Below are 72089 nucleotides of genomic sequence, written 5' to 3'. Positions count from 1 at the left end.
GTATATCCTTAATATATATTAATGACTAGGGATGGCAAATGAATACAATTTTGTAGATTTCACATTCTATTTGTTTTAATTGGAACGAGAATGAATATTGTAACACCCATCTCTCGTATACCTTTCCGTACACAAGAATATAGATGTCACATCACTTTTAAAACAATTTTTCCTTTGGAAACCCTTAAAAATTTTGTCTTGGAATTTAAAACTAAAAACATTTTTATACAACAAGAAAACAGTCGTTGAAACCCATTTCCCAAAGTTATCACGTTAAATACCTTTTAAAGCAATTTTTCTTAATTTCGATTACATGCCAGTAATTTTTCAAAATAACATGATTGTCCTATTGTTACTGATGAGAGTCAACCTTAGATTGATGATAGTTGCTCCTGCTCCAGTACCCGACTAGTCTTTGTTATTACTTACGCGTGAAATCAACACACATTAAGTATATACTTAGTGAGGCATGATATTGTAAATAATCTGCAATTTATACATAAGTATCTCATGACTATTTAATGACGAACTAAATCGCATACTCTATAATGATCAAATAAAATCATTCTCAGTTAAACCATATTTTTCTTTCATACAATCATCGAAATCATTTTTAGTAGTCCCAACATACCTATCCTTCTGTATATTTTTCCCAATTATTCTTTATTTTCCCTATGTACGTTAAATGAGAAAGTATTGTACATGTATTGCACCAAAGTGTCAAATGGTACTTTGTCTTTTATAATTATCATGAGTGACACTTTATATACCATTAATATACCGCTACGTATTTTCATTTGTAGCATCCTTTCATGCCAATTATGCATTGTTATACATTTTCATTTATGACATCCTTTCATGCCAATTATGCACTGTTCTTCATCTAACTTGTATTAGTGGCACATTTCTGCCAAATTGCACCATTGGACATTAGTCTTTTATCCTAAAGGCATTTAACCTTTCTTCTAACTTGCATTATTGGCACCTTTCTGCCAAAATGCACAATTAGGCATTAGTCTTTTATTTTAGAACAGTTTCTACTCTAATAATTATTCATAATACCAATTAACTCTTTCAATTCATTATAAACTCTATAGTTTACACACGTAGAGCCAATATGGTAATTCACAAACTTATTATAATTTACGTGGGTTGCACATCCACTAACAATATAGAAATTCATAAATTTATAATGAATTTCTTAGTTTTGCACACAAAGTGTCCATACGGAAATTCATAAACTTATTATGAATTTCTTAGCTTTGCACAAAAAGTGCTCATACGGAAATTCATAAACTTATTATGAATTTCTTAGCTTTTCACACAAAGTGCACATACGGAAATTCATAACTTATTATGAATTTCTTAGTTTTGCACACAAAGTGCCTATAAAAAAATTCATAAACTTATTATGAATTTTTTAGTTTTGCACACAAATTGCCCATATGTAAATTCATAAACTTATTATGAATTTCTTAGTTTTGCACACAAAGTGCCCATACGAAAATTCATAAACTTATTATAATTTCTTAGTTTTGCACACAAAGTGCCTATACAGAAATTCATAAACTTATTATGAATTTCTTAGTTTTGCACACAAAGTGACCATACGGAAATTCATAAACTTATTATGAATTTCTTAGTTTTGTACGCATAGTGCCATTTGGTAATCACCATACATTTATTAAGCAACATGCATCTATAACTATCATAACATATAAGTACATAATAAATACACTCACCCGGGTTGCCTCGCTGTTATATCCAAAACGCAAATCTGACTACTCAATTACTTTATCTTTGCCTTTCGTTTTGCTGGACTCGAGAGTTTGATTACGATCTACATAAGTATCCATTAAAGACATACAATACTAAATGTTAGTATATTCCCTAACATTTATACTTTAATAATATTCACAAGTCCAATTATTTAAAATTTCTATAACAGTTTCAACTTATCTTTTAATTTCTATCTCAATAGTATCGGTACCCCTACCATGATATTGATACTTCTATACTGTGGTACTGATACTCCCTTACAGTATTGATACCATTTCTGCATTCTGTAATCAATGGTATCGATACCTTCTCCATAGTATCGATACCCCCTCTCAGTATCGATACTAATTGCATCAGTAACGATACTGTTCAGCTGATTCTTCTAATTTTAAGCCTATAGTATCTATATTGTTCTATCAGTACCGATACCCTTACCTAGTTTTTTCATTTTTCTTCCCGATTCTTACCCAAATTTGGTCAATTTTCCTTATGTTTACTCCCAACAATACTATTAAATTATTCTTTACTTATCCATACTAACTTTCCTTCATCTAGCTTATTACAACATCTAAAATCTTCCAAGAACATTTCCATCTAAGAATCATACCACTTTTTGTAACATGTTCTTAATCCCAACCAATGCTTCTAATATCTTATTTACTTCTTTGACAAGTCAAATATACTAGTAAACATCAATAAAAACTCATATTCTAACATATCATTCAAAAACCCATTTTCTTAAATCTCAATTATTTCATCCATCTCTTAGTTTTAATCTTATTTCATCATTCCTTAACCCTCTATGATGCTCAACATTTCAAAAACAAACCAAAAAAACGAAAGGAAAAACTTGTCATATGGAACTTTACCTTTGACTATAGAGGAGAGCTCTTCCACGGGAAAGAAGGAGAAAAAATAACTTAGGGTTTCCCCCTTTTCCCCCTTTTTTCATACTTTAATACCTTATTAAAATGAATATTAAATTCATTTCCCTTTAAAGGGCCAAAATACCCTCTTTACTCATCTATTATTACAACTTAGTCTCAAACACTATTTCAAATCATTTTCTCATCTTTTATCATTTATTCAAATAAATCCTAAAATTTTAAATCTTTTCAATAAAGTCATTGATATGATATTTGGGGGTATTACAAGTATAAATTTAGTGGATAATGAACGTATATGGATATAAAAAAATCATACTCGCCATGAGTAGTGGATAGATGATGAGTTTAGGACATTACGACTCCGTATCTATCCGCCCTACATCCAACCAACCACTAACTATTCACATATAAATTTTGGAACATTATGAATTTAAGTATAATTTCATAGACTATTCTATAAATCTTAAGATATTATATGACATGACTTGTAATTTTATCAAATGTTAGGGTATAAACATTTTGTAATATGTGAGGTTGCTACGAGGCGGGTATGAACGAGTACATGGGGGTAGATGATGGGTAGCGGGTATCCAGTTGAGTAGTGGATGTAAGGGTGGATTTGAGAATGTATCTGTGTGGGTGGATATGAATTTTAAAATTTTACTCGTCATGGGTGGTTGATATATGATGGATAAAAAAATTATAGATGAATATGGGGATGGGGGAAGAGGTATCTACACCCCATCCATCCGTTTGTCATTCCTATTAATGACATAAATAAGTCATTGAAAATTATATATAATATATAATATATATATATATATATTAAATTATAGGTAATAAAAAATAAATAAGTTTAATATATATTTTTGAATTAAATTATTATTTTAATGAATATATTTAAAGTAAATGAGAAATAATTTAAAATAATTTTTGAAGAAAAAAATTTAGAATTCGAATTATAAATTTATTTTATGATTTAAGTTATTTTTATAACTTTAGATTCTCTAAATAAATTTTTAATATTCATATATCATTATTAAAAAACAATTATGAAAAAAGTAAATAAATTAATTTAATTTAAAATATAAAAATTGTAAACTCATTTTCTTTTAAATCTTGTATTGATTAATATTTATTAGATTTGTTTTGATTTATTCATATTTTGACCTATATATGGAAAAGAATTTACGATCTAATAACAAATATGTGGTTTACCCCGTTTCTTAGTGTACATTTCTCTAATTTGTTTTTCTCTAAGACACATCTGATTGATGGAAAATTTATTTAATTAAAATATTAAAATTAATTAAAGAGTTATCTAATAAGTTGATGATATATATTATTAATAAAATATATCATAATAATCTATTCACACGTGATGATTTTCAGTTTATTTTTGTGTAGAACAAAAGTAGGGACCAAATTATTTATTTATTAGTTTTTGATTCTCGATCGATATAATAGTGAGTCACTGACACGTTAAATTTTGCCCCTAAACACTAAACATACCATCTTTTGATGGGATCTTAAATCCTAACGATTACATAGATTAAGAGGAAATATTTGACCTAATTTTTTTTTACAAGAAATATGTCATTGGAAATAAGGTACAAATCACCGCCACTATATTTATAGTTTACACCCTTATTTGGTGAAGTGTCTTTTGAGTTAAAATGTAGGGTAAATTACAAGTTTCGTACTTAAATTATTACTTTATTCTATTAGTATTATTTTTTTAAAGAATCACACATAACATTTAATTTAAGTTTCATTATGGTACCTCGTTGTTAAAGACTTAATGGTGATGTTGAATCACCATAGGATAATGTCATGTCATCATTGACAAAAAGTGTCATATCAGTATTTCTATTAATTTTTTAACGGTAATGTACTAAAATGAAACATAAAATAAACATTAGATATGATATAAAAAATGAAATTTAAATACCAACACAAAATAAATTATTTAGATACTAAACGTACAGTTTATCCTAAAATGTAAGAAACAAAGAAACCACCTGTGGCTACTTGGGAGAGTTTGAATTATGGTAAGCAAAGAAGAATTAGTGAGTATGATTAAACAGGTAAATATGGGGCAGCAAAACCTGCAACGGTTCACCTACTAAAGCTCCCACCACCTTAACTGGTGGAGACATTGAAATTCTGAAAGAGAAAACAGCAGAGTAGCAGACTACACACAGCCTGACCCAAGATGGGTCGAGAAGAAGGTTTAGTAATGGGACGCACAATTTACATGTTTTGAAGTAGATTTAGTAATGAATTTAATTATGACAGAGAAGCAGCTTTGAGTGTTGATGAAGGCATGTTTGAACGTGGATTTTGTCCATTCTGGTTTCGGTCAATACTTGCTTTAATAATACTGCAGAATGATAAGGTAAAGGTGCAAGCTTTTATCAGTTCACATTTTTTGCATGAAATTAAGGATACCAATCTGGGAATTCCTTCAGCTTTTATGGCACACGATTACCTTCTTCATTATGTAGCCCCATGGTTGAACCAAATCAAAGCAATGGCTCAAGGTTAAGATATGTTGGGGTATTTCTGATATGCGATAGTATAATTTAAAGTTAAAAAAATGGTAATTTTGGAATGCAATCGAAAATATAATAAAATTTATAACATTTTAGGTCATTGGGGATGTAGCCTTTGTACAGGGTGTGCACGTGGCTATCCCGAAATCCAATTTTTTTTATATTAGTAGTTCATTTTACTAAGTGTGCCCACTCTGAAATTTTATGTGTCTATCCTATATGAAAATATTATATTATTAATATACATATGCCCGTCTTGAAAAATATTTATGGATCAACCATTGTTTTAGGTGGAGCGCAACCTAAAATATTACATTTTTACTAACATTTCCAGTTGAACCTAAAATGTTACGAATAAGGTAACATTTTTTATTGCCAACAAAAAATGTTATGAAGAATGTAACTTATTCGGTTCAACCTGAATTGTTAGTAAAATTATAACATTTTAAGTTGCCCTCAACCTAAAATTTTATGCTTTTATCACATTTTCGATTGCACCTCAAAATTTTTCGTCTTTTAACCTTAAATTAAACTGTCATTCCTTAGACTTCTCTGAAATGTTAGTCTGAACTCATATGTTTCTTTCTTGTACCATTTGGGGTATGAGACTGGTAGTCATGTTTTTGAGAGGTTTGAAATACTCGAAATTTAGGGAATTCATATATGGATTGTAAAGTTATGACTTAATTTTTTCATAGACCGATACTGGCCATTAAGTTATAAGTAAGACGGTGAAAGTTTCTTTTCCTCTGTATGTGAGTTTTTCTTTTTGAGTTTCTCACGTAAGTTTTAATATTTTTTATTCGATCGTTATTTATTTATCGTTAATCATTGTGATAATCATAACATAATACGAGTGATTAAGTGAGGTGCAGCATGTGAAGAAGCTGAAATGTTGTATCTGGGAGGGAAGACATGATGTATTTTCATTCACTTGTGGGGGAAGGACAAAGATGGGGTGCACATGTAGAATCAGTGGTTTTGACCCTGTTTTGCTGTACACTGTCAGTGTGTTTGGAACCTTGTTTTCTGCTTGGCAGGGGATGGCTGATTGAATGTTTGATTTGATTCTTTACACATATAAGTTTTTTTTTTTTACAATTTCCCTCATTCAATTTACAGCTTTCTTCTTTCTTTCTTTGATTTACTTGTTCAGAACGTTGACGGTAAAAAGTTTAGTGTGAGGTAAAGAAATTAGGGAATTTAGTGATTTTTTTTTAAAGTTGGTTGGAAATTGTATAAATTATATATAAAATTGTGTAAACCATATCGTATATGAAATGTTTGGACCGGTTGTATATGTATGCTTAGCTTTGCCAAGTCATTAGTTCGATGTTCTCTTCTAACACGAACCAAGCGATCTTGGTAATAAATAAATTATTGTTATTCCTTGAAATCTCAAGTTTGAGCATTATAAATGTTAGAGATATGAGCTTTCAATTTTAAATAGTTAAGAGTTATCTTTGAAAAGATATTACCTTGTACTTATCCTATAATAATAATAAAAATAATAATAAAAAAATGTTCTCTACTAACACCCTTCTTTTTAACTTGTTTTTCTTTTTACTTTGAACATATCATTACTTTTGGACATCAACAATACGCATTGATATTTAATTAATTAATAATTTATGTTTGATCAGAGGTTGTGTTACCCTAAAATAAGATATTGAGGACTGAAATACTTTAAAAAAATTATTAATGTTGTTGTTCAGACAAATGCTAGGACACTTTTTTGCTATTATGCTATCAAAAACCACCTCTAGCAATTGAATAGTAATTTTGACCCTTGTTTTTTTTTTAATATTTTTGTCTTCAATGTTTATTTTATGTCAAAATAACCCTTAAATAGATAAAATCATTAGTAGATTAATGATCAACGTTTATATCAAAGTGCTGACCTAACAGTCTTATATGTTCAAAGTGCTATCATAACGAGTCATATATATCAAAGTACTGATATAACTAGTCTTATTATCATCGTATGGTATAAAAAGATAAGAAATTAGATATAAGTGATGGGACTTGAACTTTAATCTTTAGGATGAGTAACCCAAAGCTTAACCACTGAGCAAAGTTAATAACATTTAATATATTTTACAAATGGGGTGTATTCTTATATTAATATATTTATAATATAAATGTTAGAATATTTTACAATTTATTTGTCGAAACGATTTCTTTAAAAATTTAATTAGGAGTGATTTAAAAAAAGTCTCGCCTCAACTAATTTGAAAATTTCTTTTAAAAATAAAAAATATGGTTCGAGAAATCATCACCAATATTTGATTACGGTGTGATTAGGCACTCAAAATGTTTTGTTATTTTAATAAAATTTAATTAAAAAAAGTTATTAAAACAACATTTTAAGGTTTGCATACCAAAAATTTGAGTTCGGAAGTCGGTTACGCGTGGGGAAGGATTAACACCCCCACAACGCCTTAAATCGGTACTTAGTCGATTAATTAGTTGTCTTTGCAACGAAACTTACAAATTCGAATTTAATTTAATTTAAGATCCCTTTAGATGACACTACTTGAATTTTAGGACGAAACACAATAATATTTAATTATTTCCTATCGATAAGAAAATAATTCTCATGCCTTAAAGCATTCAATTTTTACTCTAATCGAAATAAAAAAAATATTACTATTCCATTCTAAAATTCATTAACAATTCAAATTTCAAATGAATGAGTGAAGATAAAAATAAAAATAAATTTAATTAAAATTGCCAATCCTTTTAGAAAGAAGAAGGATGTTCGATTATTTAAAGATATCGAAATCGGACCTTTTATAAGTTCTAACGATCTTTTCTCGATAAATTTAAAAAAACGAACATTTCTTTTTCTGTCGTCCCTGAATTTTAGTTGTGATCAATTTTTAGGGTTTCACTTAATAGAATACAATTTCATTTTAAGATTATTGGAAGTGATTTTCTTATACCTTAAGATATTCATTTCACAACGACCCTAGAATGAAAAAGTATTACCCTTAATCCTGTTAGAACGATCCTCGAGCCTTTTTTAGGACTATGGCAAGGAGCAATCCAACTTTTTTTTTAGAAAATATTGGGGGTTTTAAAATAAATAAATAAACTTGGAGTCACAATCGAACTTTGGATTAGGTAGGTTGAATACCTAAAAAATATCCTTTAAAATAATTTTAAAAGATAAAAAGTGACATGTGTTTAACCAGAAACTCATTTTGAAAAGGTTTAGGGAGTCAATTATACGTGGGAAGGATTAGCACCCCCATAGTGCCCAAAATCGATGCCTAAGCAATTATACGCCATTTGAATATTGAAATTTGCAAATTTGAATTTATATATATATATATATATATATATGATCCTATTAAAAAAATTCAAAAAGAGTATTATTTCATACGAACAATCCTAAAAAACACACTCCTAATCAGTTAAGGGGTGTTTCTGTAGATTCCCCTTACAAAATAATGTCGCCTTATTTTACGAAATGGAACAAGATAACAATCCAAGTACAAAACCAATTATGCATACATAAGCATTTAATATGAAGAAAAAACATATATTACATAGTATTAAAAAAACGTAAAAGAAAACAAAAATGCATTTATCCTATGGGTAAATTCTAAAGTCTAATAACTCTACAGACAGATCAAAGCATACATAGATACATTCATTTTTATTAAAACAATCTAAAAACTAATCTAATTAATTACCATGCAACAGAAACCATATTAATTCAAACTAGTATTTACAAAATTGAACAACTAAGGTACTAGATTGAATATTTAATAAATCAATTAGGGATTAAAATAAAATTAACCATGCGAATTTGTCCAAGGACCAAATTAAAACAAAGCAAAATTGACCACACAAATCAAGAATTAAAACAGGGATTAAAATAAAAATGCGCGTAATACGAAGGACTCGAAGGAATTAATCAAAAGGTAAAACTGGGACACAAACCTGAAAAATAATGAAATCAGGACAAAAGAAAAAGGCCAAATTCGAAAACGATCCCTACAGGTGACTGCTTTGCAAAAACGTGCTAAAGATGAAGGGACTAAAATCTGATTTTACCCTAAAGTTTAGATGGTTAAAAGTAAATTAAACCTAAAGCTATTGTATCTATACTAACTTAATAACCTAAGTGAACCCTAAACCTAGAACTAAACTGTACGCCTCTCTTTTCTTAGAGTATGCCCAAAGATCAATCATATGATGATTGTAATAATACATTTATTTACCGATTTTTTTGAATAAAGGCATTGACACTATTATTTTCAGTTATATGTCTGTGTTTAACATAAACTGAAAGATAATAAAGTGCATATAATAACATTATTATTATTAAAAGATCCATAGTCAAGTATTATTATGGGCATGGACAATAATAATACGCTTAAGACTAACATGTTATTGATTGATGACAATGAGTTGTCATTGACATATAGATGGCAGAATTGATACATGATTATATTGTTAGAGAACAATGTATTGGATTGACCCACCATGAGCATATGTCTTGGATTATTATGTGGCGATCATAACATTGCTCATGGTGATGACTATATGTATGATCCTCAGACTTGAGATCAATGCTATCCCAACATATATTGTTGTATGTTTTGATAAAGTTAAAAATGCTCCATAACTGGTTGCACTATAAAGACTGTTATTGACTATATATCGATATATGTAGTAGGGTGTGTATGATTAAGATAGGATTTGTCCTTCCTACATAATAGGAAATATATCACAAACCACTTGATTGAGTGAGACTAGAAATGCATGGCCATGCTCGAATAAGTTGATATGAGATATCATATATTATTCGTTAATTATAGTCTACTCTAGATATCAAGAAACAATAGATGGGTTATACATGTGTGACTATTCCAAAACTTGTGCCTATTCTAGATATAAAGGACAAAATGATGTAATACATAAAAGAGTTAATCACGAAGATGATATGTCAAATCATAATTTTTTGTAACTTAGTGACAATGATATTGCTAAATGTCACTCATTGTATGTAATATTAGAATTGTTCTAATAATTATACTAATGTTACAAGAACCTACAAAGTCACACCCTAGGATTGAAATGAGTAAAGATGTACAATTTGTTGTACGATACTAAAATATATCTAGAGTTAATATATGTATATTTGATATACATATGATTTTAATTATCCTATAGTAAGTAAACATTAAAAAAATGTAATTCTTGTTAGAACTCTTTTAATAGATATTTATTTCGAATAATTAAATAAGAGTTTAAATAAACGTTAAAAATTATAATTCGGATTATAAGTCTTGAAAGGACATTTAATTTGAATTAATTAAATAAGATTTTAATTAATTCGAAATAACTTAAAATCCCTAATATGTTAGGGTAACTCGGATGTTTAAAGTGAGGTAAGGTCTAGCAGTCGTTTCTTCTTCAGCTGTTTTTCTCAAAACTGTTTTTGGAAAAAGTAAATTTTGCTCTCAATCGGGTGAACTGAGTAGAGGCTGAGACGTTCTTTTGTGGTGGCTTACGATTCAAACCGATCATGATCACCATTATTCATTGTTGTCTTTGTTGTTTTCAAGGAACCCATTGTAAGTATTTGCATTATTTCCTCCCGATTTCAGTTTTGAGTACTTGGATCACTGGTGAGATTGTCGAGTTTTTTATTTCTGCTACGCCAAGGGGTGCGCCGACGGTCCCAACATCTTTTTATTGAGAGTTCTCAAACTCTCTCTCGACAGAGGGTCCTCAAAGGACCAAGCTTCCACCGGCCACCGGTTATGGTCATTCTCACCCCGATCAATGTTAGGAACTCCGAAGAAGTCCAAACGTTAACATAAAACGTTAAAAAAAACAACCCCTACATCTTTCTTACTCCTCATTTCCTTCAACCGAGAGCCTCATAAGAACAAAGCCACCACGTCGGTCGTCGGTGTAGCTTCTTACTCTGATCACCAAAGGGCTAAAACCAAGGAACCAAAGGGCGACCAACGTCCTAAAACGCCTCCTTTAGCATTTCTTTCATCTTCGATTGAACCCCTGAAAGATGAACCCACCATAAATTGGTGTCTTTCATTTCTCCGACTACCACCAATGGTGGTCGGTTGAACCAAAACCTAGATCTAGACTAAACCCAAGCCTTTCCCTTTTTTAACCTAACCCTAAAATAAGCCTAAAAAACATGCAAGACCTAAACGGTCGAAGGATGCAACCTCTCAACTACCTCGACTTATGGCGACGCTGAACTCTAACGACGAATCGACTTCTAACTCCGACGAGAACTCAAACCAACCGCTAAGGTAACTCTCTTTTTCCCCTTTTTGGTTTTATTTTGAACTTCTTTGGTTTCGAAAAATATATATAAAAAAGAACACACTATGGAAATCAGAAACCAACCTTTTGCTTCTAAAATATATATATATCGCTCAGTTTTCTTGTTAGTGTAAAAAACTATTATTTTTATTCACTGTGTATCAAAATAAAAGAATGAGGAAGAAGACTTTGTATTTCTTCGTAAAAAAATGAGGAGAATAATATGTTAAAGATGATTTTTCGAGAGAGAAAAAAAGGAGTAGAGAGACTCCTCATTTGAATGAAAAACCAAGCCCCCCATAAAACTCCCCAATTCTCGTTGATATTTTTCTCGTTTTCTTTTTTTTTATGAATGCTCTGATGTGTTTTGATTTGCTTTGATTTGCTTTTTTGGTTTTCCTTATAGGTTGTGTTCTGACCGAGGGTGCTCAGTAGTTCAGTTGTTGATTGGGTAGGCTTGACAACAAAACACCTCGGGGTAAGATTGGTAGCAACAGTGCATTAAATGCCCCAGATTCTTAAGGATATTTCTCGTTTTTCCTTTTTTCTTTTTTGTATATATATATATATATATATATATACACGCATATGTAATCTGAATGAATATTTGAATGAAACCCTAGACAAAAGGAAAATCTACAGCTGTGTCTCTTTGCTCATTGTCGTGCAACGAGAATAGATCAAATATAAAAGGATTTCATATTTTTCTAGTTATGAGGAAGTTGAAAGGTTAATCCGAACATCAGGGTAGATCAGACTTAATCTGCTCCACTTTTTTGGGTAACCAGATCTGAAAAATTTGATTCACTTTGCTGCTCTTCAGGGAAGGTTGAACTGAATTTGATTTGCCTCACTGCTCTTCAGGGAAAACCAAATCTAATAGAGGAAAAAATATGTTCCACTTTTTAGGGTAACCAAATCTTTCAAAGAAATTTGTTTCACTCCACCATTCTTTGGAAAGAAATGAATCAAGATTAATTTGCTTCTCTTGTCTTTAAGGAGATCGAATCTGAAAATCAAACAACACCAACCATTAGTGTATGTTTTAGAATTTAAAAACATCATACCCGAAGGTTCAGAATTTTAGAGAATCTTTAAAATCCATTTCTCTTGTGGGAACTTGTCTCGCAGCCACCAAATATGAGAATCTTTCTTGACTCGAGTACCATTCGAACGTCTCCCTTATTGGGACTCTGAATTAGTTGATGACTTCTTCTTGTCATAAATATGTAGTTTTCTTGAAAAAACCTATAAAATGTTCATCTTGAAAGTGCAACATATCTGAATAATGAATGCAGTGATGTAATTCGTTTATCATTAATCTTTTGAGAAAGTGAAAAGGTCTTTGAGAAAGACAATATTAAAACTTTCACCAAAATGACCCAAAATATATAAGGTTAATTTCCAGAGCCTTTTGGAAGACAAGGTTGGGGTTTATAGGGAAAGGATATCAAGAAATACTAAAGTGAGGTTTCTTAAGAAACGAGCCTAAAAACCTCAATGAGAAGGTTCATTGGGGAACAATATTTAAGAAGACTAAACTAAACTTTCTAAGACACAAGTACTGAGAGAGTCAGGATTGAAGACAACATTATAGAAAGATTGATTCCTCTATAAGAGAAATTCAAATTGAGGAAGGATACTACTGAAAAGTTGACTCATTTCCGCAAGAAAATCAAGAATAACACCACTAAAAGGTTGACTCTTCTTCGTGAGAAAGTCAATAAGGACAACACTAAAAGATTGACTCATCTTTGCGAGAAAGTCAAGAAGGCCAACACTAAGATATTGACTCATCTTCACTAGAAAATCAAGGAAGATAACACTGAAAGATTAACTTCTTTTCACTAGAAAGTCAAGAATGACAATACTGAGAGATTGACTTCTCTTCATGAAAAAGTCAAGAAAGAAAATACTGAAAGATTGACTTTTCTTCACGAGAAAATCAAGAATGACAATACTTGAAGATTGAATTCTCTTCGCGAGAAAGTCAAGAATAACAATACTGAAAGATTGACTTCTTTTCAAGAGAAAGTTAAGAATGCCAATACTGAAAGATTGACTTCTCTTCATGAGAAAGTCAAGAATAACATTGAAAGATTGACTCCTCTTCACGAGAGAGCCAAGAATAACATTGAAATATTAACTCATCTTCATAAGGGAGTCAAGAATGAAAGCACTGAAAGATTGACTTCTCTTCACGAGAAAGTCAAGAAAGACAATATTGAAAGATTGAATTCTCTTCACGAGAAAGCCAAGAATGACAATACTGAAAGATTGACTTCTCTTCATGAGAAAGTCAAGAATAACAATACTGAAAGATTAACTTCTCTTCACGAGAAATTCAAGAAAGAAAATACTGAAAGATTGACTTCTCTTCATGAGAAAGTCAAGAATGACAATATTGAAAGATTGACTTATCTTCACAAGAAAGTCAATAATAACATTGAAAGATTGACTCCTCTTCACGAGAGAGTCAAGAATAACATTGAAAGAATGACTCTTCTTCACAAGGGAGTCAAGAATAATATTGAAAGATTGACTCCTCTTCACGAGGTCGTCAAGTTAAAGCTTTAGGGGAAAATGATTTTTAGTAAGACAATATTGAGTTTTCTATAAGACATGTTATAATAAGGTCACGATTGAAGTTTCTAGGGAAATCATCTTAAGAGAGAGAAAATATTTCTCAAAACATATTTTACAGACATCCTTATGAGAGATATCAAAATTTATCATGTATGTATGAAATGATGTATGATGCAATGACACAAATTCATGTATCATGTATAAATGCATGTTTTCTTGATATGTGGTGGGAATGGCTACAGGAGTGATTTTCGTTCTCTTCCTGATTATATTGTCTTCACTTTTTATTTACACCAACGTGCACTCTTGTAATTCTTAACTTATGTCAATTTCTTCTTACCCCCAACAAATTTTTACCTCTGATAAGATTAGCTTTCTCCTCCTGAACTTGGTAGAAATCTAATAGAGCTTTCAACTTTGAAAAGAGGATCTACCATTTCAGGCTTTGGAGTCTATGTATGTGATTATGCTAAACTCGACAAGATTCATAAAGATCAATAAGAGAACAACGTATGTTCTGATTTGACTCTTGAAACACATCAAAGGGATGGTCTATCCAAATTCCTTTCATGTATCCACATCTAATCGGATATCGAACAAGGCTATTTGTATCACATCTGTCGAGAGGTTTAACAACAGCCCATCGTTCCATCTTAGCTGGCTCCACTATTTTCTTGCTTTTAAAATTACATCGTCCATTCCGTAGAAAGACATCTTCAACATTCCTCACTTTTAACCTCAGGGGTTGTAAAACAAAATCTTTATCCTGGGTAAAATTAGAATTTATAGAAACACCACATGACCACAACATTGGTTCAGCGCCATAGTTACTGGTTTGTAAAACATTTGACCACTTATTCATCATTTCATGTGCTTCTACCTAGATTTTTTTTTCAACCAGGGAAGCTCTTTGTATGGTGTTCAGAGCTTTTATATAGTGTTACAAGGACACCAAAGAACAAATCTTAGTGAGAATATAAGTGGGATGCTTTGGCTTTCCAACATTAATGCATGGGAGATAACCAGAATAATGTAATGATGGACAAAACAATCATATATACTAAACTTCGATTTCCTTGTTTCACCATTTTCATTCTTCACATATTTCTATCTCATTGAAAATAAATTCTTTCTCAATTCAATGATCTTGAATTCCTGGATGATATGGGCCTTCAAAAATACCCAAACATTTATTATTTCTAGATGATATGGACCTTCAAAATTACCCCAACATTCCAAGTGGTAAGACTCATTCTCAATGTCTGTTTGATTTGAATCTTATGGTCCCCACAAGGTATGGTTTTGGTAATGCCCCAATGTGGGTACTCGTGGCTCTCTTCGTGCCCAAATATCTTAATCTTGAATGGTCTCATTTTGATGTCACTAAATGAAAATGTTATCGAATAGCTTGAGGGCTTCTCTTCATGATGCCATAGACACTTAAGAAGCGATCAATTCTTCTAAAAAATGTCTTGTATTTTTTTTGCTTTGAGATGTGATATGTTCCCCTTTCGAATAAGACGATTATCTGTTTCTTGATGGGTTACCGATAACGTCACAAAGAAGTGTTACAAGTTCTATCCTTCAGTCCTTCTGATCTCTCAGACTATTTACTTTCAAGATTGTGGAATGATTCATTATTCCGACATCGTTTATTCTTTTCTCCAATAGAGGCAGAATGAGCCTCACCAGCTTAAAGGACCTCTTCACTTGAGATTGTTCGATTTGAAAAAGTTTTTCTCCTTTATTTTATTTTAGAAATCAAATAACAAAAGAATTTTGTAAAGTATTCCCCTTAATTTAGGCTCATGATTAAAGTAAATGATAAATAAGAATTCACAGAATATCAAAAGAATCTACAGTTCTTTTAATATTTTCAAAGTGATAGCTCTTTGACAAATATCAAAATTGATGGGTTGGCTTCAAGCTGGCTTCCTATTTTCTAAGGTTTCAGCTATCAAGGATGTCATTTCTTTCTCTGTCCTTGTGAACATTATAACATGCCCCCTTTATTGTCTTGGTATTTTAATCGGATGCAGACAAAATGACCCAACTAGCATAATCAATTACTAGACTTTCTAGAATACTTCTATTTCGGTTCTCTAAAATCTTCCATTTGTTCAAGCTTCATAAACTTCCTTAGCAGAGGTAGTGTAGAGACATATATCTAAATATAAAATTCTTGAGTGCTTGTGTGAGGTCGACTAAAACAGGTGTTCCTCAACTCCTTTAGTCCATTTTACTAAAACTCATTATTAGATTAACCATAGGCATTAGAGCCTTTATTTATTGGAATTTATTTAGTTTGCGTTTGTCCATGCATAGCCATTTCATAACAAAATCTTTGACTTGAAAATCGTAGTGGAGCAAACACCAAATTGCCAAGCACCAGAGCAATGTCATGGTTTTAATGCAATCTATTCATAAAGACATGTGTTTTGAGTTTCCTTTATAACCAATTGCTTTAGTGGAATAACAAAGCTTTATTGTATAATATATAATAATAATAATAATAATAATAATAATAATAATAATAATAATAATAATTTATTAACCTTTTGAGTATTCAGATTTAGAATTTCTTAAGATCATCGAGAAGAACCTGTTATAGTCTAAGTGTCCTTGATGTTCCGAAAATTCCATATTTAGAGTTCAGTTACCAAACAACTGACTTATACTAAATTCATCTACTCCATTATTCTATTTGTGAAGATTAGGATCGTCATTGAATGTCCTCAATAGAAGTGTAGTCTAACGAGTTTTGCAATATCATACACAAGAGATGTCCCATGTTGTCCGCTCCTATACATACCTGAATGCCAAGCCTCTTGAACATCTTTTTGTGAGAGGGGGATTTATATTGGTCTTTACAAGAGAAGGGTGTGTTCGATTGTATATTCTGGGGTAAGGTCAAGGTTCTTTGTTTTATCAGTTTTCAATCTTGTCACTTTGTCAAATATCTATTACTCTAATTATTCAAAGAACTTTTAATCCAATTCACATTTAGAGAATTTCAAGTTTAAAATTTACTCATTTTTCATAATCTCAAAAGGTATAAGTTCAATCAACAATCATTTTTACAAAATATTTAGGTAAATAAAGAAAAAAAGAACAAAAACACACTAAAACAAGATAATGCAAGTGAAGAAAGAAAAAACTTCATGATGGATGAAATGGTCTCTTCCTAATTAGGATGCCCCATTACTCATCAGACATGTGGGTACTTGATTGGATCTTCAGGGTTGTTACAGTCTAATAGCCCACTTGCTCATAAAAAGACCATGCCCCCGAATTGATCAGATTATATAACTTACTCTTCGGTACCCTACAGTTCTTAGTGGCATGGCCCAAGCTTCATATCCATGGCTCTCAGTTCTTTTCTAGGTACGAGCGGGATGCTTCAAGGTAGGTTGTCATTCTTGAAGCATTAGTCTAATAACATTGATATCCTTTATCAGCTAGTTTCTCTCTACCACTAGTCTTGGTTGCCAACACCCAGATCATTTGATTCGATACATCTTGTAGAGAACTTGATGTTTGATTCCTCATATCTTGTTGTAACTCGGTCAAATGCTCTTGCAACTGATCTTGTGATTCCTCATGAGATTACTCAATTGTTTCTATTTGTTTGTTCATAATGATGAGGAAGTGGTATGAATGAATGATCATGGTATTACTATTACATAACCCTCCATAAATTATTTCCATGTTTTCATAACTAATGCATGTAAAATTTTTAAATAAACAAATGCGATGCAAGTGCATGTATGCAAAACATGTCATTCCAAAGTGGCCATCTTAAAACATCTTTCGTTGAACACGAAGGTTTCAATACATTAAACAAACTTTACATATAAGGGATAGCTTTAACTCCTACCTTCTCTATCTGTCTCAAAAGCCAAATTAACTTTCACTCATGCTCGGGTGTTGAGTTATCACTCTGCTTCAATTCTCTTACAAATCCAGCTAAATCGACCAATTTATGAGCCACATTGCTTGCTTGGGTGACAACTTCTTTCATGATGTTGTCTTTTTTCCTCCACCTTACATGTTAATTCTTGGAGCTGTAGACAATGTTGTTCATTCTTCCTTGTATGAAAGCCTTTGTGGTCGAGAAGTTCTCGTATAAGATCTTCGTAATCATCTATAATCTTCATCAATGTCATGTTCTTGGCTCTAGTGGCTTCTAGCTCAGCTTCATTCTCACGCTTGTGGCGCTGATATGAGGCTTCTATATTGGATATGGACATATTCAACATTTGATTTTCGGCTTGATATTTTCCCAAATCATTAACGGATGTATTGCACCTTTTTTATGCTATCTATAAAACATAAGAGAATTTCTTGGATCAACCTTCATGTGCCTTGCAATTATTTCTCCATTGTTCAACATCATTTTTTCAGTTTAACGACCCCTTTTGCCCACTCCTCTGGGGTATTTCTTATACCAGCATTTTTAAAGGCTTGTGTAATGCCCCGAATATCAGATTGGGGATGTTATTAAAAAGATTTAAAAATTTGGGGATTTATTTAAATAAATGCTAAAATATGAGATAATGATTTTGAATAGTGTTTTGAACTAAATTGTATCAATAGATGAATTATAAGGTCCTTTTAATCCTTTAGAGGAAAATGAATTTTAAAATTCATTTTCTTTGGTAAAGTATTGAAGTAAGGGGAAAGGGGAAACTAGGTTATCAAAAGCTATCTCTCTTTTCTTCTTTCCCGTAGAAAAAGCTCTCCCCCATAGCAAATGTAAGATTTTATTTGGATAATTTCTTCTTTTATTTTGGTTGGTTTTTGAAACATTAAGTATGATAGAAGCTTAAGGAAGGATTATATAGGATCAAAACTAAGAGATGAATGAGATATTGGGGATTTAGGGAAATGGGTTTTGAAATGATATGTTAAGATATGAGTGTTTATTGATGTTTACTAGTATATTTGACTTTTCAAAGTAGTAAATGAGAGATTAGAAACATTGGATGGATTTAAAAAAAGTTAGAAAAAATGGTGTGATTCTTAGATTTGAATGTTCTTAGAAGATTTTAGATGTTTCAAGAAGCTAAATGAAGGAAAGTTAGTAGGGATAAGTAAAGAAGAGTTTAATAGTATTGCTGGGTGAAAACATAAGGAACTTTAACCAAATTTGGGTAATAATCGGGATGAAAAATGGAAAATCTGGGTACGGGTATCGGTACTGATAGAATAGTACCGATACTATAGGCTTGAAATTGGAAGAATCAGCTGGGAAGTATCGATATTGATACAAGCAATATCGATACTGAAAAAGGGGTATTGATACTATGAGGAAGGTATCAATACCATTGATAACATAATGCAAAAATGGTATCGATATTGTAATAGAGTATCGGTACCATAATATAGTAGTATCAATACCATGGTAGGGGTATCGATACTATTGAGCCAGAAATTTTAAGATAGACTGATATTGTTATTGAAAATTAAATAATATGTACTCTTGAGTAATGTTTAAGTATAATTGCTAGGAAATTTACTAACAATTGATATTGTTCGTGTCTTTAATGGATGCTTGAGTAGATCGATATCAAGCTCCTGAATCAAGCAAAACAAATGGAAAAGGCAAATTACCGGAGTAATCAGCTTTGCGTTGTGGATACAATAGCGAGGCAAGCTAGGTGAGTGCATTTTTATGTACCTATATGTTACGATAGTTATAGATGTATGATTGATTGATATATGTATGGTGATTACCAAATGGCACTGAGTGTACAAAAAGTTAAGAAATTCATAATTAGTTTATGAATTTCCGTATGGGCACTTTGTGTGAAATGTTAAGAAATTCATAATTAGTTTATGAATTTCCGTATGCAAAAAGTTAAGAAATTCATAATTAGTTTATGAATTTCAGTATGGGCACTTTGTGTGCAAAAAGTTAAGAAATTCATAATTGGTTTATGAATTTCCGTATGGGCACTTTGTGTGTAAAAAGTTAAGAAATGCATAATTAGTTTATGAATTTCCGTATGGGCACTTTGTGTGAAAAAAGTTAAGAAATTCATAATAAGTTTATGAATTTCCGTATGGGCACTTTGTGTACAAAAAGTTAAGAAATTCATAATAAGTTTATGAATTTCCGTATAGGCATTTTATGTGAAAAAAACTAAGAAATTATATGAATTTTCGTATTGGTATTGTGGGTGTAACCCACATAAATTATAGGAATGGTTGGGAAATGAATGTATTCGCACTATAGGTACGAACTATAGAATGTTTAAAGAATTTAAAAAAATTAATATACATCAAAATGGTCATGATATACTTGTGTTTAGAATTTTGCTTATGATTATTTATGCCTCACTAAGAAATTTCTTAGCGTGTATTATTTTCATGCGTAGGTTATAATACAAGTGGAGTAAGGAGATTATCAGATATCAAAGCTAGTGTCGCCTCATCAGTTACAGTATGACACTGATGTCTACTTTTGATGTATTTAGTTGGCATGTAATATATTTAGTAAAAACACTATGAAAATATTTGATTTACCATGATGTAAAATGATGAAATGTTTGAACATTACTTTTTGTTTATCTACTTAATTTTAATGCATGTTTTATTTTTAATAAATTAAAATGTTTTATAAAAAGAAACAAAATTTTATGGATTTTCAAATGAGGAACTGTTTTAAAAGTGATGTGACATTTGTATGTCCTGTACGGAAAGGTATACGGGAGATGGGTGTTACAACTTGCCTGATCCTTTGAAAACCATCACGCATGGCTTTTATCTCTCTATCTAGTTTATCATTTTTAATCTTCGAATGCACACTTGATCTTTTTACTTTAGCAAACATTCTTCCTCTTGGATGCCCCCACTGATACCCTTACCTTTGAACACTTTCGGCTCTATCTTAATAGGACAATTAGTTACCAAACTAGGTCGACCTTTCATCTCAAACTCTAATACTCCATGATCCAAAATATGTTGGACTCGATGCTTGAAGGTGGTGCAGTTCTCAATAGATTGTCCTTGAGCTCCGGCATGAAATTCACAACGAACATTGATGTCATACCAATTTGGATATAGATGTTGCCAAGGTTTCACATAATGGGAGGCCACCTCTCAGGCTTCTAAAAGCTTGTCATACAACTCCTTATAGGATATAGGGATAGAATCAAAATGAAACCACCTCATGGCTTGGATTGAACTAGAGTTTTCATGTTTATTTTCTCTGATGTGGGGAGTAAACTCTCAAATACCAAAGAGTTCTGATTGCATGGCTTCTTTTTATCTTTCTAAACTTCTACAATTATCACCATTTCTTTGGTGTCTCCAGACAACTTGTTGATACGAATGATGATTATGCGTGATTTCTAAGATTGGTTAGGATCATCTTGTTCTAAAGTAATCCCTTGTGTATTTGACATTGTGGGATCATTTGCATCGAGCATTTTCCTTTCTTTTGCAGATGTATATTCTTCTTTGGCCAAAACAACTATTTTATCCATCATCTTGGACATTTTCTCTCTCATGTCTCTTATCTTCTTTCGCTCTTCGTCAGACATACGATCTTTGGGTGCATGGCTCTCCACTATTCATGGGGCTTCCTCAAGATGCCACTCCCTAGCTATGTTATAGTTTACTTGATCATGAAACCCTTTGTCCATCACAAAAACCTTTCACTCTGATGATTACTTACAAATCAACACCTATAAAAATTATTATGATCATGCGATGCGAGCAAAAAGAAAAGCAACATAAAAAACAAGTTAGTACAAATAAGATAATGCAATGACAAGAATTATTATAAAAGAAATAATAAAAAAATTAATTAATTAATGAGCTAATATAAAAAAAGGATGCAAATGCAAATGCGCAAGGCGTTAATTCCAAAAGCGACCACCATAGAACAACCTTCATTAGATCAGAAGTTCTCCTTACACTAGACAGACGAGCTTTATTTTCTTTATTTGCTGCGATTGTTGGATCTCTAGACTTTCATTTCAGTGGGATTCTCTATGAGGAAAGTGGCATTGATATCTCATGAAGGATCTTCTCATTTTTTACTCAACCAGCATCTGACTATTTGGTACCATCTCGATTTTTGTTCATTTAATAGTAGTCGTTAATCGACTTAGAGCTCTTCTTTCATCGATCAAATTTGTTTGTAGGTCGTCTCCCTTATGGATTTGACTACCTAATTATGGAACTCTTATGTTGATATGAAAACCTTCTAATTTATTCAATCACTTTTGAATTAAACCTTGTTCGGTTATGATGTGAAAATGCAAATTAAAACAAAAGAAAAAATAAGGTAAAACAAAAGAAATTGTCAGTGTCATTCAACCAAAAAAGCAAAAAAAAATTACGAAAAGAAAAGATCTTACCCAACATGGTATCTACCCTGACATGCTTTTATAATAGTTCTACCCAGACATGTTTTCTACCCCCATGCTTTGTTCAACGTATAAATCCCCATCTCATTTTTCTAGTTCACATGCTTCGTACAAAAATATAAAACCTAAATGTATACTCTTCTAGTTCTCATGCTTTTTGCAAAATAAATAAATAAATAAGTATAAGGAAAGGTTATAGTGAGTTCCCCTTTGTGACTTTTGAATAACCACAAATAGAATTTCAGTACAAAACAGGAAGAGTTTCAGTACTTCTAAAAGGGATCTCAAATTATCCTTCGTTGGTGCCCCCTTAGGCCTGCTAGACCCTCGATCCTCACTCATTATACACTTAAACGGGTCGATTTCAATTAGAGAGGATGCATTACCCCATGTCCATACGAGGAAACTCAATGCTTCGCTCGTAAACACGAGGCATATGCACCACAAAGGTTACTTGCTAAAGCCCATGCGGAGAAAAATAATTTTTCTCACGTAAGCGTAGCGTTCACCCCTACCTAACAAGATAGAGCACAGTTAGAAGACTCTAAGTACTCATATGGTTATAGCGCGAGTGGGGGGAAACTCACAATCCTTTGCCTCGATCTAAAAATAATTAGACTAAAAAAAGGTAAGAAATCTGAAACATGTAAATCACACATTAGTACAACTAATAAATAAATGATGTATGATGCGATGTGATGCAAACAAAACGTAAGGATCAAAATTTAAATATCATCGTAGAGTCGCCAAGCTGTCAGAACAATCATCGAGCCTTTTTTAAGGCTATGGCAAGTAGCAATCCAACTTAATTTTTTAAAAATATTATGTATTTAAAATAAATAAATTTGGAGTCGCCATCGACCTTTAGATTAGGTAGGTCGAATACCTAAAAAATATCAATTAAAATAATTTTAAAAAATAATTTTAAAAGATAAAAAGTGACATGCGTTTAACAAGAAACTCATTTAGAAAAGGGATCGAGAGTCGATTTCTCGTGGGGAAGAATTATCACCCCCACAATGCCCAAAATCGGTACCTAAGTGATTATACGTCATATTAATATTGAAATTTTCAAATTTGAATATATATATTTAAATTATGATCCTATTAAAAAATTCAAAAAGAGTATTCTTTCGTACGAACAGTCCTCAAAAACACACTCCTAGTCAGTTAAGGGGTGTTTTTGTAGATTCTCCTTACAAAATAATGTCGCCTTATTTTATGAAATGGAACAAGATAACAATCCAAGTACAAAACCAATTATACATACATAAGCATTTAATATGAAGAACAAACATGTATTATAAAGTATAAACACAAAACGTAAAAGAAAACAAAAATGCATTCACTACAGCAAAATAGAGTTTTAGCGGCATTTTTTTTGTCCTATAACGGCGTTTTTAAGCGTCGCTAAAAGCACTTGCGGCGATAGGAAAAACGCTGCAAGAAGCGCCGACCATACCAGCGCCACTAAAGTTAGCGGCGTTTGAGAACAAAAAATGTCGCAATAGGTTAAGCTTTAGCGCGTCGTGTTTGGAACAAACACCGCAAAAGGTCGATATCTATAGCGGCGTTTTTAGATCAAATGCCGCAAAAGGTCAATATCTATAGCGGTTGTTTTTGGAACAAACGCCGCAAAAGGTAAGACTTATAGCGGCATTTTTGGATACAAACGCCGCGAAAGGAAAGATCTATAGCTGCGTTTTTGGAACAAACGCCTCAAAAAGTCAATATCTATAGCGGCGTTTTGGAACAAATGCCACAAAAGGTCAATATCTATAGCGGCGTTTGTATCCACAAACGCCACTAATTACCTTTATTTAGCTAAGATTAATTGATTTTGCATATTTCATTTATGCTTTACATCACCTAAATTTAATATCAGGTAGCTTTATCTAATTAACAACAACCATACATTTTAATTAAGACAGAAGTTATGCAGAAAAAAAATACTTAAGAACAAAATAAATTAAATTTTATAAACATTAAAATTAAATGTAATGTAGTTTGACACTGTTCTCTAGAATTTAGTCTAAGTTCTTTCACTTTCAATTAAAAAAAATATTGTTCACTAGAATTTAGTCTTCATTGCTCCTTCGTATGTCTTGCATTTTCCAATCAATCTTTACAATGTGAGCATCATAGTAAACTGATTGGTCTCTCCTCTCCTAAATTCCAGAAAGAAACACAAATTAACATAGAGATGGAAAATTATTGAGAGATTTAAGAACAATGAGTGTATCTATTAATCACCTGCAAATAGTTTTGAAATCTACCACCTAGAAAGTGATGAGGCCCGGAAAATTTCTTTGCAAATAGTTTTGGAGCAGTCAAAGAAACCTTTCACATTAGAAAATTGCATTATTTTGATATTTGATATAAAGGGGTGCCTATGTGTGAGTTTAAACAACAATAAGTTTTTGAAGAATCAAAGGCAGAAAAAAAATATAACAACATGTCAGGTTTAATCCCTTCACCACCAACGTCATCCTCTTCAACATGTCATCTGAATGGAATATCTACAGACACAATAACAGGGGATTTTTGTTGCACTCGTTGATAACTATGTAAATTAACCAACTTCTGGATCAGTTCGTCGAAAGGTGGCCTTGGTGCTCCTGAAAGATTAAAAATGACGAATAAGAGTTCAATAACATTAAATTTACAACCAGAAACCTGGTATCATACATAATGGAGTGTGAATAAGAGGCTAGGATTTTTTTTATTTTTACTTCTCAACCGCTTCTTGAGGATTTTCAACGCATCCTTAGCCTGTCTACATTAGAAAAATGAAGAATGACAATCAAATAAGCTATGACCCACTATGCATCGTAGAGTGTGAATAAGAGGATATGAAGTTATAACAAAGCAAGCAATGAATTAAATCCAATCATGGGAATGCATAACCATGCAACTTTCATAACATATGGTGCTTCTGGTCTATTAGAACCTTGGAAAACAAATTCATACTTCAGACAATTAAATAGATGAAACTAATGTACACCTTGTATTCCATATCATCAGACCATATCTTTATTCTATTTCAAACATTTTTCACCCATATTTAGACTTCAAATCCTTCAATTCTTTAATAGTAAAATGGATAAGTACAACCCCAAGAAATTACCCAGTTATATATATATACCAAACAATATACTTCTAAGAAAATTCAGAATAGTCGGGCTGTAGCATCTTGAATTATTGAGTCAAGTGTACACTCTAAATGAGTGTCTGTCAAAATGATCCACTCCTCACTCATGGTAAATAAATCTTGCATACTTGAAATATACAATTTTCCCCTTCGACCATCTTTCCCTTTAAAACTCTTGGAAAAATCAAGTCATGACCATTTGCCTCTAGTTATAGAGCCAAGCTACATTTTCACCAAATTTGGAAAGCCTAATTCTTATCTACATCAGTAGCGGAGTAAATCATGTTACCAAGTAAACTCCACCGGAACTCCACCTCTTTCCTTACTGAAGAACACCTGGATCACGGAGAAGTGTCCCATCTAAAGATATATTATACAATTCAAAGATGGATGGGGTCACAAATTTTGCCTAAAACAATTTAAATAGAGATTCGACAAACAAGGCTTACAAGTTTGAGAATACTTAAAGTACCCACATTGCAGAATTCATTGGTACCATAGGTATAAATATTTGTGTTTCCGAGTAAATCAAACAACAATTCAAAAATAACAATAATAGGTTGCATTAGAGAACAGAAATTAGAAAAGTATAGCAAAAAGGTTAACAAACACAAATATAAAGAATGATATTAACTGGATCCATGTTTATAATGTTGCATAGCTCAATGTTCATAGCCCCATCTGGACCGATCAACATATGGTTGCCCTCTCACCACATGTTGCGGCGCTATGAGCCATGTTATCAGTCTCTCTTATAAGGTTATAAATCCTTGTTTATTGTATGAAACCATCCTACAGAAAAATCAATCATAAAACTTGAAATATCATGAATTTGATGGGAAAAAGAATTATGAGTCTAACTAAAATAATACAAGATCAAAGACATTAACAGGTAAACGTTCATCAAATCAGCTCTAGAGCATGTCATCAATAATCCCAATTTCGCAACTAAAATAAACTATAGTAACTCCGCTTAAGAATGCTAATAATAATAAATTATAGGGTACCAATAAGTCAATCCCCAAAATTACCCATGTATCCTTAAACGCCGCACTCATGGAGGAAAAAAATAAAAACCAAGGACGGTAATCAAGAACCCAGAAAGAATATCAATGAGATTGATAGTAACAGCTTATACCCAAAGTGATACAAATGATGAATAGCAACCAGACCATCACCTCCATTGTTTCCCGGACCGTAAATAGCAAGAACACGATTATATTCACTTGGTTTATAAACCTACAACAAGAAAAAGTTCTTTTTGAAATTGCACACTAGAAAAAAAGGTATAAACTTACACTGGAAAAAAATTGTGGTGAGTCTCATCAACCTCAGCATTTTCTCGTTGCGTGAGGTACAAAATAAAACCCAGATTTTGAACCGAAGAAGCCATTGATCCCGCTTCACCGGACTTCGAACAAAACACTCGAATTACTGAGATCGAAATGGGAGCCAAAAAACTCTATAAATTATGAAAAACGGAGAAGAGTAGACTGACCGATACAGGAAAACCCGATGGAAGGTTAGGGTTTCGCAGAGCGAGAAATGAGGAACTTTGAACCTGAGCAAAATAGAGACAACAAAGGAGGGAATTTATCACGTGCATTGCACGCGAAGCATTAAAAAAACTTGTTTGTAAACTTGCGGCGTTTGTGTTTACAAACGCCACTAAAGTACAAGTCTTTAGTGGCGTTTGTATAAAAACGCCACTGAAGTACGAGTCTTTAGCGACGTTTGTATAAAAACGCCACTGAAGTATGACTTTATAGCGGCATTTATATAAAAACGCCATTGAATTACGAGTCCTTAGCAGCGTTTGTAAACAAAAACGCCACTAAAATACGAGTCATTAGCGGCGTTTGTATAAAAACGCCACTAAATAACTAGATTTTAGCAGCGTTTGTTCAAAAATGCCACTAATGAACTCATTTTTAGCGGCGTTTGTACAAAAAATGCCACTAAAGTACGAGTCTTTAGCGGCGTTTGTATAAAACCCCCACTATATTACAATCTTTAGCGGCGTTTATATAAAAACACCACTAAAATATGAGTATTTAGCGGCGTTTAAAAAAAACGCCACTATAGCACATGTTTTTGCTGCTGTGAGGGTGGAGCATATATTTATCCTTTGGCGGTGTTTTTAAAAAACGCCACTATAGCACATGTTTTTGTGGCATTTTTATAACAAACGCCACTATTGATGAACCCTATTATGGAATTTGTCTAAAAACACCGCTAAAGTACTCTTTATCGCGACATTTGTTGGAAAAACGCCTCTACAAATAAACCCTATTATGGCATTTGTGCTAAAAACACCGCTAAATTACTATTCTATCACGGTATTTGTTAAAGAAACGTCTCTAAAGTTTTATTTTGTGGCATTTGGATTGTAAACGCGGCTATATGTTTAAATTTTGTGGCATTTACTCTCCAAACGCCGCTACAGAACAGTTTTGCTGTAGTGATTTATCCTATGGGTAAATTCTAAAGTCTAATAACCTTACAAACATATCAAAGCATACATATATACATTCATTTTTTTTATTAAAACAATCTAAAACTAATCTAATTAATTACCATGCAACAGAAACCATATTAATTCAAACTAGTATTTAAAAAATTAAACAACTAAGGTACTATATTGAATATTTAATAAATTAATTAGGGATTAAAATCAAATTAACCATGCGAATTTGTCCAATGACCAAATTGAAACAAAGGATAATTGAACACAAAAATCAAAAATTAAAATAGGGATTAAAATAAGAAATGTACGTAAATACAAAGGACTCAAACGAAATTAATCCAAAAGGTAAAACTGGAACACAAATCTAGAAAATAATGAAATCGAGACAAAAGAAAAAGGCCAAATTCGAAAACGGTCCCTACAGGTGAATGTTTTGCAAAAATACGTTAAAGATGGAGGGGATTAAAATCTGATTTTACCCTAAAGTTTCGATGGTTAAAAGTAAATTAACTCTAAAGCTGATGTATATATACAAACTTAATAACCTAAGTGAAACCTAAACCTAGAACTAAACTGGTCGCCTCTCTTTTTGTTGAGAGATCTCAAACTCTCGTTCTCTCTGTCGATGGTCCTCAAAGGACCAAGCTTCCACCGGCCACCAGTTGCGGTGGCCATTTCACCCCGATCACCGTTAGGAACTCTAGAGAAGCCCAAATGTAAACCTAAAACGTTAAAAAAAACAACCCATGCATCTTCCTTACTCCTTATTTCCCTCGACTGAGAGCCCTATAAGAACAAAACCTTTCTCTCCTATCCGATCGAACCCCCTAAAAGATAAACCCGCCATAAATCGACGTCCTTCACTTCTCCGACCACCACCAATGGTGGTCGGTTGAACAAAAACCTAGATCTAGACTAAACCCAAGCCTTCTCTTTCCAAACCTAACCCTAAAATAGGCCTAAAACCAACATACAAGACCTAAACGACCGAAGGATATACATTATCGGCTACCCCGACTTATGGCGACGCCTAACTCCGACGGCGAATCAACTTCTAACTCCGGCAAGAAATCAAACCCACCGCTAATGTAACATTTTTTTTCATTTTTTGTTTTTGTTTCGAACTTGTTTGGTTTCAAAAATAATATATAAAAAATAACTCACTATGGAAACTAGAAACCAACCTTTTGCTTCTGAAAATATATGTATCGCTCAATTTTCTTGTTAGTGAAAAAAAACTATTGCTTTTATTCACTGTGTATCGAAATAAAAGAACAAGGAAGAAGACTTTGTATTTCTTTGTAAAAAAATGAGGAGAATCCTCTATTATATGTGATTTTTCGAGAGAGAGAAAATGGAGGAGACCCCCCCTTTGAATGAAAAACCAAGCCCTTAAAAAACTCCTCTATTCTCGTTGATATATTTTCTCGTTTTCTTTTTTGATGAATGCTCTGATGTGTTCTTATTTGCTTTTTTTGGTTTTCCTTGCAGGTGGTGTTCTGGCCGAGGGTGCTCGGCGGTTTAGTTGCATATCGGGCAGGCTTGGCAGCAAAACACCTCAGGGTAGGGTTGGTAGCAACAGGGCTTTGAATGCCCCTGATTCTTAGGGATATTGCCCATTTTTCATTTTTCATTTTTTGTAATATATATATGTAATTCGAACGAATATTCGAATGAAACCCTAGACAAAATGAACATCTACAAATCCAATTATGTAATCGAATCGAGTAATACTCATGAAAGTGTCATACATGTTATGCAAAAAATCTTCATACAAAAAAGTATATTTAAAGCAACATTTTCATACACACTAAATCCTCTAATGAATTTAAAACACCAATATGCTATTAATATATACATATGTACATTATTGTGAAAACAATAGGGATAAAGCATATAATATATATACATTATAAAGTACACATGTATGATAGTAAATGGGTTTACACATCTATAAACATATAACACGCATGACATGAATGTGAACATATAATTTGAACTCATATTTTCATAATATTAGGCAACATGCACGTGCAAAATAAATGCCAAGAATGATCAAGGCAAATAAACAGTCAACATGCCTTTTAATATTTAGTTGTTTTAAATTTAATGCAAATATTATGGGAGATTAAACTGACAGTATAAAGCATAAATCCACAAAAACAATAAATAATATTAATGACTTATACACAAATCAACCAAAATTAACTTTAAATTAAATGAATGTTGAACTGAAAATATGCGGGAATGTAAATGGCAAATTAAAGGATTCACATAAAATAACAAAAATACTAAATAAATAAAAATATACATAAATGTAATGGAGCTAGTAAGTTAAATAAACGAAGAGGGAGTGGCTAAACCGAATAAAAAATAAAGCGAAGAGCAATATCAAAAATAAAATAAAACATCAGTGGCTCACATGAAAATTTGTCAAATAAAGATTAAAAGCTCGAATAGGACTAAAATAAAATTACCAAAAAAATAAACCAAAATTTAAAGGAAAAATAAATGAAAACATGACCAAGATGAAATGGAGACAAAATAAGAGGAACTGTAGAAATGATTTACCCTTAGCCATTTAAAAACACGGGCCCTTAATGGGCATTTTTACAATGCTATAAAGTTCATTTTTAAAAAAACAGAACTCATTTTGCCATTTCAATTTTTTTGGATCAAACTCGTTTAAAAATTCTCTAGACATGTTCTTGGTTTTCATCAAATATTCTTCATTTTCCTCGCCGGCCACCATGAGAGGTGGCGCCGACCGCCGCTTCCAGTCATAGAATGAAGAGAACTTATCATCTTTTCGATCGTTTTGAGCCCCCAACCACAAATCCACGGTCGGTTTCACGGGGATCCTCGGAAAAGGGGTAGATCTAAGGTTTCGTTCACGAAAACCCCTTATTTTCTTTTCATTGAATCAATTCCTCGATTTTTTTCTTTTTATTTCGTTTTAAAGACATAAATCCCAAAAAGAGAAACCCCAAACCATCATAGAAGCTTCAAACCTAAAGAGATCCATTGAAAAGCTTCCCCTTTCCTCGGGTTCAACAAAGGGAAAAGACTCAGAAGACCACCCTCCCCGACACAAATCTCAAGCAAAAAAAAGGTAAAGAATACCTTTGAAGAGTTCCAAAAAGTCTGATTGTATTCCTCATTTGCAAGATTTCCTCATTTGCAAGATTACGGGGATTTCTTTTCTTTCTCTCTTACAATATTTCTCTTAAAAAAACCTCCCCCTTTAAAATCCATGGTTTTTTATATATAACCAAGGGAAGTCAAATCTCTTTTAAGAGATCCGAAAAAAATCATCCAAAAAATATCTCTGTTGGTCCTTTTTGCTCTCTTTTTGTTACAGTGCTAAGCCTTATAGGGAAGAGGGGAAAAAAAGAACAGCGGAGTACGTGAGGCGAGGAGCAACGTGGGTAGCCTTGAGTGCGTCATACGTGCCGGCGTCAAAGTAGTTGAACGGTTGGGCAAGTCATGGGCACCGTGCATGCATACACGCTCAAAATCTGACCATCCGAAACATAGAGTGTTCTGAAGCAATTGGGGTCGTTGGATCGTCACCTAGATATAAAGGCAGAGATGAAGCGGTGGCTAGGGTTTCTCCCAAAGCTCAGCATGTGGGTTGTTCACTTGTTCTTCTCTTTGGGCCTACGCTGTTTGGATCATCTTTGTATTTGATTTACTTTGACTTATGAAGTGTGTATTTTTATTGGACCTAGAAACATACAATAAAAGTTAGATAATTATTTTAGCCCATATACATATTTAATATTAATAATTTATAACTTAATATATGTACAATATATATATATTTGCACCTCGCATAATATATGCGTAACACACCAATACATACATGTATCAGCCTATAATAAAACATATATAATATAATATATATCCCCATTCACGAAGCTCACACTTAAGCACTTAAGTGCGTATATATATATATATATATATTAATCCACTTGACCACGCACTTAATGTGCGCGTATATATATATATTTCCATAGATATTTTATACCATATTACTATTATATAATACTAATTAATTCCCTGAACCTCCTATGATCGAACTAAATTAAAGAAAAGTAAACAAGTAAAAGTAAAATAAGATAAAAAAACACGAGTAGATCTCTCAGACAAAAATGAGTATCTATAGTTGCCCGTCTTTGCTAATTGTTGTGTATTCAATGATAGAGCAAAGACAAATAGACACGAATTTTTGTTCGGTTGCGATCGATTTTTAAAAGGTAATTCGCTCCACTGCAACTTCAGGGTAGGTTGGATTTGATTTACTCAACTGCTCTTCAGGGTAATCAGATCTGGATGAAAAAGGATATGTTTTGCGGCCCTTCAGGGAGATCAAATCTGAAAGATGGAGACCTGCTCCGCTACTCATTAGGGGAGATCAGATTTAGAAATCTTGATTCACTTCATTGCTCTTCAGAGAATGTTGAATCGAACATGATTTGCTTCACTGCTCTTCAGGAAGATCAAATCTGAACAACGAGGATCAACTTCACTACTGTCTAAGGGAGATCAGATCTTGAGACTTTGATATGCTCCACCACTCTTTGGGGAAAATTGAATCGGGGTTAATTTAGTTTGCTACTTTTCAGGAAGGTCAAATATGAAAAATAAACATTACCACTTGCTAGTGTACACTTAGGGATTTGAAAATGTTACCCCCGAAGGTTTGGTACTCAAGAAAATCTTTTAAAATCAAATTTTCTTATAGAAACTCATCTCAAAGCCATCAGATATAGAAATCCTCCTTGACTCTGGTGTATTTTGAACTCCCCATTCCCTGAGGTTTTCAACTGGTTACTCTTATCTTAAGGTTCCAACATTTTCAACCTTCAGTTTTCTCTTGAAAGACCTATAAATACTCAATTGCATTTGTTATCATGCATTTTATGAATGTCGTGATCATGTTTATGCCTAAAATATGTGCAATAATGCAATTTTTTTTGTGTATTTTCAATTTTAAGGGAGAACCCTCTCTCGTTGATCACCTTGTGATTCAGTTCAATTTTGGGCACAAACAACACCACCGGTTCACACCAATTGACAATCTTGATCACATACACTCTTGATTGGACATAATCTTCATTTTTTCCCTCTTGAAACCAGATAGTATTCATGACCAGCTACTTGATCAATGAAAAATATTTTGGGTTATCCTCAATTTGTTGGCTCTTCATTTTTCCCCTCTTGAAACCAGGTAGTATTCATGACCAGCTGCTTGATCAATGAAAAATATTTTGGGTTATCCTCAATTTGTTGGCTCTCTAAGTACTCCAAGGTTTTAGTTTCCTTTAGCTCATCATCATGTAAGCAACATGCTAAAACCATTGTCAGCTTCAGAAAGCATACGCTTTTCCAAAACTTTTTGTACAATAATACATGATGATTTCATGTTTTTCAAGTTAAAATATATGTTTAATTTTAGTGTAAGATGCTTGCAAAGGAAAGCTAACAAGAAAAAGGCCTCTTTTATTTATATAATTGTAAGGAGCTTTTGGGTAAATACATGGCAAACTTTTAACTTACAAAATAAAAGAAATGAAGTAGGTGTCCCCATATATCAATAATAAGGATGCTTTTAAATTGGTACGCCGTTGAGTGACTCAAGTGTGGATTTTGTTAAAGGAATCTCGAGTATTTTGGCAATACATAAGGGCGTGAAGTTCCTTCTAGACTACCAAATATCCATATATTATATGCCATAAACTAGTATTGGATCTCATCTATATTCAATTTCTTTTATGGTTGTTTTAATCAAGACTTTTTCAATCTATAGCCCCAACCATGATCACCATTTGATGTTACTACTCAAATCAGGAGCCCTTTCAACTTCAAAATCAATTCAGAACCTCCACCATGCACGAATCCTAAATTTTAACAAAACTCAAGTTGCTCTTTACGGATTTTCATCTTGAACCCCTTTTTATTTATTTTTACTCTATTTTTTTCTTTTTTTAGGCAAAATATTTCTTGGCAGCATCGGAATTCACAAGGTTAGGTAACTCTGGTCTATCAATCTCAGTGAGGATCAAAGCTCTTCTAGAAAAGGCTTTATTCACGACATAAGGTTATTCCCAATTCGGCATCCACTTTCCTCGGAAATCTTTTTGAATGGGTATAACCCTTCCAAGTACCAAATCTCCCTCATGAAATTCTCGTGGGTGAACTTTCTTATCATGTGCTCGTATTATGCGCTTCTGGTACATCTGACCATGACAAATAACTTTCAATATGTTTTCTTCGATCAAATTCAATTGGTCATATCTGGCTTGGACCCATTCTATCTTATTTAATTTTACCTCTGACAAAACTCGAAGTGAGGGAATCTCTACCTCAATAGGTAACACAGTTTCTATCACATAGGCCAAATAAAATGGAATTGCCCCAATTGAAGTCCGTACTGAAGTTCAGTAAGCAAACAAAGAAAATGGTAATTTCTCATGCTAATCCTTATAAGTCTCATTCATCTTATCTAAGCCTCTTGATGTTTTTATTAGTTGCCTCTATTGACCCATTCATCTTTGGGCGATAAGTGGTGGAATTATGATGTTTTATCTTAAACTGCTTACATACTGATTCCATTATCTTATTGTTTAAGTTTAAGGCATTGTCAGAGATAATTCTTTCTGGTAAACTATATCAACAAATGATCTATTTCTTTAAGAACTTACAGACTGTTAACTGAGTGATATTTGCTTAGGAAGCCGCTTCTGCCTTTAGTGATTGTTTTGTGGATTTTGGCTTTTTATGCAACTCTTTAGAGTTTTTACTATTGTGCTTGTGGTTAATCATATTTCACTTGATTATAATGTTTATAATGCGACAGCAGGTTATGAAAAGACATGTCTATTTTACCCTTAAGAGTCATGACTGCTTGAGCTTGATTTGGATTTTGCCACTATTTTGATGAGCAAATTAGAACCTCCATTTTTTGTGTCTTTTTTTGCTTAAGGGATACATTGATGAACATTGCAAAACATTATGAAACAGGGGAGAGTCTCCCGAAGAGGTTTATTTGAAGCTCCTGGCTGCAAGGACTTTCCGTGCTGGTTCTCTAAGTCTTCGTCAGGTTAGTTGAACTTGTTCTGTCCTTATGTCACTTTTGGTTTGTACATATCTCTGCAGAAACAATATGTGTCCGGAGTATGAGCCTACTTCTTTATAGGCTTGGATGGTACACTGTGAGGGTTTCTTAGCTCAACATTCCCCTCGTTTGTCTTTATTTCTCACATTCTTACCTATCTCCCTCTCCGCCTCCATGTTGGACTGATTTTGCATGTGCTTCCTTTTAATATCAAGCAGTACAGTAACAGATCTAGCTTGTGGTTGGGTTTAGAAAGATAAAAAGGTTCCAATTTTTAGTGGTAGTGTAAAATCTTGAATGGGTATCCATTTCTTTAAGCAAATAAAAAAGGTATTTGTGTCTGTGAAATCCGTGTAATGTGTGATATAAGATGATTTTAATTGAAGCAATGATTATATTGTTCTCATAATTTGCTTTTAATATGTATTACTTCATGAAATGTCTCTTGGAAACTCTCCGAGTCTGATTTATTTTTTTCAGTCGAAGTATATTGTAATTTTTGGTGAAGTGGATTAGTGTTTGGTGTATTTGATTGCTTGACAGCTCAGTTCTAACCATTTTTTATTTCCAGCTTCGATTTGCTTGTGTGGATTTGGAACTACATACAAAATACACCCCAGATGGGTCAGAATCTGTCTTTGATGTTGATCAGAGAGTTTCCAGGAAAACACAAGTGATCCCTCCATTTCCAGAAGATAGGTTTCTGTGTGGTTTCAACCATATACTTTTAGGTTTGTCCTTCTTCTTCCAGCCTCTCTCTCCCCTTTTCTTATGTAATGTTTTTGCAATTTGGTGCAAACTTGACCTTGGGCATTTTTTTATTCGACTTTTTGTGAATATTAGGTGGATATGCTGCTGGATACTACAGTTACAAGGTATATTTCTAGCTTCGATTTGCTTGTGTGGATTTGGAACTACATACAAAATACACCCCAGATGGGTCAGAATCTGTCTTTGATGTTGATCAGAGAGTTTCCAGGAAAACACAAGTGATCCCTCCATTGTCAGAAGATAGGTTTCTGTGTGGTTTCAACCATATATTTGCAGGTTTGTCCTTCTTCTTCCAGCCTCTCTCTCCCCTTTTCTTATGTAATGTTTTTGCAATTTGGTGCAAACTTGACCTTGGGCATTTTTTTATTCGACTTTTTGTGAATATTTGGAGGATATGCTGCTGGATACTACAGTTACAAGGTATATTTTATCTTTTATGTATGCCCTTAGAAAACTATGATGAAAATATGTTTGAAATGTTGCATCAGTAATCCGAGTAAGACTATATAACATGACAACTTATGATCCTTCCCCCCCCCCACACACAATTTCTTTTCTGTAGCCAATTTTTGCATCCTAGCTTGTATCAAGTATTTCTCTGCTGAAGTCCTGTGGGCATGATTTGTATCCTTGTTTTTCCTTTTCTTTCCTTTTTCCCTTAGTGTGATCTGAAATCTGGAATGCTATTTTTTGCAGTGGGCGGAAGTATTGTCTGCAGATGCTTTCTCAGCATTTGAGGATGCTGGACTGGATGACATCAAGGTATGGTGGTTGAAAAGGCTGTTCAGGATTTGTTTGTTCTTGTTTATATATATATATATATTTCCGTACAATGTGTACATCAAATAGAGTAAAATCATCTCGTGGATTTCAACCCCTCCCCTTTCTGTGTAAATCTGACTAGTTTTTAAGTCAGTTCCAACAGTTGGAGAGCCATGGTATTCAACAAATTGTTCTCATCAGACTACAAATGAGCAATTGAATGCATATCCTCATATAGTTTGCTGATTCCTGATTGTGCAGCATAGAGTGCTTCTTCTTTGTGTTTTCCTTCAAAAGCTCTGCATTGGACTCAGAGCTTTCAAGAACAAAAGATGTCATCCTATCATTATGAATATTTATTTTTAACTAAAAATAAAAGCCGTGATCCATTATATTTAATTGTATTCCACAGGCTGTTAAAGAGACTGGCCACAAGTTTCGAGAGACCATATTTGCTCTTGGAGGTGGAAAAGCACCATTGGAGGTTAGTTTAATACGAATTGTACATTTCCGTTCATAATTGTGAAAAAAAATCATTTGATTTCCTGTTTCTGATCTCTCTCAGCAATTTTTTGAATATGAGAAAATCACACTTGTGGATCTTCCGTTGAATGTTGTTAACATGAAATGATGTTGGCTCCAGGTGTTTGTCAGGTTCCGTGGACGTGAACCGTCACCAGAGGCATTGCTGAGGCATAATGGATTGTTACCAGTAACAGCCTGAGCATCAGCAGTTGCCTTTCAAGGTTTACCAAAGAGGCATAAAAATCTACTTTACTAGATTAAATAAGTTTCTGTTATACACCAGTTATTGCCCTCAAAAGAAAAATAGAAATTCCCAAGTTATGTGGAAGGGGATAACTCTTAAGATGTTTTACGTTGAATTAGCTTTTGGATTTTTCTCTCTCTGCTTCCTTTATCTGCTTGCTTATGCTTCCGGATGTTATGGTACTTGGATTGTCCAACACATTGAAACATGAACATTTAAGCATATTTATGCGTTGATATACCCTCCTTGGAAAATGCAATATTTTTAGAACTGGATTGGACTGGCCAACTGGGAACCAGCCAATGCAACGGTTTGGATCGCCAAACGTTATACAGTTTCGCCGCTCCTACGAGTGCACCCAGAATGCGTTGGACCAGCTCTCTTCATGCTCGCTCTGTTCATGCAGGAAACTCACCATGCAGATTGCTTCAATTTTCTTCTTAATAGGTGTAGTTCTGACTGCTGGAGGTGTCAACCTTGGAATGATGATTTTTGGGAGGATTTTTCTGGCTTTGGTGTTGGGTTTGCCAATCAAGTAAGCTAAATAGTTTCAGTAATTGAATCTTCATCATCAGTACTGGTGCATCATTAATTAATTCTACGAATAAACTACCATATGAATGGCCTTTGCATACGTATATCTTTGTGGAATTTGATTTAGGGTAAAGTATACAAATGGTAACCGATAATAGGATATTGTTTTTTTGAGTTTATCGACTATTGAAAGTTATAAAATGGTTCTCTGGTTATAGGTGGTGTTTTGTTGAGTACTCGGACTATTAAAAGTTACAAAATAATCATATGATTATTTATATGTTTTAAACTTATCTTTTTTTTAGAAAATTGATGACAGTCTGAACTTGATATTATTTTATTGACTTAGATATGATAGTCATTTAAGAATTTATGATTAGATTTTATTATATTACAGTAGCAAGTTAACGTCTGATTCGGACTGTTGGCAAATTTTTAACAAAAAATATGATGAGTTTGGTACATATGAAAAATCTTATGATCATTTTGTAACTTTTAATAGTTACATGACTAAACAAAATAACCTCCTATAGTTTAAGAATTATTTTATAATTTTTAGTAGTCTAGATTTAAAAAATCAACACACTATAATCAGAGATTATTTGTGTACTTAACCCTAATAATATTAATTATTATAAATTACTATTGTAATTATGATCTACTTCACATCAGATCTCCACCCTAATGGCTGGACAATTTCTCTTGGCATTGCCGGTCACCCCACTTTGATGCTTTACCTGGGATCTGTAATCATTGTTGTGACTCCAACCAACCTTTGAATATAACAAACTTGGGGAAGTGTTGGAAATAGACTGTTTGTAAAACGTGGCATTGCAACAAGACATTAATATTGACTGGAAAATGTTAAATAAAATGATCAAACGGAACAATAATTGTGTTGTACTGATCTATTATCTTAGAAGCGAATCGTCCAAATGTGTATAATTATTATAATGAGTGAATGACTTCTTGAAGGTGGTATATATCTCTAAATTTCGTATACTCGAAAAATGGAGTAAACTTTGAAGTTACTAATCTTTTCTCAAAAACTCAGAATTTAAACTTATAAGAATACTAAAAGAAACTAACATTAAAAGGGTTTTTATTCTGGACACTAAAAGAAAGATTATAAGGAAAACTCGAGACATTGAAGATATTAAAAGGTAGATTAAATATTAAAAGTCATTTTTAAAAGAGTTTTTAAGAAAATACTATTTAAAAGATAAATCGGTCTGCGTATAACCAAAAATTCATTCTTTTTAATAATAAAGTGAGATTCGTGGTCGATTACATTTAGAGAAGGATTAGCACCCCACAAAGCCCAAAATTAATACCCGTCGATTATATATTGTCTTTAGTAGTGGAAGTTTAAAAATTCAAATATAAATTTAATTTACGATCTTTTTATTTCATATTTAATCGGATAATTCTAAAAATATATTAAAATAATTTTTATAAAACTAAAGTATATATATATATATATATATATATATATATATATATATACCTAAGGTTTTATAAATAGGGTATTTATTATTTAAAAATATAAGAAAATAACATCTAATTACTTTAAGACAACCTTTTTCTTTAATATAAAAAAATAAATATTAATGATAATTTTTCCTAAAAAATAATTTAAATAAAATATTTTATTTATTTAAAAATATCAAAAAATGACATCTAGTTACTTTAACACAACTATTTTTTTAATTTTAAAATAAATAAATACTATTATTTAATTAAATATATTCATATGAAATAAAATAATAATAAATACCATTATTTAATTATTACAACATAAAGGGTAATAAAATAAATTAAACAAGAAAATTAAAATTATAGAATTAAATTAAAAAATAATAAAACTTATGGCCACAAAAAAAATCACAAAATCTAGGAACAATAAATATCCTCTAATTATATATTTAAAATATATAACTGAAGTGACACTACTTTTAAAAAAGAATAGTGTTTTATTTAATAATTTTTAAAATGTTACTTTTTTTAAGACAAATTTTATTAAAATATTAAAAAGTATTAAATAAAACACTATGTGCGTTTGCTTTTTCTGATGCACTGTGCAACAACTATTCATTTTGAATTATTTAAATTAAAGGCTGCCATTTGCCAAACACATCCCACCAAAAATTTGAATAACTCATATCTTCTATGTACTCTTTACTTTTACTTTTTAAACTTTTAAACTTCATTTAAAATTTAAATTAATTTATCTAAATATTAACATTGTAATTTATCCTTAAATAATATTCGAACTAAATTATAAATTATTAAAATCTAAGGGATTAAATTTAATATTTTCCCTAAATATATATAAATACTAGTAGTGGCTAAAATATAAATAAATAAAATTTAAATACTAAATTAAAAATAACATAAATTGATTTTAATGACCAAAATATAAATTTACAAAATTAGAGATATTGCAGACATAATTCGCCCGTTACGAATTTACACAAACACCCCTTATAAATACGCTTTAACCGGCCCTAAATGGGCATTTCTTCTCATTTTCCTCTTTCAGCTTCTCTCTAAGTTTCCCTCGTCGGAGGGAAACCGTCCACCGGTGACCACAGCTCTCCGGCGTCGATCGTCGCCGTCGGCCACCGTTACCGGTGGCCGAAAATTCCTAAATTTCCTTAAAATAAAGATCTTAGCACCTAAAGGCTAAAACCGACCTTTTTCCCCCTTAAATCCTCTTAAATATATGTAGATCTAAGGTTATTTACCTTCAATGTTTCATTTTTCTAGCGCTGCAAGGAGGCTCTGATGACTGCAGTTTCCTTGGTAAGTTTCTCTCCTCCTTCGATTTATTGTTTGGCTGATGTGGGTTGGATTTTTCTTGTTTTCTTTGTATTTTGGTTTGGTGTTTCTTGCTTGCTCTTTGTCTACTTCTTCTTGCAGGATCGGTGGCCTTTTATAGACCACCACGATGTTGTTGTTCTCCTCGGGCAGATTATAAGGGTGCCCTTCGGTGAGTCACCGAAGGGATGCGACATGTGCGGTGGTCCTACCATCTTCTGGAAGTTTTGGTTGAGGATGGCATCGTGTCAACAGTTGGATGGGGAACACAACGGCGGAGCAATTCGGAGTGGTTAAAGATGGAGTCATGGCAGCAGCTTACTAGGGAACATAACGGCGGAGCAGTTCGAAGTGGTTGAAGGCAGTGTCGGGATAGACCCTAGGGTTCACCATCCCTAGGGTTTCTGCTGGATCTTCTTTGGACCGTTGGATCTCTTCAGATCCAATGACTGAGATTTCTGGCGGTTGGAGATAGGGTTTAGAAATCCTAACTGGATTCGGGCCTTGCTGGGTCGGATCAGGTCTGGATCGGGTCTAGACCTAGACGGGGTTGTTGCTTCTTGAATTTGGGCCTGGACTTGGATCGGGTTTGTGTAAAATAGTCTGTAATAATTATTTGTAATTATTATAAAAATAAAAATAATAATAATAATAATAATAATATTGAAAAAAACGTAGTGTTCATAGTAGGTTTCGAGTTTGAGTCCTTATGAATACAAAAAATCCCTGTTGGAAGACTCATCAACTAAAATCAGGTATGCGGCGTAGAGCGTTTTGGATTAATCAAGACGAAACTTTGAAACCGAGAAAATAACAAAAAAAAAACGGTTAAAGCTTGACAAGTATGGTCAAAGTTTGCCTTGTCAACTTCCTTAACTACCATATTAGATTGTTGTGACCCAACTAATGGAGGTTAACGGTTGAGTGACAATTTTATTATTTTTCGATAATATTAGTAACTATTTTATAACGTTTCAAACTTTAGTAGTGAAAGAAGCAAAATACTTAAACTTTAATGGTCATTTTTCTAGTTTTCCCTAAAATATATTTTAGGAACCAAAGCAAGCAATTTCGTGCAAACACTTTCCCATGTTTTCCTCTTTTAAACCCTAGCGCTTGAAATTTCGGTACTGAGATCCAAGCTCTCCCGCAAATTGAAACTCTTTTATCTTTACTTGATATTTGAAAGTATTAATAATCCAATTTTAGCCTTTTCATTTCTGTTATTTTTATACAATTGCTTTGGAGTAAATCTGGTTTTTGGTATGTGGGAAAGATGATTGAAAGAAAGGAGAAGAGAAAAGAAACGGATGTTGAAAGAAAAGTAATCTGGAATTAATACCCATAAACTATTCGATAAAATACCTCTAACACATGACTGATTACTATAACACCTGAATAATCAACAGATTGTAGGCATCCCCCTGAACCAATTCTAAACCTTTGTAATAGATTATTAACCAACTCATTATGCTTCCTTTTGTATAACATGGTATTTTGGGGTATTGGACTTGGCTATTTAAATTGATTAGATTGGGAAACTTGGTTGCTAGCTTAACTTCTTCTTTTTTCATTTTTCTTTTGCAGGTCTTTGATCTAAACTAACTTTGCATGTGTTCTGTAAGCAAGTTTTTTACATTTTCATTCAGCAGACCTAGCTAATATTGGAGCTGCGTCCACCCCTTTTCTTCTTCACTTCCAAAAGTAGAAAACATGGATAATAAGGACGCAGCTCATGCCCATCTGTTGGATTTTCTCAAAGCAATTCCTCCGGTTGACTTTTGCTGTGTCTATGGCTCGGCTCTTCATTCGACCAATCCCGACAAGGTTCTTCTTTTTCACCATCACTCTGCACCTAGTTGCATTGCTTCAATTTTCTCTCTTTATCTCTTTTAACTTTTTTTGGCTTTCTAGTTAACAATGACTGATTACATACTTGGTGTTTCTGATCCCCTGCAATGGCATTCTGAGGTGAGACTCACATTTAAGCTCTGTCACTGCTATTTAACAATTCTTTACGTTGTGTTCCCCCCCCCCCCCCCCCCCAACAAAAACAAATTTTCATCTATCTAACCTATTTGTCATTCTCCCACCCAGAATGTAAAAATGAATATTGATCATTACGCTTCATGGATGGTGCATCTTGGAGGGGCAAAACTGGTCTCTCCCTCTCTATCCCTCATCTGCACATGTTCTATTTTATTTTCCAATAACTCAGACTACAGATTGTTGGTTTGTAGATTACTGGTGTTTCTGACAATATAGGAGTAGGAGTACACTTCAACCCATATGTTACTTGGAATAACAAGGTATTGATTATTAACAATATGAGATCTTAAGTATAGTATGATTATTGAAAGGGATTATAGGTGTATACTTTAAATCTTACATTCTCACACTTTGGCTACATTGCGGATGGCAGATGCTGAAATATGGAGTTGTTCGAATGAATGACTTGATTCAAGACATATTGAATTGGGAGAGCTTGTATTTAAGCGGTCGTTTGCAGAAACCGGTGTGTTTTCTTAAATGTGATTTTTTTTTTCTCTCCTGTATCCGTCTATTATATCTCCTTTTAAAAAAGTACTACTATAAAAATGGATACCATTTTCTAACTTATTGTGAACTGTCTTGAGAAGTTGTCTCGTGTTACATTAAATAACCTTTGTTTTCTCATTTTCCAAATGAAGGTAAATTATTTAGCTTTCTGTTTTTCCCCCTTTTGAGAAGCATATTCACCATTCATAATAGTATCCTATATAAGTTATGAGTTCTGTATAGTTGATTAGTATTCTTATAACTCTGTTTTGTTTAGGTAAATATTATTGTGGATAATTTTGATATGAAAATGTAAACTCAGTTAACCTTCGAGCTGCTGTGTCCGCAGCTCTCCTGCTCTTACCACCCAAGTTCACAGAGGTTTGATTTTCTGTTTTCCTCTTATAGATATCATATCACCATATTTATAACAAACTCCTGTTCATGTAGGAAGACCTTTATGCCAAATATTAGCGTTCATACATGGGTGACGTGCGTATGCTTTTGCAGAGGATCGAAATAAGGTAAAACTTAAGTTTAAAAAACAAATTGACGGAAAATTAGTAGGTTAGCTATTGACTGTGCAACTTTGCACATCAAAGTTGCAGAGTAGTTCACCGAAATTTTGAGTTATGAGCACTTTCAATTCTTTATTTGGTATGAAGCTATAAGTTCTAACAAGCAAACAATTCAATTCTTTTTTCTCTGTTTTATGAAGTTCTCTCACCATGATGACTGATGTCAAACCAACGAAACTGTTCACTTACCATTAGTGCCTCTTACCATCTATTCCCATCTTCTTGGAGAAGCCAAATTAACCCTCTGTTACCCCTTGGTTATGGTGATGGTTCTAAACCCTGTCCTGCTGCTTTAATCCTACAATGTGTTCAATTTCTAATCCATATGAAATGATTCCTAATCCTACCTGTGAACTATGTTACCTTGACTTTTCATGTTTCTTAAAGTATATGCATCCAAACATATTTGAATACATGTATGAGAGTATGATCCTCTAAATATATGGAAAAAATTCAATAAAAATGGGTAGACCTTGGTTGGACCACATTGCCCAACACTCACGTCTAAGTCCAAAGTAACATAGCCTATGAACACTGGATGGACAAGACCAGCTTACAATGTTTTTTTTTCCTATCTTGCGTCAGAAATTGATTTCCCTCTAGTAACTTTGTTGTCTTTTATTTATTTGTTTGTTTATTTTTCTAGTAATTGGCTACTGCTTCTTTATTCAATTTTCATTAATCTGGTATTTATTTGTTATGATGCAAGAAGGGTTGTGTTGATTCAGGTGAAGAAGATTGTACGAGGGCAGTTTGATTTATTCCGGTCCATGTATAAGACATTTCTTCAAGAGTATGAAGACAAAAACTTCTTAAGCTTCCCGTCATCTACAAATCAACTTGCAAATATATCTCAGGTTTATATGAATTGAATTCAATTTAGAGAACTAATTGGTCTCATTTATTGCTCATATGCTAAATAAGTTTTCGATATTCTTCTTCTTCCTCCTAATGTAGATAAAGCTTATAATTTGGTTTTATTTATTACTCATATGCTTAAATAAGTTTCAAACAAAACATCAAAGCGGTACCAGAAAAGGAAGTCCCTGCATTCTCTTTTATCCAAGTTTTTTTAATAGATAAAAATGAAAATACTAGAAGGCACCGAGCTGCGTTGCAACTCAAGTTCAAGGCTGACTTTTACATAACAAAGAACGACTAGCATCCTGGAGTTATCCTGTATGAATTAGTATTGCAGCCTGCATAGTCCAATTTACATGAATTTGGTTTTTCTTATTATTATTTTAGGTGTTCTTTAGGTTTGAGGTTGGTACTTTTATCTTTCTCTGTATTTGTTGATTTCATCTCCTAAAGGGAAAAAGGTGCAAATGGAAAATTTAAATGACATTTAACTTTTATGGAAAAGTTATCATATATTTCATGCCAGAGATTTGGAACTTTGAGATTGTATACAAGATTACATTTATTGAGACTATTGATTTTGATATATTCTCTGTTGAAATCAGGATTGTGGCTTAGCAGCGACATGCTAACGTATCTTCACTCCTCCAACTATTAGAACTGGAATGGGGATAAAGAAAGAAAGATGGAATTAATTCGTGAGTCTGGTAAGTGGTAAGTGTACACTTGCATGCTGCCTGTCTAGAGCTGAATGCATTACCTTTTCTGTTTTTGGCATAATACAAAATTAGCCCCTAACTTTTACTAATTGTCCCTAACGTTTGACTGAATAGCACTTTGACCTTTATCATTTTTTTGAGAACATTTTGATCCTCAACATTTCATTTTGGGGTAAAATGGCCTCTATTTTAGAGCATTAATCATTCGTTAACTAACGATTTCCATCCACATAACGTCCTTTACCCAAAATGAAATATGGGGGTCAAAATGTTCAAAAAAATAAAAGGATAAGAGTCAAAATGAACTATTTAATCAAATGTTGGGGAGCATGCTGCCTGTCTAGAGCTGAATGCATTACCTTTTCTGTTTTTGGCATACCAAAATTAGCCCCCTAACTTTTACTAAATAGTCATTTTGGCTCCTATTCTATTTTTGGAGCATTTTGGCCCCCAAGTTTCATTTAGGGTAAAATTGTCCCTAACGTTTGACTGAATAGCACTTGACCTTTATCATTTTTTTGAGAACATTTTGATCCTCAACATTTCATTTGGGGTAAAATGGCTCTATTTTAGAGCATTAATCATTCGTTAACTACGATTTCCATCCACATAACGTCCTTTTACCCAAAAGAAATATGGGGGTCAAAATGTTCAAAAAAAAAAGGATAAGAGTCAAAATGACTATTTAATCAAATGTTTGGGGAGTTGTTTTGACATATATGCCTTCTTTTTTTGCATTATACCTGCCACTAGTTAAGTTGGTGAAGTAGATAAATTCTGTAAAATAATTGACACGGTAATGTTACTGTTGTTTTAATATGAGCAGGTGAAGTTGGTAATAGCTATAGGTGGGGATTGGGTCAAGAGAAGAGCTGCACAATGCATGCAGAAGGTATTGAGGCGAAAGGTAAGGGTTTCAAGTGCAAGGCAAGCTATATCAGGTGTACTGACGGTTGGTGGTGTTAAAGCTGCTAGATATCTAACCAAAAAAATGTGCAAGGCTTGGAGATCATGGACATTGACATGAATTAATAATCCAAATCAGGGTTCCGGGAATGGGGATAAGGATGGCAATTTCACCCGGACCCGATGGGTTCCGACCCGACTCAGTCGGGTTGGTTTTTTATTTTAAAAATTTGGGTTTGAGTTTAAGGTGAAAAAATTCGACCTGACCCGACATAATATTATAATTATTCTTTATATATTTAGAGATAATTACAATAATACTCCTTTTTATTTTATTTTATTTTATTTTCCAGTTAGGTTGGGCAGGTTTAGGGTTCCATTAAGTGTTAGTTTGGTGGTTTAATAAGATTCTGTTGGAAATGCATCCACTCATATAAGGCTAAAAAACTTGATCATCCATCAGATTTTCCTTTTAAACTTTGATAATCACCATGTTCTGACTTGTTTATGATAAGATGCATGTAAATACAATTCTTGTTCATTTTTAAGTCTCTTTTAAAAGATTGGGTTCATTGTTTTGTCGGATGTAAAATCATATTTGATTATGAAACCCAAAAGTCAATTCTTTTTCCATATACAAATACAGGAAATAGAAAGATTTATATGCGAAGAAACCCTCAACAGCTGCTGATATTATGTGATTTCAGAGAAACAGATTCTAAGAAAATTGAAGCAGGTTGAGCAGTTTCAAAAATGAAAGAGAAGAAGAAGACACGTTTAATGGGCTCCTTGCATGTTGATTTAATTTGGCTGTGGAACCAAAGAGATTTCAAGGGTTGTGTTTAGTACTTATATTGTTAGTTTGGTTCTGTTTTAGTTCTTAAACTTTATTTTTTAAAAACTATACTTAATGTTTAGTTTTATTTCATTTAGTACTCGTTGTTAAAAACTTAACGGATGGGCTGACGTGGTATAGCTCTGGTAGACGGACGACTAACATAAACGGTGGATCACGAGAGAATGACAAGTCGACCAACATAGTCCTAATTTCAGGCCATCGAACAGTGACCATGGAGATCGGAGGATTAGAAATCGAAGAGTTCATCTTGATTTTTGAGGAGATTGAGGCGTTTCCGGTGAAATGAAGGTCTAAATCGCATTAAGGGGGTCGAAAAGGTACGGGTTGAAAAGTTTAGGTTTCATCGATCGACGGATGCGACGGTCGGCGAGCCCGACAATAATTTTTAATGATGGTGTATTAAAATGAAATAAAAATTAAATGTCAGCATGATTTTTGGAAAAAAATTAAAAGTTTAGTACTAAAACGGATAAAAATTTATAGTTTATGTATTAAACGCGTAGTTTACCCTTATATATTCAAAGGGTCATGGCTGGATCGTATCCGAAATATTCGGAGTTTGATACTGTTCATCAGGATGCCTCATATGGATATGTCATGGTGAAATCTTGTTATCCATTTCCAGTACAACGGAATGTCGTGATGTTCATGAAGTAGCCGCAGAAGAAAAGAGAGCGGTGAAAGCGATCACTGCGCATACCTAAGATATAATTCGGCACCACCGAGCTTACAAACATCACAAACGAGTTGGTTGAAAGAAGGGAGACGTAAAGACGAAAAGAAATAGTAGAATGGTCCCCTAAGCTGGCTTTCCAAACAATGCAAGCATAGACACCGCTTGTGCAAGGAAAGGAAGGTAAGTGATGAGTCCAGCTATGGTGTAAGCAGAGGCTCTATAGGCATATGGGAAGTTTCTCGAACAAAAATGAAGCGCTCTTGGATGAAAGCCGGTACGGCATCATTGGAAGAAAGAGAAGAGGCAGACGGTGAAGATAACGAAGCTAAGACGATTGGTGATGCCTTGCATGTGACTTTGGGGTTCATGAACATCGTAGCCATCATAATGCCATGACAGTTAGGACTACAAGTCTCGAAAGAAAAAGCTCGGGTGTACGCCTAATGTTCTTGAAGTTACGACGCATGAGAATCCAAATCTCTGGGAAGAAGGAATTGCAAATTTGGGACCCAAGGGATGAACTAAGGTCTTTGGAGCAACATCAGGAGTTAGGTAATCATTTTCATTCACGGTATAGTCGCTGCTGTGAGGCGTTGGCGTTCCTGGAAGGATATCACTCGAGTACGTGTAATATCCGGGGGATGAACTGCATAATTCCATGGAAGAACTTCAGTCTTTTATCTCTAAAATTATAAACTTTTCCTCTGAACTTTCAAATTGCTTAAAAATACAGTTTTACCTCATCGGGTTCGGAGCTTTTTTATCGGTACGTTGCCTTGTTGGGGTGAAGATGAGTTGCTGCACTACTCCAACGTGGTTAGTACTCCATGACCTTGATGTATTATTGTAAGGGCTTCTCAACTATGATCATCCAAATCAGTTGCTGAATCTTCTCTTGCTTGCAACGCAATGCGCCAGTTGTTTTTCCTACGTTAGCACTCCCTTCCTTCTGATGCCGTTGGCCACGGTTAGGTGGGGGTGGTGTTGGGGAAGCTGTTGAAACAGATTTGTTCTTCTGTCAGTTGTGGTTTTTTCGTCCCGTTCTCGCAAATTCAGCAACTGCCTCGACTCCGAATTCAGATTGATCATATTCTTGAATCACATCAATAAGGAACTCTATTGCACTTTCACCCTTGGGAACCTTTCTCCCCATCCGACTAAGATGTAGAGTGACATCTTGCGGTGATCCTTGATACATGAGCTGGCCACGAGCAAGGAAAATCATATGATCAAGGAGAAGCTGGATTCTAGATGAGGGCTGATGAATCGTGAGGATCACGGTACTACGGATCTTGCAATGTCCCGCACCTTCTCGATTACACTGTAAGCACTAGTGGAGTCTAGACCTGAAGTTGGCTCATCTAGGAAGAGCAAGGATGGTCCATGAATTATATCGACACCGATCGAAACTCTGCGGCGCTCTCCACCAGACTCCTCTAGTCCCAGCATCACCTATGTAGGTATTCCACGAGGACTACAGGAAATGAAAATAGTGGATTTATTTTTCAGGCTACAATAACATGGTTGAAACTGTAAAAGGGAACTTACTGTCAGTCCAAGCTGATCAATCAAATTCTCGACACGCTGCCTCTCTCGATCCTCGAGATTGGCCCGAGTCGGAAATCGGCAGCAAACATCAGTGTCTCGTAAACAGTAAGCATCGGAAAAACCTATCGTCTTGCATAATATAAGCTGAAGTCCTTTTAATCAAACTTGGACTCATTGCAATCCCATCCAAAGACACCCTACCCTTAAGGCTTCCACTAGCAATACGGCCAGCCAAAGCATCCAGCAAAGTGGATTTGCCTGCACCACTTGGCCCCATGACCGCCGTGATGCAGCCTTTGGGTGCATAGCCAGTAATCTTATTCAACAGGTCCACCCTCTTGGCTCAACCATTTCCCTTCCACCTCCTTCTTCTTCGTTACAGTATAGGTAAGATCAACATACTGAAGCCCTGCAGTGAAATTCACAGGCTTGTTCCCTATATCAATCACTGTTTCTCGAGCATAACCATTTCTATAAGCCATTGTTTAACACCAGAGGGGAACCAATTTGTGGTTGATGAGGTGATGGGGGGAATTAAAAGGAGGAAAGACGATGAGAAAATGGGGGTTAACAGCTGGTTAGGAAGAAGGAGATAGTTCCAATGCTGCTGTCTTCAATGAAAAATCCAATTCTAGTAGTTTTGATCGAAATAAGAAGAGGGTTTCTTCTTGTATTCTTCATCCTCTGAATTTGTCATCATCATTCCATATCTTTGGATGCATGCAATATTCAGCAAATCAACCTTGCATTACTGGAACGTTTTTGAGTAATATGTATGTAGAAAATGTATAAACAAGTGATGGGTATTTTTTGCCCGATTTCAAAGTTTCGTCCCGATTAATATAAGATTAATTCGTGTCGGGCACCTAATTTTTGTGAGTGAATTTTCTAACAGGAGTTTTGCACGTATATAAGGATTCAAACTCAAAACTTATTAAAATAATATCAAATTACTTATCATTTAAACCGATCCGTTAGTAGTAGTTGTTTTGATATCTATGTGTATATATATTAAAATTAGCTAACCCTATTCTCATATGTAATAGGTTGAGAGCAGCTTCCGTGGAAGACCTCCGGCTATCAGAATTATGAATTATCCACCATGGGACTCGATCCTACGACCACAAGGTTAAGAGCCTTGCGTTCTACCAACTGAGCTGGACGAGCAATTCATATCTATGTATATTCTTATAAATTAATAAATCTACTTTTGTTTATTAGCATCATAACCTTGTTTCCTAAATTATATTTTTGTCAAAATCAATGTGAAAATGATTGCTTGAAATTTTACAAAAATGATTTGGATTTCAAAAGGCGGTTATCCAAAATGAATACCACCGAAGGTAGACTTCTACGGTGTTAAACGGTTAATTCAATTATCGATTAAATAAGATTTCTATTAATTGAATTAATTAATTTTTTCTTTAATCGTTAATTGAATAGATTTTTTTTGAAGATATTAATCAAACCGAATTAATTGATCAGAATAACCAAATTTTTTTAATAAATGTTTTAGTTTAATTAATTTGAGTTTAATAGAGATATTTTTATTTAAGTTAAATTTTAATTAAATCTTAATAATTTAATGTGCCTAGTGTGGTGAAAACATAACTGAATTTTAATTCTTAATGGCTTGAGCTTAAAATATGTATTTAATATATATAATATATTGCACGAACCCTAGCGACCTCGGTGATAAAAGAATTGTTGTTATTCCTTGAGGTATCGAATTCAAACACCAGGAATGTTAAGGGTACGAGCGTTTAATATCAAATAGTTAAGAGTTATCTTTGAACATATATTATTTTTGTACTTATCCCAAATTAATTTAGTGACAAATTATTTCAATTAAATTAATTTAGTTCGGTCGATTAATTTGATTAAAATAAAAAAAACTTGCCCAATTTTCTGGGTTTTACTTTTTTTTTAAGAATTAACTGGGTTTTACCTTGGTAAATGTATATGTGCCATAAGACCTATATTCTAAGGGCCTTCTAGTTTACTTGTAATTGCCAAAGGGCCAATTAACCCACTCGGAAAAATCCAACAATGAAATATTAAGGACCAAACATTGCCCATACGCAGTGCCGTTTGGAATCCATTAATTATCGAGTGATTAAATATATTTATGTTACTCCGTTTTGAATAAATTCAACTTTCGAAATATAATATCTTTTTACTTAATCAAACACAAATACCAATCACGACTAACATGCATCGCTATTTCCTTTAAAATCATAATTAACTACTTAACAATAAAAAAGATATAAAAATTTCAATTAAATAATTTATACAAATAATAGATATAAATAAATACTATTATTGACGATAAAAAATAATATCATCAACATTAACATAAAAATTAAAAACAAATAATAAGATAACTAAATAAATATCATATACATATTTGGAAATACGACATCATCTAATTGTAAAAAATTATACTGAAAAAATAATGTCGGAACCGTCTTTCGGTGGGGCCCAGAATTAGGCTTCGACTTGGATGAATTGGGTTAGGAGTCGCCACCGATTATTCATTTAAAAGTAAATAGGTTGACCGGATACCTTATTTCTTACCCGATCTGCGTCTTTACCAGTGATATGTCAGATTCGGGAGTCGGTTACAGTCAAGGAAGGGTTAGCACCCTTGAACTGCCCTTTCGGTACTATGTAATTTCCAGTTGTCTTAATTAAGAAAGTTGTACGTTAAATTAAAAGGTAAAATAACGATCTGAATTGCTTACCTTTGATTGATTAGAAATTTCTCTACAAAGTTAACACGTTAGAGGAAATAAAAAAATTGAAGATGTTAGGCAAAAATAATAATAAAAATAAAAATAATAAACCAATACTTAAAAATATGATAAAATAATAAATAAAAAAGAATAATAAAGAATAATAAAAAGGTAAAGAAATCACAAATGGTAAGTTTCTAAACAATAAAATAATAATAATAATATGAGAAGAGGAAAAATAATAATAATGATAAAATAAAATAAAATTGGAGGACCAAATTGAAATAGATTAGAATTAATGGATTCTATTGGTATTTAAAAAATTGAAAATTAAGGGATCAATTCGCAAAAATGTAAAAATAAAAACCGGGATTAAATCGATTAAACTGAAAATTCGGGGATCAAATTACACCCTGGGGACTAAATTGTAAAGCGACTCAAAGTTATAGGGACTACGGAGAGGATTTAAAAATCCTCTATTTGCAATCCGATCCCTCGTATATAAATGGGCCAAAACACCATATCACCTTCATTTCTCACATTCCAACGAAAATCCTTCTCTCCTCTAATGAGAGAAGTTCTCAAATTCTCTCAGCCAACCTTTCTCGGCCATCGATCGCTGCCGCTTCCGGCCACCACTGGCGGCAGCCGACAAAATATAAACCACCCACAAGGCTCTCCTTAACCCCGTTATCCCAGATCTGAGCACCAAACCTCACAAAAAGACCCCAAGCAACGTAAATCTACGCCCGAAGACCCGACTTTTTACCTTCGCCGATGGTGACTCCTCGGTTCTCTGGTTTCCGACGCGGTCTCTTGACTTTGCTTTGTTTTACATTTTGCTTGGATTTTTGCGGGGCTTTGGCCTTTGGTATTTTTTGTGGTTTCGGTTTTTTGATGTTGCTTTTGGTTCTTGGTTTACTCGTGGGTTCTCTCTTGTGCGTTTGGTTTTTCGATCTGGTTGTGTACTGTTGATATCTTGGTTTAATATGTTTTGTGGATGCTGTTCTCTGGTGGTGCTTTGTGCACTGTTGATGATTCCCCCTGGTTCCGTTCTGTCTGGGGGTATTTATACCCTCTCGGCCGGTGAACGTTGCCGAACATCACGGGATGGGTCAGTCCCGTTTGGTGTTCGTGGCACGATTCTCGGTATGTAGGATACCCATTTTTCGGGCTGTTGTTGCGAGGATTCTAGCTTCGGGTACCGGGGATCTCGGTCGGTGGATGATTTACAATCTCGTCTTGCATTCCAGAACGTTCTGGGACATTCCTGACCGTTGGATTGGGTCAGATCCAACGGTCTGGATCTGGCTGCGCATTTGTGATGATATTTGGGGCTTCAGAACCCTTTATCACCCGATTTCCGTTGATCACTGCTTGATCTAACGGCCATAAGTTGTGCGGCGCTGGGACTAAGTTGAGAAACCCTAGACACTGCTGGGATGGTTCAGGCCCAACTCTTGGACTATTCGAACCTCATTTTGGACCCTGAACAGAAAAATAATAATAATAAATAATAAATAAATAAATAAATAAAAATAAAAACAATTTTGAAAATATATAATATATTAATTTCTAAAATATTATTTTAAAAACTATATATTATATGCATTTTCCAAAAAGATTTTTCAAAAACTATATAATTTATATATATTCCAAAATGTTTTAAAAACTATATAATATATATTTTCAAAAATGTTTTAAAACTATATATTATATTATTTTCAAAATGTTTTAAAATTATATAATATATATATTTTCAAAAAATTTTAAAAACTATATATTATATTAGTTTTCAAGATGTTTTAAAAACTATATAATATATATATTTTCAAAAAATGTTTTAAAAGCTATATATTATATTAGTTTTCAAAATGTTTTAAAAACTATATAATATATATATTTTCAAAAAATGTTTTAAAAACATATATTATATTAGTTTCAAAATGTTTAAAAACTATATATTATAAAATGTTTTTAAACATGCTTGTCAAAACTATATTTATATATATTAAAAATGTTTTCAAACTATATAATGTTATAATATATAAAAAAATGGGACGAAATGAGTGTCTACAAATAAATAAATAAGATACTGAAAAAATATATAAAACGATTCATAATCTTACGAGAAAAATACTAATTAAAAAGAATATTTCAATTAAAATTCATTAATATGCACGAGATTTACAAATGGATAAGGGGACAAGTGGGTAATTACTCCCTAAAAATTTTAAATTAGTATATATTTTAAATGATTTTTTATATTTTAATAAATAATATATTTTCGTCTCTTATAATTTTATAATCTTTTCTCTTAAAATCTTAAAAATTTATCGCCCTAATATAAGATTAACGAGATGAGCTCGACTCAATAAGGGTATGTAAAAAGATCCGATTCGATTGATCTGATCCTATCAAAAAATTTATATATATGATCTTTTTTTTATTTTCGGATAATTCAGATCGGATATCCCAAAAATTTCGAATAATTGAATAGAATATTGATCGAATAAATTTTAATTTCGGATTATAAAAAAATCCAAAAAAATGCGCTATTAGATTTTTGGATAACTTTAGCACAATAAATGAGTAACCCACTAACCTATTAAAGTCCTAAGTCAATAAAAATTAGTACATTTAATTATTTTTTTATAGAAGCTGCCAATTTTATTGAAAATAAAAAATATTCAAATTACAACGAAGGTTTACAGCCATAACTGTAAACATATAATAAGAATATTTTCTTAAACACAAAAAAACTAGCTATTTAAGAATATTTAAAAAGTAAAAATTTTAATTATTTATTGTGAGGGAATAATTAGATATATACATATAATATAGTAGAGATATCTAATGGGTTATATCAAATCACAAAATATAAAATATAAAATTAATATTTTGTCAAATTAGATTTTATATTTGAATTTGGATATCCAATTTTTTAGATTAGATACAAATCAATAATTTAATTATTTAAAATTTTCACATATTTTCGGATGGGATTTAATATATGAATTTACATACCACTACGATTCATATTTCTTGCTGCCCACGATCCAAGTACCCAACTTAACTTTCGAACGATGACATTTTCCAATCCCATTCCTTATTTAACCCTCCAGGTGACGAAATGATACAAGGACAAAAATGTCATTCCACCATAAAACCCTCCATGTTAAATAAAGCCCACCAATCACATTGGCTAAAACCCTAGCACAGCACCAATCTTCTAAGGCTTTTTCATTTCCATTTCCATTCCCACCTTCATGCTGCTTCCGTTCTCCACCGTGCTTTACAGCGCCGTGACCTTCACTCCGCTTCTCTCCGCTTGCATATCCGTAGGTTCTCTTTCTCTTTTTTCTTCCGTCAAAATTGATGTATTTTATTTTTCCATTTCATGCTAACTTATTTTACGACTTGATTTTTCTGTTCCTCAATGGGAGAGCGTTGTAGGGTTTTAGCCAGCATTTTATGTTTGGAGGTCAAAGATTTTACGGGTCGTAGTCTTTAGTTCAAATGATAAGAGAAAAAGCTTTTCGGACTCTTTTTGTTGTTGGATTTATCTGTTTAGATTAACTTGGATTGCTTCATCTTTGATTAGTTTAACAACAACAACAACAAAATCTAATTCCCATATGCAATGAGGTAAGGGGAGGTAGGGTAGTAAGCTGTCCCAACGCCAGGTTGAGAGTAGTTTCCGTGGAAGACCTCCGGCAGTCAGAAAATTAAAAACATAGATAAAATGTAAAGCATGTATAAATAAATACATAAATACATAGTTGAACAATATTCATATGCAGTCATAAATATCATTAATATTATATGCGCGTTTGAAATGGGAAGTAATTTCTTGTAAATAAGTCTATGCGAAAAAATCTCTGCATATAGACATAAACGTAAGACCCGACTAAATTTAAAAGTGAAGAGAATATTACACAGAAGTCCACGATAGCAAGCCCAGTTCTAAGCCTTCATAAATACCAATAACAGAAACGTATAAAAAGTAGAATTCATGAAAATTACTACAAAGACATTAAAAGAAGACAGAGATTATACATCCTAGAGATGTGACCCACACTACTCGACTATCCTAGTCTTTAGTCTCCATACTTTCCTATCAGAGATCATGTCCTCGGTAAGGGCTAAATTCATCAAATTAGATCTCAAGCAGTCTTCCCACTTCCGCCTTGGTCGTCCTATCCTTCTGGCACCGTCGACTGTAATCGACTCTACCCTCCTGACCGCATCCGACGGTAGTCGCCTAAGGACAAGCTCAATTTTTCAGAAACAGGCACCACCTTAAGGACATCCTAATAGTAGAGTTTGTTGTCATATCCCACAGAGTCCTACCGCATGTCCATCGAATCATTCTCATTTTTGCAGCCTCTATCCTCCTTACATGATCCTTCTTGGTTGTCTAACATTCTGATCCATACAACAACGCTGGTCTTATTGCCATTCTATAAAATTTTCCCTTAAGTTTTATAGGCATCTTCTTGTCACACAAAACTCCAGTAGCAGCCCTCCACTTTAGCCATCCCTCCTTTATAAAGTGTGTTACATCATCATCTACACCCCATCTTTATGTATCATAGACCCTAGGTACTTGAAACAATCCTTTGAGGGGAGAACGTGTCCTTCTATGCATACTTCTACATCTTCATCGTTTTGGTCTCCACTGAAGTTTGAACATAAATACTTTGTCTTTTCAATATTGATCCTTAGACCTTTTTCTTCCAAAGCAATCTTTCAGGTAGTCAGTCTATTATTCAACTCAGATTTTGTTTCAGCAACTAGGACAATGTCGTCAGCGAAAAGCATACACCATGGTACACCGTCTGGTGTCGCACAATAGATGTCGTCCATAATCAAGGCGAAGATGTAAGGATTAAGAGCCGACCCCTGGTGGAGTCCGATTTCCACCGGGAATGACTCAGAGCTCCCGAATTATTATAATTTTAGACTATAATTTTTTTAATACTTATGAGCGTTTCTGGACTATCTTTATTAATCAAATATGAAATATTATTCTTCCTGTTCTTTATGATGAGATAGTACTGTATATGTGGACTTTGTTGTAATTGGCTATTGAAGTTTGCTCGTGTTTCTTATTCTTGTTATAGTTGACTGGAAATGCAAAGACATCATTGGCTAGCTCTCCTCTGGTCAGATGGGCATCCTTGGCTAGACCATTCAGGTATTTTATTGTTTCTTCTAAATAGATTCATCTCAATGGCTTATTATTTGCTAAGATATTGTCATTTCTGCATTACAGCTCAAGACCTGTTGGAAACGATGTTATCGGTATTGACTTGGGTACAACCAATTCATGTGTGTCCGTGATGGATGGAAAGGTAGATTATATTTATATTTGTTGAAGTATGTATTTTCTTTTGTGTTTTGGGGAAAATGGAACTATGTTACTCGGATTATTATCTTGCAGAACGCTAGAGTGATTGAGAATTCTGAAGGAGCTAGAACCACGCCGTCTGTAGTTGCCTTCAACCAGCAGGGGGAGCTAATTGTTGGAACTCCAGCCAAACGTCAGGCTGTAACCAACCCAACAAACACATTGTTTGGAACCAAACGTCTGATTGGGAGACGTTTTGATGATGCTCAAACACAGAAGGAAATGAAGATGGTGCCTTACAAGATTGTTAGGGCCCCTAATGGGGATGCTTGGCTTGAAGCCAATGGAAAAACTTACTCCCCGAGCCAGATTGGTGCATTTGTTCTAACAAAGATGAAGGAAACCGCTGAAGCATACCTTGGTAAAACGGTGACTAAAGCTGTCATCACTGTTCCTGCTTATTTTAATGAAGCACAAAGGCAGGCGACCAAGGATGCTGGGCGGATTGCTGGGTTAGATGTTAAAAGGATTATCAACGAACCAACTGCTGCTGCACTTTCCTATGGAATGAATAACAAAGAGGGTATCATAGCAGTATTTGACCTTGGAGGTGGAACTTTTGATGTTTCTATATTAGAAATTTCTAATGGGGTTTTCGAGGTATGCTTGTTTTTCTTTACATGATTTGTTCATTGCTTTGGTAAATTGATTCACTTAGAGAGCATTTTTATCAGGTAAAAGCAACAAATGGAGACACTTTCTTGGGTGGAGAGGATTTCGACAATGCACTATTAGAATATTTGGTGAGTGAGTTTAAGAGAACTGATAACATTGACCTCTCAAAGGACAGGCTTGCCCTGCAGAGGCTACGAGAGGCAGCTGAAAAGGCTAAGATTGAACTTTCATCTACATCCCAAACAGAAATCAACCTTCCATTTATAACTGCTGATTCTTCAGGAGCAAAACATTTAAATATAACACTAACCAGATCCAAGTTTGAGGGTCTAGTCAGCAGCCTGATTGAGAGAACTAGAATTCCATGTAAGAATTGTTTGAAGGATGCTGGAATATCCATCAATGAAGTGAATGAAGTATTGCTTGTTGGGGGAATGACTCGTGTCCCCAAGGTGCAAGAAATTGTTTCTGAAATTTTTGGAAAGTCTCCCAGCAAAGGGGTTAATCCTGATGAGGCAGTTGCAATGGGTGCTGCTATTCAAGGTGGTATTCTCCGAGGTGATGTTAAGGAGCTGCTTCTGTTGGATGTAACTCCTCTGTCACTTGGAATAGAAACACTCGGAGGAATTTTCACTAGGTTGATCAACAGAAATACAACCATCCCTACGAAAAAATCACAGGTTAGTAGTATGATACATTTTGTATTGCATCAGATATATTAAAATCGGGATGGTGCAAGAATTTCACCGGTAGTGTCTAAAATTCTTCCAATAGATATTGTGTGAGAGCAGCTTAATATATTTTCTAGCCTGCAACAGAATATTTACATAATGTTTTAACAATGCACACCTGTTTGCTAAAATGGATCTTACCATTTTTGTGTATGCAAGTATTATTGCTGTTTCAATCGATAGCTTAGTGTTTTTGTGAGCTGGTATTATAGAAGTTTAATTTGTCAAGCATCCTCACAATTTACATCTTAAGAGGTGTCGGGTATCTTTTCGACAAAAAATAATACTAGCTTTTTTGATTTCAGGTTTTCTCTACTGCAGCAGACAACCAGACTCAGGTTGAAATAAAAGTTCTTCAAGGTGAACGTCACATGGCAGCCGACAATAAGATTTTGGGGGAGTTTGATCTTGTTGGTATTCCAGCACCTAGAGGCTTGCCACAAATTGAAGTCACATTCGACATAGATGCCAATGGGATTGTAACTGTTTCTGCCAAGGATAAGGCAACGGGAAAAGAACAGCAAATCACGATCCGATCATCTGGCGGTCTTTCAGAGGATGAGATTGATAAGATGGTGAAGGAGGCTGAATTGCATGCTCATAAGGATGAGGAGAGAAGAGCTTTGATTGACTTGAGAAATAGTGCTGACACGAGCATATACAGTATCGAGAAGAGCTTGAATGAGCACAGAGACAAGATTCCAAATGAGATTGCATCAGAGATAGAGTCTGCATTGGCGGATTTGAGGAAGGCAATGGCAGGGGACAGTGTAGATGAAATCAAGGCTAAAATGGATGCTGCCAATAAGGCTGTTTCAAAGATTGGAGAGCACATGAGCAAGGGTTCCGGTTCCGGTTCCGGTGGTGATGGTTCCTCTGGAGGGTCGTCGGCTGATGATCAGACTCCCAAAGCAGAATATCAGGAGGCCAAGAAATAGAACACATGGTAGCTGACATTATGTTTCATCCAATTATTAATTTGATCAAATGATTCAACATTGTTTTATAGATGTTAACATAAAAAAGAAAAACTCAAGCAGCAGGATTGTGGATGCAATCCTTGGACTATTTCGATTTACATGTCAAACGTGCAGTTTGCCCATGCTTCCATATTATGTTTTGTATGTCATGAATGACACTTCTATTTGAGAATGAAGTTGACACAAATATATGAATATTCTTTGTGTAACAAAAATAAGTACTCAAACTATATATTTTTCGTGGTGCTCAATCTTCTTTCTAGTCAATCTAGGTGTTTAATTTTTAGGTGTCTTGATTGTAACGACCTTTAAAAAATTTAAAAAAATAAAAAAATTATATTTAAAGAAAATCTTAATTTCTCTTAAATAACAAAAAAGCTTCGAATCCCTAAAAATTCTAAATCCCTAAATTTAACCCGTTGAATCTTCATGTTTCAGTAGATTTTTATGGGGTTATTGATTGTCGGATAGAGGTTCAACGGCAACAAATGTAGGTGGTCGGCGTGAGCTTAGGTCTTGAAATTTGAGTTTTCAAAATTTTGGTTTTTTTTTTAAAGTTTTTTGAAAATTTTGGGGTTTTTTAAAATATAATATAATTTTTTTTATTTTAAATAAAACTTTCAAAAAAACTAAAATGTGACACGATTCACTTAACTGACTTTTTAACAATCGTTACAGACGAGGTACATAAAATGATAATGTCTGTAACATTAGCCAACTAAATGACGAAAAAAGTTTAGACACCACTTTAAGAAAAACAAGTTATAGTTTGAAAATTTATTTTTATATCAAACTTTTAACACATTTTCTGTTATGAGGCCCCTTACCGACTCTTCTAATTCAGTCGAGCTCGATCCCTAATTTTATTCTTGGAAAGCCAAAGAAACTGTAATATAATACCAATGGAAAACATCATCCAGTATGAAACAATTTGCACTGTAAATAGAAAATAACACGCAATACAAATTTCTTAGGGCTCTTGACAGCATCATTAAGTTTCAATCAACACTGGGTGCACCAAATCTTCTAATGTTAGAACATGTTCCCCGAGGGGCAATATCCTTTCCCCTTCTTGGTCCACAATGCTAAGGTGGATACAAGGATTTACTAAAATGCTTGTTTCTGTGAATCCGAATGAACTAGTATGCACGCGATCGAATGCAATTAATTGCTTCTCTGGAGTTCCCTCAAAATTTTTCGGCGCTCTGGAGAACAACATGATGACATGGCTTCCGTCCATATCTCCTACATTAGCTACCGATATATGCACGTAGAATCCCAATGAATCACATGATGTCACCTCATCGACGCGTATATAATCGAGTTCTCGTCTCTGGTGCAATATAGTCTTAATTGAAGTGCCTGTCAAGGACCTGGATAAACTTAATTTTCTTGGAGCATACAAGAGTTTGTGGGTGAAATTTGTATAGCTTAAGCCTCGGCCGAAGCCATAGACTCTATTTCCAGTGTAAAACCGGTAGGTTCTCCCTGGAAAACCACGGAAAGGATCAGCACGCATATGCATATCATTCATAGCAACCTTTGTAAATGATTCGGGATACCAAGTCATCGGAAGCCTTCCACCTGTTTTCACATATCCAACATCCCATTATTAGTTGCATTACATTCATCAAGACATAGCTGACTTGTGTTCGGCAACTATTCTCTCAATGCTGGATTTTCAACCACCAAATGCCATAAATAATGAACTTTAGATTCCATGCAGTGTTTAGATGCCAGTTAATGAATTGAGTGATAGTTAAGTGGCAACCAACCTGGGTTAAAATCACCAAAGACGACATCTGCAAGTGCCTTTCCGCCAGCTTCCCCAGGGTATCCAACCCAGAGAATACTTGCAACATTCGGGTTTCCTTCTGCAAACGATACATCAAGGGGTCCCCCACCGGTAAGAACAAGAATTATTGGTCTATCACTTGCTGCAGCAACAGAAGACACCAGGGCCATCTGTTTACCAGGAAGGAGAAGACTAACTCGGTCAAGATCTTCAGTTTCTTGGGACAAATCCAGCCCAGCAACTACAATCACAAAGTCAGCTTCCTTGGCAGTAAGAATTGCTTCATTAAACCTAGCATCAGACTCGCAAGGCACATCAGAGCAACCAGAAGCGAAAGATGCCTTCTTTACACAGCCTTGCAGTCCCTCAAAAAAGCTCTTTGGTTCACATGGAACACCTGCCATATGAAGGACATCAAACAATCATTAATACAAATTCCACGTCGTGTGAGAACTCTACAAAGTGTAGAAACCCAGTAACAAAGTGAGGTTAGCAATACTTCAATCAGCACTCTGGGTGATTCACATTCATTATGACTTGAATCAAATATTAGGAGACATGGTAAGGCCCGAGCAAGATAGTCTCCAGTAGCTTGCCATGTTACAATGCTTCATATAGCAGACAATCATTTATCTCAATTGAACAGTCCAAAAGTTAAAAAAGACTACGGAAGCTGATATAAACCTCCAAGAATTAAACATTATTGCATAAGCCATACCTGTGTAGCCACCACCCATATTGCTTATGTTGTTAGCCATTGGACCAATAACAGCTAAGGAAGAAACAGCATTTCTATTCAGTGGCAGGAATGTTTTATCGTTCTTCAGCAGAACGATTCCCTGCCTTGCTGCTTCAAGTGCCAGCATCTTGTGCTCTGTGGTACAAATGTCTTGAGGTCCCAACTCCCCAAACTGCCCATTTCTGGGGTCTCCATCAAACAGCCCAAGACGGAGTTGAACCGAGAAAAGATTCAGAAGGGCTCTATCAATGTCTTTTTCTTGCAACTTCCCTTCCTCAATTGTATTCCGAGTATGTCGAACGAGATATGTTCCACAGTTAATATCCATTCCTACAGACAACCAACTTAATCTTAATCCTTAAAATGAACATTCCAATGGCAGATCTAGCCAAAATTCATTAACCAGGAAACCTGCTTTAAGAACAAGAGCAACAGCATCCTCGGGCTTTCTTGTGTAATTTTGGTATTCTTGAATCGTTGCCACAGCATCACAGTCTGAGGTGATATATCTGAATTATGCCACAAAAGGATCCCAGAAACGTTTAACGAGTACCAACCAATTAAGGTTGAATTTCAAAATTTTCATTTGTCAATGTATAAGCAACTACTAATTTGTTTTACCCTTTGAAGCCCCATCCATTTCGAGCTTTCTGTAAAAGATCTCCACGTGCACAAGCCGGCACCCCATCGACCGCATTGTAGGAACACATCAAGCAGTTCGCCTTACCTTGTTGTATACAACTACGAAATGGCGGCTCATATGAATCCTCCATATCTTGCTTAGTAACCTTCAATACAGATATAGTAGGCATATATTACCAAACTGCCTAAATGACTTCAAAAGGAGGCTTGTCACAAGTCAGAACTAACTATTGATTTAGAACAATAAACATAGATAAATCAATTAAAAAACATACAATCGGTTTGCAAAATTTCATATTCACAGAGATAAGTTGAGCTAAATTTATTTGAAATGGCACAAAACAGAGTTTCTGAATAAAAAAATGTAAAAGGGAAGACTTTACCATGGCATTGAAGCTGTATCTGCTGAAATTCATCCACTTCTCCAAGTCATACGCAATGAAATGCTTGCAACAAGCAGAATTCATAAGTCTATCATCGTCATCTTCATCATCATATCCTCCTCTAAGTTCCCTCTTTCTCCCAAACCTATCTCTGAGTTCTCTACTACCTCTCCAAGACCCACCCTGGAAACCATTCACAAATTCAACAGCATAAGCTGAAACAATCATGGGATCCTCACCAGGGGTCTCCTGCCCTCTTCCCCATCTGGGGTCCCTGAAAATATTAATATTGGGTGCCCAAAAAGTCAAACCAGCTTGTCCAACATTATACATGGCTTTGGCCTCGACACCTATGGCTAACCCAATCTTGAACCAAAGGGTTCTATTGAAAGAAGCAGCTGTGAGAAGAACCTGAGGGAAACTTGTTGCTGCTTTAACACGGCCATCAAAGGTAACTCCAGGGCCATTACTGGCAATCCCATGAAGAGACTCTGACCACCATTGATAAGGGGGAATCCCAAGTCTTGGGATTCCTGAAGCATTGTTGGACAATTGATGGATCTTTTCTTCAAGGGTGAGAAGAGAAATGAGAGATTGAGATCTGTCTGTGATGGACAGGGAAGTGTTGCAGAAGGGGTAGGAGTTAAAGTAGGGAGCTTGGCATGGGAACTGTGGGTTTGGGTCTGATGATGGGATTGAAATCAGTAAAGCCAAAACTTGTAAGAAGAAGAAGACAGATCTTTGTTGCAGAAACATGGGTGCTTTGGTACTCACTGCTCAGATTGACTGTCTGAGTTTCTTTTGTTTACCTAACAAGAGATCATTGCTGAAGCGAGATAAGAATGGTTGGTAGGTTTAAGCAGAACACCATGTGGATTTGGAGGAAGATTGAATTGGAATGTGGATGGTGAAGTTTTTTTTATTATGCATATATATCGTGTTATATATATACACACACATGAAGAAAGCTAAATTGGGTGCATTGTGAAATATACAAGTTCTGGTTGTTGTCATTTACTCTTTATATCGTTTTAAAAAATCTGCTGATAATCCTATTATTTGTCTGGGGGAGTGCGTTGGGCCTTTTTACTCATCATAAAATAATAATAAATTACAATTTTAATATTTATCGTAAATTATTTGTCAATCTAACATTATTTTGTATCACAAAATCAGAAAATATATTTTGTAGGAAATTTTATTCGGAAGACACTTTTTATAAGAATCATTTTTAGGTTACGTAACATGAAATGGTCAAAACTCTGTATCATACAATTGTGAAGGCATAATGCCAAAATTAACCTATCAACGTTTATTACAATGATAATTTTGTCTTATATTCTATTTTTAAAGCATTTTGATCTCTAATATTTTATTTTAGGATAATTTTTTTTTAATATTTACATAATAATTATTTGTCACTTATTCTTTTTTCTAGGACATTTTAACCATCAACGTTTTATTTTAGATTAAAAAATTCTTATTTTAGAGTATTAATTGTGTATTAACTAATAACTTTCATCTATAGAAGGATCCTTTTACCCCAAGGTGAAACTTTGCCAAAATGTTTTAAAAAATAATAGAGAACATAATAACCATTTTGTTAAATGTTGGAGAATATTTTTGGCATTATATCAATTGTAAAAGAACTGACAGTAAATTTACACAAACACTAATCACACGTATTCGTTTAGTTTGAATAAAATTTATATTATTTTTTCAAATTTTTATCTTTATTTTTTTATTTTTCTCATTTCAATTCAACTTTAAAAATTTAATCTTTTTGTATCATGTAAACGGAAGATGTTTTCTATAAAAAGCATCTTTCGTAAAGAGTTTCTTGTAAGAAGTATTTTCCACTTAAGTGACAAAAAAATGTATTAGATTGAAAATAATTTAGAATAAATGTTAAAATGAAAAATAATTTTCAAGTATATTTGAGTAAAAAAATAAACAAAAACAAAACCGTGTGTTGGGCTATGGGTTCGTCTTTCATGTGTTATTGTCTTCATATAATGTGAATGATACATAGCCAACACACTCTGCATGGTGTTTGACCGCACAATCACCGTATGAACCACCACAAACCTTCCTCTCATGGATAAATTGAGGAGCTGATGGTGGCGATTATTTTAAATTTTTTAAAATTTTATATAATAATTTTTTTATTTATCACCCATAAAATTTTATAAATTTGTCAATTCTAACCTAAAATTATGCACAGTATAAAAGCAATACTATCAATCTCTTTTGTATAAAACACCACGGATCATTTAGCGTGTAGAAAAGATAGAGAATAATCTTTTTTGAAATTATATTACCATGTTTGGTTCATGAAAAAAATTATTATCACAATAACTTGTTACTAATAGTAAAAAGAATCTCAAAATATTAAAAACTTTAATTCTATATCCCAAACCCAAAACAAAAGCTATTATTACCATGGTCTTGGTCTCCATCATCGATGAACAATTACTCGATGACCAGTCGTCGTCTTAATCCCTTGATATTTTAAACTTAAATCCCTAACATTCAAAATATTCAACCTAAATATCCCTTAATATATTTGGCCGACCGAAACAATAAGGTAATTGACCATTTGGGCCAAACTACCACCTACAATATGCTACAATCTGTTGCAAAGTTGAGGGAGGAGATGTTGCAGGAAATGTGAGGGGGAAGGGGGAGGGCGATGACGCAAGGTTAATAAGGATTTAGTTTTTTTTTTGAAAAAAAAGTTTTTAAAATAATATTTTAATTTTTAAAATGTTTAAAAATTATATAGATGTGATACGCATAACTTAACAGACTTTTTAAACGACCATTAAAATCGAGATACTTAAAATGACAACGTTTGTAATGTTGACCACCTAGATTGATCGATAATTTAGGCACTTAAATGGAAAAAATATATAGTTTAGACAATTTTTTACATTAATCTTTATTGTTACACGGGGATTTAATTTAATAATGTGTAAACTACACGCGTACCTAAATTGTTATTGTTATTTTGTTTTGGTATCTAAATTTTTTTCTTCAAAATCATACATAACATTTAGTTTAGGTTTTATTTTGGTTCGCGCGTTAAAAATTTAACCGAACTGTTGTATATGGCTTTTTATGACTAAATTATATCATTCATCACTCAGCTATCTTCACTCCTATTTTGGTCACTAAATTTTATAACTTTTCAATTTAACTACTAAACTTTCAAATTATTCATGTTTTAATCACTCTAATTATTTTTTTAATAATTTTTATGAAATGATATTTTTTTATTTTATTAATATATAATTAAAATAAAAAATTAAATTTGAAAGTTAGAGTGATTAAATTAGTAGTAATTTAAAAGTTAAGTAATTAAACTAAAAAAAATTAAACTCTAGTGACCAAAATAGGAGTGATAATATGATTGAGTGATGAATGATATTATCATAACAATTTTTTAGGTGAAACAATTATTTATTATTTTAAAAAACAATTATGACTTTATTTTTGGAAAAAATGATGATTTTAAATTAAATTGGATAGTGTCGCCATCTACCTTTGGGTTAGGTAGGTCGAATACCTAAAAACGTCTTTTAAATTTTGTTTTTAAGAAAAATCATTTTAAGACAAAAAACTAGTCTGCGTCACCAAAGATTCGATTAAATGGATTCGGAAGTCGGTTACTAGTGGGGAAAGATTAGCACCCCCACAACGCCCAAATTTTGGTACCTAAACGATTATACAATGTTTAAATATTGAGAATTATAAACTCAAAAATATATTTAAATTACAATCCTTTTATTCATTCGAATTTATTTAAAAAGTGTGAACAATCAATGGGAACACACTTCCTTTGTAGTTAGGAGGTTTTCCCATAGATTCCCCACACAAAAACGTTATTTCGCAAATTTCTCAAAGACAAAATAAAATGGAATAAAAGTAAAAAAAATAGTGGAAAATACTTGAAATAAATAAACGTGGTACAAATAAAATTATTGAATATAAAACAATATCTATGCGAAAAATCCTCGAAAAAATACATTCCCTTTAGTTGGGAAATATCTTCATAGATTTCCCACATTGAAAATTTCTTTTTATTTTTGTATATTAAAACCATGATAATTTATAAACAAAATGGAAATAAAATTTCCTACAAGGAACGCATTCAACAATTACATGATTTATATACAAACATATATGAAATTATAATGATTGATAAACATCAAAATTACAAATCTGTATCAAAATATACATTTACAAACATGATAAAATAAAATACTAATAAAAGTATTTATTCATGACTAAATAAAAAATAGAAAGTTAAAGGGCCAAAATAGTAATAACATAAAGTTAAAGGACTTAAAAAAGTAAAAATGGAAAGTTAATGGGCTAAAATGGTATTAACAGAAACTAAAAGGGTAAACAATAATTACAAAATAAACTAGAGCTAAAATCACAAACACTAAATAGTACAAGTACTAAAAATAAAAATAATCCATTTTAGGACTAAAATGAAATAAACAAAGAAAAACATAAAGGGTCGAACCAAAATTAAGCCAAATGTCAACAATGACTAAAATAAAATATCTACAAAAATAAATTATACACACGTTATTGCATATGATTGATGCAAGGGTTAGGTATGATGAAAAGTGCATTCTTTTCCTTTTTTGTTTTACTATAAGAAATAATCAAACATTAACGTATGCTGAATTCAATTTAAAAGTTTGGTGGGGTATGAGGGCCATAAAATAATGGTGCACAAGGAAAATAGTATTGTAACTGTTCTTAGTTGGACTTAATTGTGGGATTTCATGTTGAAATAAAAATGCTATGCCTTTGGACTTGTTTTCTTATAGATAATTTTTTTTATCAAACAGTAAAAATAATATCATACTATTTAATAATAAGACTAAATTACAACATATATAAAATAAGAGATCAAAGTAAATTATTTTAAAGTTGCATCGTGGCTAAAAATGATAAAATTAAAACTAAGGAGGACCTTTTTCGTAAATAAACTAAATGCTCCTTAGGTCCCCTTAAAACGATGTAGTTTCATGCCTAATATATATATAGGATAACAAAGGCCAAAAAATGGCAATTCCCTCTTTTTTTCATTTCTGCGAAATAGAGAAGGAAAGAGAGAGAGAATACTCTCTCAACTCTTACCATAGAAAATAGAATTGACCACCGACGATGGCGCCTACGACGGCGCTCATGACGGCGCACGGTGGCGTTGAGACCGAATTACCCCAATCGGTTCCTCTCTTTCCCCTATAACTGAAACCCAACCTAGTTTTACCTAAAAACCACCATAGCCTCGTAGATCTAGGTTTTATATTTCAATATTTTGAAAAAAATGGAGACCTTAGGCTTTTAGGTTTCAAACGGAGGTAGGGTTTTTCTCTCTGTTTATTATTTGGTTTTCCTTTTTTAACCCGAATTTTTTCTCTCCGAAAATGTTTCTGTTTTCCCCTGAATCCGTCTATTTATGATTGGATGTAATGGCGGATTGGGTGAAATCAAATTCGAATTTTTCGGGATTTAGATCACTTTTCTTTTCTCTTTTGACTTTGGTGATGATTCGGTGGATGTTGAATGATTTGGGTGCACTGTTCGTAGGTGGATGATGAAAATGACTGTTGGTGGTGGCTCGATGACTCTACACAGCTCGTTGGTGGCTTAACGGTCGGCTCACTCGCTAATGGGTACGGGCGGTGTAGTCCAAGCGCCAATGGAAGCTGAACAGTTACGTTGATTGACTTTGGTTTAGGGTTTTAGAAACCCTAAATTATTAAAACATTACATGGGCCAGTTTGGGTCTTGGGCCTCGGGTCTGGATCTGGGTTTGCTGGGCTGCAAAATGTAAAATGTGTAATTAATAATAATAATAATAATAATAATTTTTTCAACCCGGATAAAAATGAGTGTCTACAACTGCCCCTCTCTGCACATTCTTGTGTTAACAAGATTAGGGCAAAGATGAAAAAGACAACCTGTTTTTGTCTGATTCTCTTTTTTTGTTTTAAAATTTGATGGTGTTTAATTTGAGGGACGAGACTGCTCATGCGTGATGAAGAGTTCGGGTCGTCTAAGGGTTATTGTCCATCTTTAGGAAGGGTGATAACTCGGTTCCTACATGATGAGGACGACTGATTGTCTGAGGGTGACACGGCTCCTATGTGATGAGGAAATCTGGTTGGTAGATGAAACGGCTCATACGTGATAAGAGTTCTAGCCATTTTTAGGGATGATAACACGGTTCATACGTGATGAGGATGGATGGTTATCTAAAGGGTGATAACATGGTTCCTACGCGATGAGGACGATTGGTCAGTGGATAGTACTGCTCATATGTTATGAGTTTTGACCATATAAAGGTAATAACACGGTTCATTCGTGATGAGGACGACTAGTTATCAAGGGTTGACACTACTCATATGCGATGAGTCTTGGCCAGGGGATGGTACTGCTTATATGCGATGAGTCTTGACCATATAAAGGTGATAACATGATTCCTACGTGATGATGACGGTTGATTATCAATGGTTGACACTGCTCATATGCGATGAGTCTTGGCCAGGGGATGGTACTGCTCATATGCGATGAGTCTTGACCATATAAAGGTGATATCACGGTTCCTACAGGACGGCTGGTTATCAAGGGTTGACACTTCTCATATGCGATGAGTCTTGGTCAGGGAATTTTGGTTTCAAAAGAAATTGATTCAGAGATGATGCTTCAAAAGAAGTTTTTTCAAAAGACAAAATTTGTTTCCTAAGAAACAAACTCAAAGATTCTTTATGTCTCAAATGAGATAAAATTTGTTTTGAAAGAAAATTGTCTTAAGCGAGACAACAACATCGAAGGATACTGATAGTCTGCTTGTTCCTGATTGTGGAGGAAATGCCTTCAGAAGATCTGATTATTCCCATCAGGATGTTGAATCCCCAAAGATGCCCCAATATTAGATGTTGATTACCTCAAAGATGCTCTAATATTGGATGTTGATTGCTTCAGCACTGATTCTAAGCATGAGCTTTGTGTCTGAGAGCCACATGTCAAGTACCAAGATCCACTCCAGAGAGATTGTCTTGTTTGAAAAATGTTTTTCTTATTCTTCTATTTTCAAAATTCTGAAAATATCAATTAGAAGAGTTTTGAAAAATATTTAATCAAAGATTTTGAAAATATTACTCATTTCTAGGTTTTACAATTGAGACAAATCATAAAACTAGAGTTTATTGGATATCAAAGAATTAATTATATTGTTAATCCTTCAATAAATTATAGCTATTTGACAAGTGTCAAGATCAAAGCTATCTTTGGGAAATGGTTAGGTGAAGAAATGATAAAATGTCTCAGGTTGTTGTTTTTTGTCAAAAGTTTGGCCTTCTTGTTTATTTGATGCTCACTGATTTGATGGAGTAGCTTGTATTCTCCTATACTGGAAGTGTTCTTCGACTCCCAGCTCTCATGGTCACACTCGGATTATGTGATGCCTTATCAAGGAATTTGTATATTCGAGCCACTTTTTCAGGTTTTCAACTCGAATCCTCCTTTGGTTTCACGACGTTATTAAGAATTTAGGTCTTAAACCCCATTTGTTATTTTTCTTTATCATGCATTAAACATTTTAGAAAACTTTTTGCAAATAAAGATCAATCCTGATGTGCGGGATGAAATATGAAGATAGTCTCTTCTGTTTTGAAATCCATATATGATTAGAAGGGACTTTTAAGGCTCGTAATGTAAGCTATGGTTCATGGTTATGAAAGAAAGGATAAAAGGCCCAAATAAGTGTTTGCGGGTAATTGAACCAAAGATCAATTTATTCTGATGCCTTCAATCTTGTATTGCTCAATTTGAATCTGCTCATATATATCTTTCTCTTCATGCTCCATGATCTTCGAGTGAAGTGATTCTGGAATGATTGTGTTTGATCAATCTCATGGTTTGAAGCTCGATGCGTCATTTGACATGTAATTCCTTACATGTTCTTATTGTATTCTTTTTCTTTGCTCTTCTCTCTTTGTTTTGATTGGATCTTTGCACTTGGCATTTGGTTCACCTTTCGGTATCTCATTTGAATCAATGTCTTCACTCATGCGAGCACATTTCCTCTAACTTTCCCCTCAATGTGGAGGGTGATCCTTGGTTAGGGTTGAATCAGAAGAAAAATATCATTCAAGCTCAAAGGGGTCACAATGGATACATATTTTCTCCTTTTGTGAAGGGATAAAGAAAGAAAACCGTTCATTATTTCATACACAGAAGTCTTAGTAGAAGAGATATCATATCCCTAGGGGGATAGATTTTCAGGATTAATTTCATTCACATGAAAATAATGTAATTAATGCATGATAGAATTATTTTGAATTAATTATATTTTCTACTTCTTGCTCCCATCAAATTTTGTCCCAAAAATTTGGATCCCTTTACCCCAGTTTCAATCTTAAGCTTCAGAGAGATATTTGTTGAATTCCAAG

General features: G+C 33.6%; 3 protein-coding genes and 2 pseudogenes across 3 annotated transcripts; 3 read left to right on the top strand and 2 right to left on the bottom strand.

The window, feature by feature from the left end:
* Nucleotides 1-29135: 29135 nt before the first annotated feature.
* LOC120166928 (probable cytosolic oligopeptidase A) lies at nucleotides 29136-37559 on the top strand. Its single transcript, XM_039176088.1, has 9 exons — nucleotides 29136-29178; nucleotides 29607-29683; nucleotides 31492-31589; nucleotides 35142-35220; nucleotides 35807-35966; nucleotides 36079-36110; nucleotides 36703-36768; nucleotides 37181-37252; nucleotides 37412-37559. The coding sequence occupies exons 1-9, from the start codon at nucleotides 29136-29138 to the stop codon at nucleotides 37490-37492; spliced, it is 708 nt and encodes a 235-aa protein (XP_039032019.1). The 3' UTR covers nucleotides 37493-37559.
* A 4499-nt stretch (nucleotides 37560-42058) lies between these two features.
* LOC120166905 lies at nucleotides 42059-46754 on the top strand (annotated as a pseudogene).
* Nucleotides 46755-47924: 1170 nt separating this feature from the next.
* LOC120166927 lies at nucleotides 47925-50058 on the bottom strand (annotated as a pseudogene).
* A 5488-nt stretch (nucleotides 50059-55546) lies between these two features.
* LOC120166941 (heat shock 70 kDa protein, mitochondrial-like) lies at nucleotides 55547-60078 on the top strand. Its single transcript, XM_039176094.1, has 6 exons — nucleotides 55547-55652; nucleotides 57438-57511; nucleotides 57590-57668; nucleotides 57758-58324; nucleotides 58399-59019; nucleotides 59376-60078. Exons 1-6 carry the CDS (start codon nucleotides 55581-55583, stop codon nucleotides 60006-60008), a joined length of 2046 nt encoding a protein of 681 aa, XP_039032025.1. The 5' UTR covers nucleotides 55547-55580; the 3' UTR covers nucleotides 60009-60078.
* An 894-nt stretch (nucleotides 60079-60972) lies between these two features.
* On the bottom strand, nucleotides 60973-64522 carry LOC120166966 (probable beta-D-xylosidase 6). The gene is made up of 6 exons (XM_039176118.1): nucleotides 63610-64522; nucleotides 63206-63372; nucleotides 62996-63093; nucleotides 62564-62914; nucleotides 61826-62242; nucleotides 60973-61634 (listed from the first exon to the last, which is right to left on the bottom strand). Exons 1-6 carry the CDS (start codon nucleotides 64363-64365, stop codon nucleotides 61042-61044), a joined length of 2382 nt encoding a protein of 793 aa, XP_039032049.1. The 5' UTR covers nucleotides 64366-64522; the 3' UTR covers nucleotides 60973-61041.
* Between the last annotated feature and the right edge of the window lie 7567 nt (nucleotides 64523-72089).

The sequence above is a fragment of the Hibiscus syriacus genome, unplaced genomic scaffold, assembly GCF_006381635.1.
Source record: "Hibiscus syriacus cultivar Baekdansim isolate YM2019G1 unplaced genomic scaffold, ASM638163v2 tig00111650_pilon, whole genome shotgun sequence".
Taxonomy (NCBI): domain Eukaryota; kingdom Viridiplantae; phylum Streptophyta; class Magnoliopsida; order Malvales; family Malvaceae; genus Hibiscus; species Hibiscus syriacus.
Note: the sequence above shows the minus strand (reverse complement) of the source record. Positions and strands in the feature narration are given on the sequence as shown.

Excerpts from the sequence above, each read along its gene's own strand:
- LOC120166928 (XM_039176088.1), top strand. The coding sequence starts at position 29,136 with ATGGCGACGCCTAACTCCGACGGCGAATCAACTTCTAACTCCG. Across the intron at positions 31,590-35,141 it reads GGCGTCAAAGTAGTTGAACG|GGGAGAGTCTCCCGAAGAGG; the intron begins GTTGGGCAAGTC and ends ATTATGAAACAG. Across the intron at positions 37,253-37,411 it reads GTGGAAAAGCACCATTGGAG|GTGTTTGTCAGGTTCCGTGG; the intron begins GTTAGTTTAATA and ends TGTTGGCTCCAG.
- LOC120166941 (XM_039176094.1), top strand. The coding sequence starts at position 55,581 with ATGCTGCTTCCGTTCTCCACCGTGCTTTACAGCGCCGTGACCTTCACT. Across the intron at positions 57,512-57,589 it reads TCCTTGGCTAGACCATTCAG|CTCAAGACCTGTTGGAAACG; the intron begins GTATTTTATTGT and ends TCTGCATTACAG. Across the intron at positions 58,325-58,398 it reads TTTCTAATGGGGTTTTCGAG|GTAAAAGCAACAAATGGAGA; the intron begins GTATGCTTGTTT and ends CATTTTTATCAG.
- LOC120166966 (XM_039176118.1), bottom strand. The coding sequence starts at position 64,365 with ATGTTTCTGCAACAAAGATCTGTCTTCTTCTTCTTACAAGTTTTGGCT. Across the intron at positions 63,094-63,205 it reads AATGGATGGGGCTTCAAAGG|ATATATCACCTCAGACTGTG; the intron begins GTAAAACAAATT and ends GGCATAATTCAG. Across the intron at positions 61,635-61,825 it reads CTTTGGTGATTTTAACCCAG|GTGGAAGGCTTCCGATGACT; the intron begins GTTGGTTGCCAC and ends ATGTGAAAACAG.